This window comes from Thalassophryne amazonica, chromosome 3, assembly GCF_902500255.1.
Source record: "Thalassophryne amazonica chromosome 3, fThaAma1.1, whole genome shotgun sequence".
Taxonomy (NCBI): domain Eukaryota; kingdom Metazoa; phylum Chordata; class Actinopteri; order Batrachoidiformes; family Batrachoididae; genus Thalassophryne; species Thalassophryne amazonica.
In genome coordinates, this window is record NC_047105.1 from 98,211,282 (window position 1) to 98,283,370 (window position 72,089).

The window sequence follows — 72,089 nt, forward strand, 5'->3', positions numbered from 1 at the left end:
TTTGTCTGCTTTTGGTGGCGTTTTGTCCAGAAAGACCTTGATGATTCTGATTGGCTTATGTTATGGGGTTCCACCAATGATAGAGCAGAAGGCATGTTTTTTTCTCTGCTTTCCTGGGCGAGAAGGAGCTCTCAGCGCAGTTGAATGAGGAAATGTGAGACTGTTTACTGAGGCTTTCTGCAAATACGCACACCAAATATGACCATAAAATTCACAAAAAAACATTTATTATTAATCATAATTCAGGTTATAGTAAACCTATTAAAATAATTTAAAAACTTGCATAATGTTTGAAACATGCACTTTTAAAATACATTGAAATACACTGAGACTGGTGAATTTAATGGGGCAATTGCTTAATTTGGTCATGTGACTTTTAAATGGTTGAATTCAGTCAAGCAACTTCAGAGGGTTAAAATAACATAATTTTGCACTCTTACAAGGAGAAGTTTTAATCTACCGAGGTGGAGATGGAGCCTGTGACCAAAGCACTGACTGCAGCCTTTTATATACAGTGAAGAAAATAAGTATTTGAACACCCTGCGATTTTGCAAGTTCTCCCACTTAGAAATCATGGAGGGGTCTGAAATTTTCATCTTAGGTGCATGTTCACTGTGAGAGACATAATCTAAAAAAAAAAAATCCAGAAAATCACATTGTATGATTTTTAAATAATTAATTTGCATTTTATTGCATAAAATAAGTATTTGACCCCCTACCAACCAGCAAGAATTCTGGCTCACACAGACCTGTTAATTTTTCTTTAAGAAACCCTCTTATTCTGCACTCTTTACCTGTATTAATTGCACCTGTTTGAACTTGTTACCTGTATAAAAGACACCTGTTCACACACTCAATCAATCACACTCCAACCTGTCCACCATAGCAAGACCAAAGAGCTGTCTAATGACACCAGGGACAAAACTGTAGACCTGCACAAGGCTGGGATGGACTACAGGACAACAGGCAAGCAGCTTGGTATAAGACAACAACTGTTATGATTATTTATTAGAAAGTGGAAGAAACACCTCCTTCCCTCAGTAAGAGCATTGAAGATGGGTCATGGCTAGGTCTTCCAGCATGACAATGACCCCAAACACACAGCCAGGGCAACTAAGGAGGGGCTCCGTAAGAAGCATTTCAAGGTCCTGGAGTGGCCTGGCCAGTCTCCAGACCTGAACTAAAAAAAAAGTTGTGGAGGGAGCTGAAACTCCAAACCTGAAAGATCTAGAGAAGATCTGTATGGAGGAGTGGACCAAAATCTCTTCTGCAGTGTGTGCAAACCTGGAGAAAAACTACAGGAACATTTGACCTCTGTAATTGCAAACAAAGGCTACTGTACCAAATATTAACATTGATTTTCACAGGTGATCAAATACTTATTTGCAGCGGTAACATACAAATAAATGATTAAAAAAAATCATACATTGTGATTTCCAGATTTTTTTTTTTGTTTGTTTAGATTATGTCTCTCACAGTGGACATGCACCTAAGATGAAAATTTCAGACCCCTCCATGATTTCTAAGTGAGCGAACTTGCAAAATCGCAGGGTGTTCAAATACTTATTTTCCTCACTGTAAACATATATATATATATATATATATATATATATTCCCATACATTTTTCAAAAAAGCATTTTTCCAAATTGAGTGCTGTAGTATAACCAGCAGGAGACCATTGATGCGTTCAATGAATTTGGTGACACCACAGTGACCACACATTATACCAATGAATTTATTGAATTTATTTTGGTGTCTCTTTTCATTTTTGCACTTTTTAGATGGCCCCTACGCTTCCGTTTCTCATCTGCCTGCTCGTTCAGATCAATGTTTTGAGAGGATGGCTCATATGGATAAAATAAGGTTGTTGTCTACCTTCCTGAGGTTAGGAACTAGTGTTGTTTTCTACGTTTGTCTTAAGATTCATTGAGCCGTGTACTTTGAATCTGTGAATATCTTTCTAACTTTACCAGAGTCTCCAGGGGAGGCTTCTGTCCTCCCTGCAGTGACATGCGGTGAGGTTGATGGCTGGTGAGGCAGTGACTTCATCACAATCAGATTTAAATACATATGAAGCTCACACAGTATCTCATTCACCGTTTGATTGACAGCAATTAACGGGTTATGTTTGAAATCTCATATCAGAATTCTTTACACATACAAACTGTAGCACACAAAAAGCACATTTAATAATAACAAAACATTATTATGGTCTTACCTTTACTTATAAATGAAGTCCATTTACCGCTCCTTCTGAACAAAAGCATTGATGACTTGCTTGTAGACGTTTTCCTTATCTTTCTTCAGTTTTAACCCCTTAACCCCTAAATTTATATAGCTGTATATAAAAAAATGTTTTGTGTGTGTTTTTGCCTTTAAGTAGATGGTAAATAATGTTGAGATTATTAATTTCACTTTTGCACAAAAACTAGATAGTAATATTGGGTATTCTGGTAATGACTTTATGTTATAATGTTATAATAATAATGATGGTATGTTGCAAATTTGCGACAACGGGCATACAGGTCAATTTGGTAAGTTGCATATTTGAGTCAGAGATTGTAGCATATATGCGACGATGGGCGTTAAGGGGTTAAAAGTCTTTCTGTGGAGATCACTGCCAGGGAAGAAAGTTGTCCTTCATCAGTCCTGTTCTGACTCTATGTTTGGAGCCTTTTGTGGTTTTGAATCTGAGTGGTCGACCGCTCATCTGTGATGACACTTCTTTGTAAATTCTTCAGGTCACAATATCCCATCTGAGTCCAGACATTGTCATAAGATGAGAAAATAAGGCAGGAAAAGCAGAAAAAATGTAGACTTTAGTGTGTCCCACTCCATTTGAACAGAACGGGTCTTCTGTTGTTGAAGCAAACCTTTCAGCTGATCGTCCTTTAATTATTACCTCCTGCTTCAATTCAAAGTCCAGTTTTAAAAATTGTTTCAGTTTGTATATGTTATTAAAAACCTTTTTACTAAAAGAAAGTAGAGAAAGAAGTCCAGGCGAGAGGAAAAAATAAATGAACAGTTGCTCTCGTAGCTTGCTGTCACTTATTCTGCAACTGAGGAGTTGCTGCATGAAGAATCCGTGGGATCATTAGTGCCCCCTACCATGAGGCAGGAGAACTGCGTGCCTCACTTGGTGCATTTTTGCAGCTGTTTTATGATCACTCAGCACATGAAACACATTACACATACATCCAGCTGTTGATAAAAAACACTACCTTACATTACACTGTACATCAGCTAAACTATGGAATTTAAGGTCATACAGCCAAAGTGTTTGGCCATTTTAATAGCGACGTACAGAGAGACAGTGAGCCAGTCTCACTGCACAGCATGTTAGCAGTTAGCCCAGTGATTGTCTAATCCAAGGTGAGGCACGGCTGACTGCTGCCTCAACGCACGTCTCTTTGAAACCGCAAATGTGAAAATTCAGCGAGTTTGAATAAAAATTTATCTAAAACTTCTTCTTTGTCTTTCGGCTGTTCCCGTTAGGGGTCGCCACAGCAGATCAATCGTTTCCATCTCACCCTGTCCTCTGTATCTTCCTCTGTCACACCAACCACCTGCATGTCCTCTTTCAGCACATCCATGAACCTCCTCTTTGGTCTCCCTCTTCTCCTCCTGCCTGGTGGCTCCATCCTCAGCATCCTTCTCCCTATATACACTGGGTCCCTCCTCTGCACATGTCCAAACCATCTCAATCTCGCCTCTCTGACTTTGTCTCCAAACTGTCCCACCTGAGCTGTCCCTCTGATATGTTCATTCCTAATCTTGTCCATTCTTGTCACTCCCAAAGAGAATCTCAACATCTTCAGCTCTGCCACCTCCAGCTCTGCCTCCTGTCTTTTTGTTAGTGCCACTGTCTCTAAACCATACAACATAGCTGGTCTCACTACTGTTTTGTAAACTTTCCCCTTCACCCTTGCTGATATTCTTTGGTCACAAATCACTCCTGCCACCTTTCTCCACCCACTCCACCCTGCCTGCACTCTCTTCTTCACCTCTCTACCACACTCTCCATTACTTTGAACAGTTGACCCCAAATATTTAAACTCATCTACTTTCACCACTTCTACTCCTTGTAACTGCACTATTCCACTGGGCTCCCTCTCATTCACACACATGTACTCAGTCTTGCTTCTACTGACTTTCATTCCCATTCTCTCCAAAGCATATCTCCACTTCTCCAGACTAGACTCAACTTGCTCTCTACTCTCACTACAGATCACAATGTCATCTGCAAACATCATAGTTCATGGGGACTCCTGTCTGATCTCATCCCTCAACCTGTCCATCACCATTGCAAACAAGAAAGGACTCAGCATAGCAGCGCCAGGGCTCCTTTGTTGATAAGAGGAATCAGCTAATGGAGCTGCAACACAGCTACCTGAACAGGGAAAGACATGATATCCCTAAAGAACTGCAGAGGAAAAACAGGGGTTGTAGAGCCGGGAGGATACGTAGCAAAGGAAGAAGAGATGTCGGATGTATCTTCCTTCCACTGTGATGAGGAACATAAGCTCGTTGGCGAACAAAATGGACAAATTAACATCATTTGTGAGGAGCAACAGTGTGTTTTGTGAGGGCTCAGGAGGAAGCAAGCAGCACTGTGAGAGTCATGTTCTTTGACTTTTCCAGTGCATTCAACACCATCTGGCCTGACTTGCTCAGTGATAAGCTACGTGACATGAAGGTGGAGGCTCCACTGATGTCTACCAACTACCTCACAGACCACCCACAGTATGTGAAGCTTCGAGAAATTACATCTGAAACCATCAAGAGCAGCACGGGACACCACACCACCACGGCCCTGTCTCCCTTCCTGGTCACACTCTACACCTCAGACTTCAGGTTCTGGTCACAGTCCTGCCGCCTGTGGAAGTTTTTGGATCACTTTGCCATTGTGGGCTGCATTGGCAGTGACCTGGAGTCTGAATATAGGAGTGTGGCGGACAGGTTTGTGGAGTGGTGTGGACTCAACCACCTGCAGTTCAACATATCTAAGGTAGTGGACTTCAGAAGATGGAAGACCCGTCTGAACCCAGTTACTATCATTGCAGACTACTACAAGTACCTTATGTCCACATAGACAAGGAACTGGACTGGACTGTAAACTCAGATGCTGTGTATAAGAAAGGTCAGAGCTCACTGTACTTCCTCAGGATGCAGGATGTTGCAGATGTTTTATCACTTGGTGGTCTCCAGCATCATCTTCTATGCTGTAGTGTGCTGAGACAGCAGGTTGAAGGTGTCTGACACAAACAAACTCAACAAGCTCATCAGGAGAGCTGGCTCTGTCCTTGGGTGGAGCTGGAGTTTGTGGTGGAGGTGTCAGAGGGGAGGATGTTGAGGAAACTGCTCAGCATCCTGGACATCACCTCCCACCCCCTGCATGCCGCACTGAAGTCCTGTCTGAGCACCTTCAGCCATAGACTGAGACCACTGAGGTGCACCATAAAATGCCACAGGAGGTCTTTCCCACCTGTGGCAATCAGACTAAAGACTCCCTCTTCTACAGGAAGAATACATAGTGAACAGAATTATTCAGTTGGTGACTAATGTTGTGATTTAGTACTATATAAATAAAATGAAATAAAATGAATTGATACTATATCACAAGTAAGGAACACACTTAATTTCAAACCAAGAGATGTTTCAAAGAATAAAACAGGAAAAACGAACAAGCAGGGAGACGGTCGAGACTGAGATCAAGATAAATAATAATAATGCTGCTGCACATCTTAACTGCAAATTCACGGTTTCCACTCTGATCATGTCCTCTTCTGTCTCCTCCTGCCTCTCACTTTGTCTCTGCCTTTAATCTCAAATAGCTTCAGATCTCTCTGTATGCACACACACACACACACACACACACACACACACACACACACACACACACACACAACTTCCCACTCACCTCCTATGGCTTGTGCTCTGGCTTCAATGTACCAAAGTGTGAACATCCAGGGAATGCGCCTTCTTCAAAACTCTCCCCCATCTAATTACCTGCCTGACAGCTCAGATATAATTGATGACATGATCTCTCGCTGTTCTTGTTTTCTACCATTTTTGTCTGTCCTACCTTTCCTGACAAGCCTTAGTAATATACAAGATAAATACTACAGCACTGCACTCATACACCACAAACCTCCACCAACACTAGTTTCCAATTCCACAAATTTTTACCTTGGAAAAAAAATTCAAGGTCAAAGTCCTGTCAGAAGTGGCTATTCATAAGTTAAAATATAATAGTTTTCACAAACACTTTTGGTGCAACTCAGACACATCTTCAGTGATCTACCCTGGGGTCATTGGGTGTTTCTTGTCTCTCAACATCATGCACCCTTGCCCAGGTGACCCAGCCGGGGGTGATCAGGCCCCGGCTTGTGTCTGAGTAGCATAACAGTCCACGGATCACCCCATTTGATCCACAGCCATCTTGATGCCTTTTCTGCCATGTCAGTGATGTTTTTGATTGCTCTTCTGCAATGCAGTCCCTTCACTCCCAGCATCTTGAGTGCTCTGATGAGTGACTGGCCAACGAATCCTCTGCAGCCGACCTCAATGGGGTTGCATCGAGTCCTCCATCCTCTGCTTCGGCATTCGCTTGCTAACTCCTCATACTTGGCCCTCTTCCTCTCAAAAGCCTCCTCCATCCGGTCTTCCCAGGGAACAGTCAACTCCAGCAGGACCACTTGCCTTGTTGTTTCGGACACCAGGACTATGTCCGGACTGAGTGTGGTCACTGCAATGTTTTCCGGGAAATTAAGCTGTCTCCCGAGGTCAACCTTCAGCTGCCAGTTCCGCGCTGTTACCAGCAGCCCTCCTGTTGGTCTTAGGCTCTGCTGTGGTTTCTCCCCAGCCTTTACAAAAGTGATGGAATACCCTGCTGGTTGCTGTTGCCTGCTGCTAGAGATCCCTGTGCTGATGACCTCTGCAATAAACTTCAGCACCTGGTCATGTCGCCAATGGTAGCGCCCATCTCCCAGTGCTCTTGGGCAACAGGTCAAGATGTGCTCCAGCGATCCTCCTCCCTGGCAGAGTGGGCACAGTGGAGTGTCTGCCAGGCCCCAGCAAAAGAGGTTGGATGGACTGGGGAGAACATTGTAGACCGACTGAACCAAGAACTTTATCCGTATTAATACGTATAGATCAAAAGGGCTTTTCAATGTTAAAATCAAATATCTGCTAAATCCACAATACGAATCAGATGCAGATCAAACTTAGTTTATTCACTGAGAGTGCTAGTTTTTGAGATATAATGCAAAATATATACCAAATGGGCTTTTCAATATTATATTTAAATATCCACAAAATGCACAGTCCGGATCAGAGCTGGATCAAACTTTGTCAGGAGATTGTTGTGGTTTGCCCACTGTCTGTGCCCCGTTGTTGAGTGTCATTATGTTCTGTATGTGTCCTTTGTGTTAGTGTTCTCAGGGTTCTGTCCAGGTTCCTTCTATGGGTTGTATGCTGTACTCCGATCCAGTTTGTGTCCGTTGTCCTGTTGGTCCACATGTGTCATTTGTTCCTGTTTCATTAGTTTGGTACACCTATGTCTTGTTGTCATTACCTCCGCCAAGGAGGTTATGTTTTCGGTCGCGTTTGTTTGTTTGTTTGTCTGTCTGTCAGCAGGAAAACTCAAAACGTTTTGAACGGATTTTGATGAAATTTGTGGAGTGGTTGGAAATGACAAGAGGAACAAGTGATTAAATTTTAGTGGTGATCTGGATCCCGATGCTAACGCATTAGCATGTCTATGGCATTTTCAATGTTAAAAGTTAGCATTAAGTAGTTGCAGCTGTCATCACGTTCGGGTGCATTTGTTTTCAAATTGGAATATTTCTTAAATTTATTACCTCCACCAAGGTAATAAATGTTTTCGGTCGCGTTTGTTTGTCTGTCTGTTTGTCAGCAGGATAACTCAAAAAGTTTTGAATGGATTTTGATGAAATTTTGTGGAGTGGTTGGAAATGACAAGAGGAACAAGTGATTAAATTTTAGTGGTGATCTGGATCCCGATACTAACGCATTAGCATGTCTATGGCATTTTCAATGTTAAAAGTTAGCATTAAGCAGTTGCAGCTGTAATCACGTTCGGGTGCATTTGTTTTCAAATTGTAATATTTCTTAAATTTATTTTTGTTTATATATTAATAATCTAATGATTATTATATACAATTTTAGAGAAAGAGACAAAAATTAATTTTTTGTCTGTCTGTTTGTCAGCAGGATAACTCAAAACGTTTTGAACGGATTTTGATGAAATTTTGTGGAGTGGTTGGAAATGACAAGAGGAACAAGTGATTAAATTTTAGTGGTGATCTGGATCATGATCCGGATCCAGGAATTTTTTAAAGGATTCTTCACCATTGCGGGATAGAGGAAATTTTGACATTCTAGTTTCTAACTCCACAAAAACAAGGCAGAAAAGCTTGAAAAAAAATTAGGGTGTAACATAGTCAAATGTTCTATCAAACAACAAAGTCTGGTGATGATCGGATCCGGATTCTGGATCTGGTGATCCAGAATATGCAAAAATATAGGGAAAATAGAAAATGTGTCAGTGTGAGGTGACAAATGAAGCTAGAGATGCACAACTAACACCAAATTGGAGCTGAATCTGTACTGATTCAGTAACGTGTCATCAGATTTGATGTAGCTTCAACTGTTATGGAGCTAGCTCCAGAAGAAAACCGCCATTACCGAAAAATCATTTTTATACAATAACTTTTCAACTAATAAAGACATAAAAGTGATTCCAAGTTCTAGTGGTATGTTTTCATGGTCAAGGATGTCAAATATACAGGAAAGAAGAGTGTATGTGTCATAGTTTTGGTTGTAACACTGAATTGTTGAATAGATCACTGTGCCAAGGAGGGACTCTCTTTAGGGTCAGTGACCCTATGGCCTTGGCGGAGGTTTGCACTCTCTGAGTGCTTCTAGTTTCGTATTAAAGCCTGCTTTATTCCCGAGTCACTCGCTGGTTCAGTCTCCCACACTCAGGTCGTGAGTATCGGTGCGCCGGTGTTGCCGACCAAACGGTCCCCCTAAAAATCAGTCCCCCATGATGACGCGGTTCACGGATTATAACCTCATTTCTTCTCATTTATAACCTCACTGCTTCAAACTGCACTCGAGTCATCATCTATCTCAGCGACAGATATCTGAAGCTTTTGTACAACAATCATTTCCTCATAAATTCAGCATTATTTCATAATAAAAGGCAGGGGAAGCGATCAGAGCGCCACGGCTAAACAAGCTGCTAGCTGATGCATTCACTGAGCATCGGACGTTTCAATGCATCACGGAATTTCAATGAGTTTCTGCTTAAAAAGGTCTCATTTCTGCTTAAAACTGACTTTAGAATGATTAAAGAGGTTTTACCTTTATCATCTGATGGTTAATAATCCCATTAATCCATTTAATTGCTTTGGGTGAAGAGACTCCATCTCAGACGTGCTGCTGTGGTCTGAAATGACACATGCGCAAATGCAGAAGGCGGACCGATTTTTACACCTCACAGTCACATATGAGAGTGATTGGGGCACATTTAATTAAGATATAATATAAAATATACATTAAATGGGGTTTCAATTTTAAATTTAAATGGCCATAAAATCTATAATCTGGATCCGAGCTGGAGCAAACCTTGTCAGTCAACAGAGGTTACCACCCTACATAATGCTCTCAAATATGAAAGAAATTCAATCTTTTTTGACAGAGTTACAAATTTATGAAAAGTCATTCAATGTGAAAGATAGGGATTTTTTTCCAAGATTTTTCCTGACTTTGACCTATGACCTTGAAAATGTAATCATGTCTTGCCTATTAAACAACTTCCTATAGGAAGTACTGCAGCTATACCTTTGTCATGCTTTAGTTTGGAACTGTAAGGCTAATGAAAGATTTCTCAGCCACTCACATCCAACTTACTGAATTACGTCATAATATTAATGACAGCAGAAGCAGTGAAATTTAACATCATCATCACCGGTATTCTTTATAGGAGTATTTCTCAACTGGTGGGTCACAATATGACTCACCAGTTGAGAGACTGCTTTAGAGAGTAATATTCATGCAACATTGGTAAGTAAAATGTCTCTTGGGCTTAATTTGAGGAAGAAACCTCAAGCAAACCAGACTCAGAGAGGTGACCAACTGCTTCAGCCATTCTAGCAGTAACAAAGTTCAAATAAACAAAGTACAACATAGAATTTTCAAACATGTAAAACAAAAACACTGACAAGCTTGATGACACGAAGTGGTAGGACACAAATGCAGGATTCAGAAATTAGCATTAAAGAGTTTACTGTCAGTCGAGGCAGGGTTTGTTACACAAAAAGAGGCCAAAAAGAGCAACAGTAGTCAAAGCATTAGGCAGAGACAGGATCTAAAAAATCAGGGAGACAGGTTGAAACATGGGTAAGCAAAACGGGACTAAAATACTCAGAGGACAAATGCTTGAAAGAGGTACAAGGCACAACAATGTTGCAACTGGAAGAGGAAAAGGAAGAGACTAATATAGGAGGAGTGACAGTGAGGAAATGCAAGACAGGTGTGTGAGGAAGGTTCAGGAATGGGACGTGGCAAGCAGGAAGAACAGGAGGGAAATGCCCGACACAAAGCACCCAACACCAGAAAAAAGAAATCCCTCCACCAAAATCCCAGCACAAAAAGTAAAATCAGAAAGAAAATATACAAGAAAACACAATAAGCCCCACAGACCCAATCATGACAAATACAAAAGGTTTGTAGACAGTATACACAATATTTATAAGTGAATAATATGTATTCCTCCATTAATGTTGATAATAGTCCAGTAAAGATACAGATATATCCACACCAACACGAGCGAGACAGATGAAGTCCCTTGGTTGAGAGAGTAACGACATGTCAAGTCGAAAAAAAAAAATGGAAAATGGTCATGTGACTCGTGGTGCCATCTTGGTTTCAAAATAGTGTTCACTGTTAATCTGTCTGCATGTAAATCCAGCCATTTTATTTCTTTATTTGCTGAAAATGCAGGGTTGTTGTCCATTTGGATGCACAAATAGACACAACAAGGGCTTCAAGATGTACAGATTCCCTTCAGATCCAAAGAGAAGAAGAATTTAGGAAAATAAAGTCAGATGTGTGGGATGGAATTGACTTCATCGTCAAAGCTTTGAGAGGTAAATTTATTGTTCAGTGCCATGTACAGTAAAAATCACCTAAACCATCATCGTATAAGCCAGATATTCGCAGTCACCAGACAAAAAAAAAAATCCCAATGTTTTTGTGTTTTTGTGTAACGGATTTTGTGTAATGGATTTTTTGCTCACACGGATATAATGATCCCCTCTGTTCACAATGTATTTCCATTAAAAACCCCGAGCAGTCTGGACGTGCAAAGCAACAGCGGTACAAATTAAAGTTCAGCTCTGACACTCGCCGATTTGAGGAAAGTGGGACGAGAGTCATTTCCGTAATTAAAAGCCCGACTGTTTATTTTTTTCACACCATGCTCAGACTTGGACCTGCAGTCTGGCGTGCACCTGTTAAATCAGACACAAAAGGCTGTAATTTGACACTTTTCTGCTTTCACTTCTTCATCTCCCATCGTATTATAATAGTTTTTGCAGTGTGCACGCTGATTACAAATGGATCAGAAAAGTCAGCAACTTTACAGCATGAAGTCAGTAAAAGATGAAATTGTACAGCTTACCTTTGAATTGGAGGTGATGATTGTAGAAAGAAAAGCTTGTTAAGGGTCAAATTAATCCATAATAAAACATAATCCAGAGACGGAGAACTTTGAACTGTCATTGCATGACACGGAGTTACAGAGCTGCAGAAGCATAAATCTGGCGTTAAATTAATTAAACATGTCATCATAAATTGTAAATTTGTGTAAATTTGATAGCTTAACTATTTTTATATTTATTTTGATAGTACCTGTACCTGGATGTGTTGCTGTATGTGGTTAATTGATTCAAAAAATTTTGAAAACATAAATGGTTCATTCAGTAGTTCAGCGCAGTTGGAACAAAAATGATGCCATGTTCTGAGTTGACACGACTCTCTAATCAAGGGACTCTAGAGACAGAGGGACAGCGAGTGTGAGAGTGGGAGGGGGGACAAGCGACTGACAGATGTATGACAAATGACACATATTGTGGGCTGATGGACAACAGCATATGACCACAACTGGCCTTGATTCAGATTATGTCACAGCCACATCACAGTGTGTGTGTGTTACTACGGGTGCATGCACCGGTAATGATGGCTGCGCACGGCAGCGATCTGATGGCCGTGATAAACTGATCTCTCGCCTACATGTTCCACAGTAATTCGGACATCAGGGAGACCTGCTTTACATGATTATCGTCCTTATGTTGTATGTATTTTGAAGTTTGAGATGATCCACGATTTTGGACACTGGCCAAATGTTCTGACTGTGCCTGAACACACCATGAGTGCACCCCGTGTGCTGCTGGACTATATTTCCTCCACTTGGCAATTGGACCTCACTCGTACAGCAACGTAAGTGCATTTGTCATATTCTCACTGCATTTTGAGAGTTGTCTGGGTAAACCTAATGTGTTCCACCTACATTTGTTCCTCATTCAAGGGCTTAATGCACACGGCATGTGCACAAAACATTCGGCACAGGTTGTAGTGCAATCTGAGTAGTCAGGCGGCTGTCTGCCACAATTCTTATTCTCTCTCTCTGACTCGACTTGGCCTCATTGAATGGTATGTTCCAGCTTTCACCTCATGAACTATTCGTACCATTGAACTCATAAACATTCATTATTTGTATACTATACCTTTGATATGTTATTGTACTTGAAATTTTACACAAGATGCAACAATCAGGAAAACTATTGCAATTAGTGGTAGGTTGACCCCTGTTTTGCAATATATTTAATGGACTATTAATCAAGTTTGTGCTGAGAGGTTTTTGGACTCACACTTAAGCAGGAAAGAATTGAAACCATCAGCTCTTTGAACCATGCTGTTACTGGCAGGTGTTAAGTAACAAACTGTTCAAAGCTGTGGTTTTGCGGAGCTTGGTTGTGCATCTAATTTTGAACCTCATGCCAGAAAAACTTGCTTTTCACCAACATTGATTGTGAAACACTGCTTCAAGCAAGAAGTATATATAAAACGAAAACAACAAAATAAAATCAGTGAATCGATTATTCTGTTTTTCATTAATAATACATTTCTAAACTTCTGAGACATTACTCAACCAAACCTGATGACCCTAAAATGCTCAAATAACTCCCAAAACACTCAGTATGTATCACCATACAATGTCTAAATGTTTTAGCAAACAGTCAGGAAAACATTTGTGCACCGCTGACAAACTTTATCCCAGCAGGGAACTAATTGCAGGCATTTTCATTGGCTCTGCAAACAACAAAGGTCAAAGGTTACATGAAAATGGTCTGTAGAGTGCACTATAAAGCTGTGTTGTCTGGGTTATTTGGTGAAAAGTGGTGTCCTGATTTAGCAAGAAGTGGCTTAATTGATTGTTGTCAATCTGAGAGTTAAATTATGAGCTACTCAAAGCAACTCTAATAACTGTTCTGGTAACAGGGAGTGATAACCTGGGGTGACCTCTGAGTCTGACATCATCTTTGTCAGAGGTCAGTTACAGGGTCAGCTACCGGAGGTGAACATGTGTGCTGAGGCATGTGTACGGGATAGGATTACTTTTGTGTGTATGGTTATACAACATCTGTCTGTCTCTGGATACAATGGTTGCACCTTGGTCAATCCTTCAGTCTTGCCTGGAGAGAGCAGCATCTGTATGTCTCAGCAGTCTAATCCTTCCATGACAATCTCTGCCGCGGGTACTGCAAGTAACTTCAGACGGTGAATTAAGGGTATGGCTTTGCTGTCTTTGCTTCCTGGATGCTCTCCTGTTCACCAGCTGTGGGATTCTCTTTTCCTTGCCCCTGCTGACTCGCTCACAAACACCATGATGCCAGCCACAGCAATCATCTGTGAACAATTCCCAGCTGTCTGGGTCAATGCCTGTGAGTTTAAAATCATGCTTGCAGACATCCCTAATGCACACAGAGCTGGGTGGTCTGCTGTGCGACAGCCTGTGGCTAACTCACGCTGTCCTTTGGTATGCAGCTGTCCTTTATTTGATCTACATGCCCAAGATTCACAGCCAACAGTGGCAAAGTGCAGCAGTGTTTGTGAATTTGCCGTAGTTTGATGCCGAAGGTTCATCATAGGCAGCAAAGATGAAAGCTTTCCAAGACGTCCTACCATGTGACAAATGGTTCTAGGGCATTTCCCCTCTGGTTGTTTCCCCCCAGACATTCTCCCTCCCTCTGGGTCTGGTGTGGGAGTGTGGCCTATTTAATTTTTCATTATTTGATTATTATTGCATGTTTGCTTTATGTCTGTTTTAATTTCCTGCATGTATTTTATTTTTGTTGTGCTGTGGAAATATTGAGTTGTGTTTAGGCCACTCCCCTTTCTCCCACGAATTCCAGACATTGAGCGAGCACATCTGTGGCCAATTAGTGCATCAGTGGCACAAAGAAACAGAGACACAATCTGAAGACAGGGCAGACGGGTGTGCACGTACAGTTGTGAAGGCACAGGCAGAGTGACGAGGGCGAAGGGCCGGATCTGGGAGCGCGTGGACTGGAGGCCGGGCAACGAGTGAGCCGTGGGAACCAACGCAGAAGGGGAGACAGCGTGAGAGCGCGCAGGACCTGGGAGTGTGGCCGAGAGGACAGGAAGGATACGTACACAAGGCGCGTTGCGTGTGTACTGGGCGGCTGTTCAAGAGCCGCCCAGACCCGGTAACTGCTGTTTACCAGGGGAGGGGTATACACGTAATGTTTTAACCCCCACTGGCAACTCTCCTCTCCCGGCAGGCCCACGGACACAGCGGCGGTGGTGCATGGAGCCACACAGAGCCATTTACAGAGCCCTAAGGACACGCTAGAAGCCTTCCCCCTTTTTAGAAGCTCCCCCACGTCTTAAACTATTTATCTGGTTTTACTTTCTATCCCTTGCTTTTTAACTGAACATTTTAGAAGGTTTATATATATATATATATATATATATATATATATATATATATATATATATATATATATATATATATATATATATATATATGGACATTGCACTAGTTTTAATTGTATTTTCTTTGTAATAAATATATTTAATCTTTTATTTTCTGGGTTTTAATTCACTGCTCACCCCTGTGTTTTGAACCTGTGTTTTTAACTGGGTCCTAGTCCCCCCGACAACGTGGTGTGATCGGCAAAAATTTAAATACATTTTTTTTGCTCTCAATTATTTTTAATACCTCACTCAGCCACACTAGAGTGCCTTGATTAGAGAGAGTGGCGTCAGCTCAGAACATGGCACCATTTTGGTTCCAACTGCGCTGAACTACTGAATGAACCTTTAATGTTTTCAACATTTTTTTAAATCATTTAACAACATACAGCAACACATCCAGGTACAGGTGCTATCAAAATAAATATAAAAATAGTTAAGCTACATAAATTTACAATTTATGATGATTTATTTAATTAATTTAAAGCCTGATTTATGCATCTGCAGCTCTGTAACTCCATGTCATACAATAACGTGCCTGGCAGTTCTCCATCTCTGGATTATGCTTTGTTCTGGACTAATTTGACCCTCAACAAGCTTTTCTTTCTACAATCATTACCTCCAAATCAAAAGTAAGCGGTACATTTTCCTCTTTTACCGACTTCATGCTGTAAAGTTGCAGACTTTTGTGATCCATTTGTGGGAAAGTGAAGAGTATCAAATCATAGCCATTTGTGTCTGATTTAACAGGTGCACGTCAGGCTTCAGGTCTGAACACTACTTGAAAAAAATAAACGGTCTGACTCTGGTCCCACTTTCCTGAAATCGGCGAGTGTCAGAGCACTGAGCCTTAATTTGTACCTCTGTTACTGTGCATGTCCATACTGCTCTGGGTTTCTAATGGAAGTACATTGCGATCACATGGAACATTTATCTGATGTGAGCGATATATATGTAACGGATTAGTTACAGTCAGGAGGCGCCGAACATCTACGGTGAATCCTGAATCGGGATGTACACCTTATTTAATGTCCAGATCAAAATTTCCTCTGAAAATTTTTTTTCTGCCAAATGTATTTGATTCATTATCAAAATGTGATTGGCGTGCACACTGCAGAAGCAGTGAAAGATATATATTTCATGGTGGATGTAGCATTTTCCGTAGCCAGTTGGCTGATCACAGGATGACACGGATTTTATCACATGGCACAGCCTGGCTGGTATTCACCCTGTACCATGAGATGCAGCGAGAGGTATTCCAAATGTGAGTTTTTATTTTTCCTTATGTTCTGATGGCTTGCCAACGATGGTGCATCGTTGTGGCTTGCATAGAGATAGATGGTGTACATGTCAGGATATGTGTTTCACAGCCATGACACACCGGTCAGCTGCATTGTGGCGCACCACGCACAGCCTCTGGAACACTCTGACTCACTATGTGGGAGCAATGCAGTGCCATGCAGCTGCATGTGGTGTTACAGCTATGATGATCATCATATTCACATAAATGATGTAACCCATGGCTGTAACCCATGTTACAGCCATGATAACATTATATTATAGATACATGTTCGAACTCATGAGATGGACCAACAATATATCTGTCATATGATGTGTATTACAGCTGTGACAGACCATTTACATACGCGCATGAACTCACATTGACACACTGTATTTTCAGTATGACTACGCAATGTTCATATCTGCTTCACAAAATGAATGTGTACCACAGACTTTGTACATTACTATATTTCCTTTGCGCACCCTGAATGGGATACCCCAGGGTGATGTCCAGCTCATCTTGCCACAACCAGGACATGCCAGCAGGAGTTGATGTGCCTGTCCATGGCGAATTTCCCTCGAATACAAGCAGACTGTTTTGAATGCTGTTTTGACACCATGGGAATATTTAGAACACAGTCAGAATGCAGTTAGAGTCCACCTCGAGTGCCGTTTGATGTATTTCCACCTCGATTGCACCTCGACAGTTGGGTGCATGTGCACAACACTGGGGTTGGCCGCACCACTGGTGCCTGACTGTTTGGACCTTGACACTTCCCGAATGTGGGTTGAATTTCCATTCGGGCTCTTTTGGCCTCTGATGTGACATGGGTATTAACAAAACAACTACTACTACACAGGCCAAATATTTTAAAAATAAATAAATAAAATATATTAAAGTAACTGTATTAAAATTTATTAAAGTAATTATGTGTTTTACTCAATGTATAGTCAGGGCTGCACATAATTGGTACTCATCATGCTTGTATGTGCTAAAGATCATTGATGCACAGCAGAGGGAAACACTTTTCCTTTCTGTCATTGCTTTCCTCTTATGAAGCACTTCCCTTGTGTTTTCTGCTGCACATCATTTAGGGCCCCTTCACACATAGTTCGAATAAAGTACAACTCAGGGCAACTCATGGTGAAACAGCTCGAATGATCTAACCATGAAACATCGTGCCAGCGGCAGTTTTGCACGATGCCGGTGCAACTGTTCATGCACATGGGAACACACTGCCAGCAGCTGCACAATGTGTAATCACATCCTGCAACTGCTGTGAAGAAAAAATAAATAAAAGCAAAAAATACATGCTGTGATGGTTTTGTGCACGTGGGAACACAGCAGCTTTTCACAGCAGTTGCTGATTAAAAAAGTAAAAATTACATGCCACCCACGGGACTCTAACCTGCGCCTTCCAAAAGCTCTGATTGCCAGTCAGAAACTTTACCACTGAGCTACAATCACTGTCCTATGAAAGCTGCGGGAACCTGCCTGATATGAGGAAGGAGATGGACATATTTAAAATGAAATAAATCCACACACCATATAAAAACACCACATTTATCAAGCAGGCAATACAAAAATGATCTGTGTGTTCCTCTGTAGATGGCCCATGGTCACCCTCATATAGTCATGAAGGGGCCATTAAATAACCCTGGCTAAATAAAAGAAAAAACACCACAGGATTCAAACCCACACACTCTGATTACCAGACAGAAACTTTACCAATGTACTACAATCACTATCTTGTTACAGGAGCATGAAATGGGTAAAATCAACAAGCAGATGAACGTATTTTCTAAATAAAATAAAAAAAGCGCTGTAAATGGCGTATTTGTCATACTGTTGGGTTGTCCTGGTGTTGCGGTGTGCCGCTCATAGTTCTCACGGACCGACACACATGTCCTGTCAGATGTGACATTCAGATTGTCCATTTCGTACCACAGCTGTGACGTCCAGAACCAGAGATGTCCCAACAGCTGTGTGTAGGGCAGACAGCCACGCCCCCTGTCATGTCAGCACACAGACCAAGATGTCACTCTGTGATCAGATGAGAGATGCCTCACCTGCGGGGGTGTGCGAACCACACTCACAGATGTGTTGTGGGGGAGGGGTGAACCACATGCACAGATGTGTTGTGGGGCCTATGTGGGTGGGCAAACCACACGCACAGATGTGTTGTGGGGTCTGTGGGGGTGGGCGAACCACACACACAGATGTGCTGTGGGGGAGGGGCGAACCACATGCACAGATGTGTTGCAGGGCCTGCAGGGGTGGGCAAACCACACGCACAGATGTGTTGTGGGGTCTGTGGGGGTGGGCGAACCACATGCACAGATGTGTTGTGGGGGAGGGGCAAACCACAGGCACAGATGTGTTGTGGGCAGTGGTGGGCACAGTTCCGATAATCCGATAACAGATAATTATTGAAGATAATGTTTTCCTTATTGGATTATTTTTTTAGATAACGTCAAAAACCATTATCAGACTAATTATCTTCTGATAAATTTTCATCTGATAACTTTTAGACCGTTAACATAGTAAACAGCTACAAACATTTTTAAAATTTAAAATCAGTTGAGCACCTACCTGTTAGAAGTTTCACAGCAGATGTGTAGTTCTACCCTCTGCAAACAGACGAGAGCTGCTTCTCGGAGAAACTGCTCTATCCTCTGCAGGCAAAGGAGAACTGGTCACAAAAAAATTAATTTCCTTTAACACCATACTGATACGCTGGCAGTATCACCCAAGTCATCCAGAGGCATACATTTTTAACTTATGGTTCAAATTTTAACCAAACTAATTTTGGACAAGTTATTTAAAATTACTGTCACCTCTGAAGTTTTATAAAGTGAAAATATCAGATATATGTTTTAGTTTTAAAGTAATGCACTAATTTTTAAGGTTTTAGTGAGCACATGCTGTGCCCAGCAGTGCATTATGGGTAGGATAGGGTAATTTCAGTACGTTCACGACAGGACAAATGCATTTCAGACACTCTGTTCAGGCTCCACGGACAACAGCATTAAACTCTAGTGCCTAAAACTCTTGTGAATATATTCTCTGGGTTTATAGATGGTTTATGTTATTGTGTTTGCGTTTGTTAAATTCCACGCATCTTAAATGTAGCAGACACGGATTATCTGGAATTTTGTTTTGGCAAATTTTCACGGTCTCTACTGCCATCTACTGGCCAGTAGTGTTCATGGCAGTATGTACCACAGAACCGCACAGTGTAAACGTTCAAAGTGCACAATTTGTGTTCTCATGCACATGGTACGTTCAAAAACCAAACATCGGACTCGTGTTTCCAGAAGCAAAACGTAAGCTTTTTTTTTTTCAAACTTAATTTACAAACACTCTCGATGGGACACATCAAAGTTTAAAAACAAAACAACAAAAAAAAAATTACAAGACAGGTCTGCGGTGTTTGCACATGCACAGTGCGAGCAGTTGGATGCTTGTAGCTCTTCAGCAGCAGGATACCCTCACGACGGCTGACCAGAGTAATATCAAACAGGTTTGATTTTCATTCGACCATATGATCGGCGATCAGGAGGTGGTTGTGAGATGTTAAATGCAGCTCATTACTCCATGTATACTACACTATGCAGGACATGCGATTAACGTGAAACTCGGTGTGATCCGATAAATTCTTGCACAAATGAAAAATCATCTGAAAAAGGGCCAAAACTCGCACAGTGTAAACCCAGCTTAAGTACTGAACGTCTGGCACCAGTAGATCATGACAGTGTTCTATTATTTATTTTTGACACAGGTTATATCAGACGGTTATCTAATTACAACTTGGCTTTTTTTTTTGAAAATGCCTTTTTTTACAAATAAAAAATGGAATGTTTTACCATAGCACATTTATCTGTAAACACCAACACACGACACACCTCACATTAATGTGTTGGTGTACATAGGGAAGCATACATGCTTCCCTTAGGCAGTATTATTAGACGGCATTGCTTAAATTTTCATTGTTACGCAGATGATACCCAGCTTTATCTATCCATGAAGCCAGAGGACACACACCAATTAGCTAAACTGCAGGATTGTCTTACAGACATGAAGACATGGATGACCTCTAATTTCCTGCTTTTAAACTCAGATAAAACTGAAGTTATTGTACTTGGCCCCACAAATCTTAGAAACATGGTGTCTAACCAGATCCTTACTCTGGATGGCATTACCCTGACCTCTAGTAATACTGTGAGACATCTTGGAGTCATTTTTGATCAGGATATGTCATTCAAAGCGCATATTAAACAAATATGTAGGACTGCTTTTTTGCATTTACGCAATATCTCTAAAATTAGAAAGGTCTTGTCTCAGAGTGATGCTGAAAAACTAATTCATGCATTTATTTCCTCTAGGCTGGACTATTGTAATTCATTATTATCAGGTTGTCCTAAAAGTTCCCTGAAAAACCTTCAGTTAATTCAAAATGCTGCAGCTAGAGTACTGACAGGGACTAGAAGGAGAGAGCATATCTCACCCATATTGGCCTCTCTTCATTGGCTTCCTGTTAATTCTAGAATAGAATTTAAAATTCTTCTTCTTACTTATAAGGTTTTGAATAATCAGGTCCCATCTTATCTTAGGGACCTCATAGTACCATATCACCCCAATAGAGCGCTTCGCTCTCAGACTGCAGGCTTACTTGTAGTTCCTAGGGTTTGTAAGAGTAGAATGGGAGGCAGAGCCTTCAGCTTTCAGGCTCCTCTCCTGTGGAACCAGCTCCCAATTCAGATCAGGGAAACAGACACCCTCTCTACTTTTAAGATTAGGCTTAAAACTTTCCTTTTTGCTAAAGCTTATAGTTAGGGCTGGATCAGGTGACCCTGAACCATCCCTTAGTTATGCTGCTATAGACTTAGACTGCTGGGGGGTTTCCCATGGTGCACTGAGTGTTTCTTTCTCTTTTTGCTCTGTATGCACCACTCTGCATTTAATCATTAGTGATTGATCTCTGCTCCCCTCCACAGCATGTCTTTTTCCTGGTTCTCTCCCTCAGCCCCAACCAGTCCCAGCAGAAGACTGCCCCTCCCTGAGCCTGGTTCTGCTGGAGGTTTCTTCCTGTTAAAAGGGAGTTTTTCCTTCCCACTGTCGCCAAGTGCTTGCTCACAGGGGGTCGTTTTGACCGTTGGGGTTTTTACGTAATTATTGTATGGCCTTGCCTTACAATATAAAGTGCCTTGGGGCAACTGTTTGTTGTGATTTGGCGCTATATAAATAAAATTGAGAAATTGAGTGAGACATAGTGTATGGGTCAAACCAATCAGTGTTAGCCGAGGCATTTATCAGTTATCTGTAACTTCTGATACATTTGGTGCTTTATCGGTTTATCTTTATCAAAGATAACTTTAAAGTTATCTGTTATCGAAGTTTATTTTTTGGTTATCTGTACCCACCACTGGTTGTGGGGGGGGGGGGTGAACCACCTGCACAGACGTGTTGTGGTGGGAGCCGACTGTTATGTGCTGCCGCGGATTGAGGAGCGGACCAGCGTCTGACTGAACCCAGCGCTAAATAACCAGAAAGCGGTTCCAAAAACAAAACCAATTTATTTCCTTCCTGTGCAATAATTGGTGTACAACATAAATATTCGGTTGTCTGGCGAGGTGTAGGACGGCGCGCTCTCCAGCGCCCAAATGGATCGAAGCCCGGCGCTTTCTGGACTCAGATTCACCGCCGAACACCCCCCAGGTGGATACGACAAACTGACTCTGTGAAGGACGGAAAAGGTGAGGTAAATCAACAGAGCTACAATACATATCCTTCAAAGGCACACACTATCAGCAACACATTCAGGTCTGAATTTAAACTGTCTATAAATGAGCAGCTTCTCACAACAGGTGGAGGATCATCAATCCGTATGCCACAACAGTGAGGAGCAAACTGCACAATTCTCATCAGTGTTCAAATATACTGCGTAACAAAATACCAAATTACTGTTAACACTTATTCAGACAATCATCACCTCTGATGCATGCTGACAGCATGTGTCCCTCACCCGTCCTCCTTCACAGGCACGATGTGTCAAACCCTGGCGCGGTCCTCCGCGTCTCACAAACGAACATCACAAGGTCGAGTTCCCGTCAATTCTGCTCAAATCACTCATGGCTTAAATGCAGAACGCCATCTCATTATCTGCTTCAGCTGAAAGTCTTTAAGTTTGCACGTGAGCATCATCCACAGGTGCTGCAAGCCGTTAGGCCTGCACGTGAACATCCTCCGCAGGTGCAGCCAATAGTTCGAATGAGGGTGAAGGAATCTTCCGCCAGCACCTTCTCCACAGAAAAAAACCCAGTTTGCATACCACCTGGAGAGCAAAGAAAAGAAAACAACACCAACATGTCCAGCCACACCCCCCAACACACAACACCGACACTGTGGCACGTCACATGTACACTCAATAAATTCACACTCATGGGGCACTTTGACAAATTTCACATCCAGCTCAACAGTGATTGTCTGCTGACTGTTGTCGTGTTAATACTACAAATGGCCACACATTTTTGTAAGTGCCATGCGAACGGTGTTAGATGTTTCTGTGTGTCAGCTGGAATTTGGCCAACACCTGCCGCGAGAGGGTTCAATGGGCTCGCACAGCACACACACTGTCTTTCAGCTGCTGGTGTGTGCAAATAGCTGTAGCAAAAGCTGTACAAAGCATTGGAAGCAGCAGGAAAATCCAGTCACCATCTTGGTGACTGGATTTAAGGCAGTCATCAATGCAGTCCATGCCACCTTCTCAGAAGCAGAGCCACAAGTGTGCCTTTACCACTTGGCTCGGTGCGTGTACCATCAGGTGCAGGTTGAAGGGCTCCAGGAGAGATATGCTGCTGATCAATCAATCAATCAATTTTTTTATATAGCGCCAAATCACAACAAACAGTTGCCCCAAGGCGCTTCACATTGTAAGGCAAGGCCATACAATAATTATGTAAAACCCCAACGGTCAAAACGACCCCCTGTGAGCAAGCACTTGGCTACAGTGGGAAGGAAAAACTCCCTTGTAACAGGAAGAAACCTCCAGCAGAACCAGGCTCAGGGAGGGGCAGTCCTCTGCTGGGACTGGTTGGGGCTGAGGGAGAGAACCAGGAAAAAGACATGCTGTGGAGGGGAGCAGAGATCGATCACTAATGATTAAATGCAGAGTGGTGCATACAGAGCAAAAAGAGAAAGAAACAGTGCATCATGGGAACCCCCCAGCAGTCTACGTCTATAGCAGCATAACTAAGGGATGGTTCAGGGTCACCTGATCCAGCCCTAACTATAAGCTTTAGCAAAAAGGAAAGTTTTAAGCCTAATCTTAAAAGTAGAGAGGGTGTCTGTCTCCCTGATCTGAATTGGGAGCTGGTTCCACAGGAGAGGAGCCTGAAAGCTGAAGGCTCTGCCTCCCATTCTACTCTTACAAACCCTAGGAACTACAAGTAAGCCTGCAGTCTGAGAGCGAAGCGCTCTATTGGGGTGATATGGTACTACGAGGTCCCTAAGATAAGATGGGACCTGATTATTCAAAACCTTATAAGTAAGAAGAAGAATTTTAAATTCTATTCTAGAATTAACAGGAAGCCAATGAAGAGAGGCCAATATGGGTGAGATATGCTCTCTCCTTCTAGTCCCCGTCAGTACTCTAGCTGCAGCATTTTGAATTAAGTGAAGGCTTTTTAGGGAACTTTTAGGACAACCTGATAATAATGAATTACAATAGTCCAGCCTAGAGGAAATAAATGCATGAATTAGTTTTTCAGCATCACTCTGAGACAAGACCTTTCTGATTTTAGAGATATTGCGTAAATGCAAAAAAGCAGTCCTACATATTTGTTTAATATGTGCTTTGAATGACATATCCTGATCAAAAATGACTCCAAGATTTCTCACAGTATTACTAGAGGTCAGGGTAATGCCATCCAGAGTAAGGATCTGGTTAGACACCATGTTTCTAAGATTTGTGGGGCCAAGTACAATAACTTCAGTTTTATCTGAGTTTAAAAGCAGGAAATTAGAGGTCATCCATGTCTTTATGTCTGTAAGACAATCCTGCAGTTTAGCTAATTGGTGTGTGTCCTCTGGCTTCATGGATAGATAAAGCTGGGTATCATCTGCGTAACAATGAAAATTTAAGCAATACCGTCTAATAATACTGCCTAAGGGAAGCATGTATAAAGTGAATAAAATTGGTCCTAGCACAGAACCTTGTGGAACTCCATAATTAACTTTAGTCTGTGAAGAAGATTCCCCATTTACATGAACAAATTGTAATCTATTAGACAAATATGATTCAAACCATCGCAGCGCAGTGCCTTTAATACCTATGGCATGCTCTAATCTCTGTAATAAAATTTTATGGTCAACAGTATCAAAAGCAGCACTGAGGTCCAACAGAACAAGCACAGAGACGAGTCCACTGTCCGAGGCCATAAGAAGATCATTTGTAACCTTCACTAATGCTGTTTCTGTACTATGATGAATTCTAAAACCTGACTGAAACTCTTCAAATAGACCATTCCTCTGCAGATGATCAGTTAGCTGTTTTACAACTACCCTTTCAAGAATTTTTGAGAGAAAAGGAAGGTTGGAGATTGGCCTATAATTAGCTAAGATAGCTGGGTCAAGTGATGGCTTTTTAAGTAATGGTTTAATTACTGCCACCTTAAAAGCCTGTGGTACATAGCCAACTAACAAAGATAGATTGATCATATTTAAGATCAAAGCATTAAATAATGGTAGGGCTTCCTTGAGCAGCCTGGTAGGAATGGGGTCTAATAAACATGTTGATGGTTTGGATGAAGTAACTAATGAAAATAACTCAGACAGAACAATCGGAGAGAAAGAGTCTAACCAAATACCGGCATCACTGAAAGCAGCCAAAGATAACGATACGTCTTTGGGATGGTTATGAGTAATTTTTTCTCTAATAGTTAAAATTTTGTTAGCAAAGAAAGTCATGAAGTCATTACTAGTTAAAGTTAATGGAATACTCAGCTCAATAGAGCTCTGACTCTTTGTCAGCCTGGCTACAGTGCTGAAAAGAAACCTGGGGTTGTTCTTATTTTCTTCAATTAGTGATGAGTAGAAAGATGTCCTAGCTTTACGGAGGGCTTTTTTATAGAGCAACAGACTCTTTTTCCAGGCTAAGTGAAGATCTTCTAAATTAGTGAGACGCCATTTCCTCTCCAACTTACGGGTTATCTGCTTTAAGCTGCGAGTTTGTGAGTTATACCATGGAGTCAGGCACTTCTGATTTAAAGCTCTCTTTTCAGAGGAGCTACAGCATCCAAAGTTGTCTTCAATGAGGATGTAAAACTATTGACAAGATACTCTATCTCCCTTACAGAGTTTAGGTAGCTACTCTGCACTGTGTTGGTATATGGCATTAGAGAACATAAAGAAGGAATCATATCCTTAAACCTAGTTACAGCGCTTTCTGAAAGACTTCTAGTGTAATGAAACGTATTCCCCACTGCTGGGTAGTCCATCAGAGTAAATGTAAATGTTATTAAGAAATGATCAGACAGAAGGGAGTTTTCAGGGAATACTGTTAAGTCTTCTATTTCCATACCATAAGTCAGAACAAGATCTAAGATATGATTAAAGTGGTCGGTGGACTCATTTACTTTTTGAGCAAAGCCAATAGAGTCTAATAATAGATTAAATGCAGTGTTGAGGCTGTCATTCTCAGCATCTGTGTGGATGTTAAAATCGCCCACTATAATTATCTTATCTGAGCTAAGCACTAAGTCAGACAAAAGGTCTGAAAATTCACAGAGAAACTCACAGTAACGACCAGGTGGACGATAGATAATAACAAATAAAACTGTTTTTTGGGACTTCCAATTTGGATGGACAAGACTAAGAGACAAGCTTTCAAATGAATTAAAGCTCTGTCTGGGTTTTTGATTAATTAATAAGATGGAATGGAAGATTGCTGCTAATCCTCCTCCTCGGCCCGTGCTACGAGCATTCTGACAGTTAGTGTGACTCGGGGGTGTTGACTCATTTAAACTAACATATTCATCCTGCTGTAACCAGGTTTCTGTTAGGCAGAATAAATCAATATGTTGATCAATTATTATATCATTTACCAACAGGGACTTAGAAGAGAGAGACCTAATGTTTAACAGACCACATTTAACTGTTTTAGTCTGTGGTGCAGTTGAAGGTGCTATATTATTTTTTCTTTTTGAATTTTTATGCTTAAATAGATTTTTGCTGGTTGTTGGTGGTCTGGGAGCAGGCACCGTCTCTACGGGGATGGGGTAATGAGGGGATGGCAGGGGGAGAGAAGCTGCAGAGAGGTGTGTAAGACTACAACTCTGCTTCCTGGTCCAAACCCTGGATAGTCACGGTTTGGAGGATTTAAGAAAATTGGCCAGATTTCTAGAAATGAGAGCTGCTCCATCCAAAGTGGGATGGATGCCGTCTCTCCTAACAAGACCAGGTTTTCCCCAGAAGCACTCCCTTGTAACCAGGATGTTGTGGGCTCTGGCCTTTGTGCCACAAGAAGATGTGGTCACTTCATTTGAGCTGCTTCAGGATGGACTGGGTGAGGAGCTCCAGCCTGTGGTCGACAACTTTGAGGACACTTTCATCGGTCACCCAGGTTGCTGAAACAGCAGGAGTCCAGTTTTCGACCTTGCTATCTGGAATGTATCAGCCAGAATACAGGAAGAGCTTCCACGCACAAACAACATTGTAGAAGGCTGGCACCACCGCACGGCTGCTAGTGTCAGCTGTCACCACCTGAACATCTTGGTGTTTTTGGATACACTGAAGAAGGAACAAGCATTGAACAGAGACGTTGTCCAGCAGTTGGGAGCTGGTGAGCCTTCCCCACCACAACACCAAGAGTACCGAATACCACCTACAGAATTCAAACCATCGTGGCTGACTACCAAGAGAGAGATCACTTGAACTTCCTCTGTTGTATTGCCTACAATCTGCAGCTACAAACTTCCTAAATTTCCTTAAAAATGTAACATTATGCATAACTGAAAACACTCACTAATGCAATACTGCTTTACATGCCAAATTATCAGATAGTAATGTTTTTTTCTTTTTGCATGACAAATCTTAACAGTTCTCCTCTACACCACTTCATCATGAAGCTGTATAACTGGGGATACAAAATGCAAAACATGTACTATGCAGAATTTCTCCAATAACTGCCAAAGAAGCCTGTAACTTCTTCTGGGTTGTCTGAGTGTCTTGGTGGCTTTCCTCACTCTTCTCCTTCTTGCACAGTCACTCAGTTTTTGAGAACTGTCTACTCCACATAGATTTACCATAAAGTGCCACACTGTTTGTATTTCTTCATAATTTCTGTAAATAAAGTCAGACATATTCAGTGACTTGGAAATGTTCATGTATCCATCCCGACTTGTCTCAAAAAACTGGCAATAAAAACGATTATTTACAGCTATTTTAACAAAGCATTCCATTACTTATGCAACCCATCATCTTGGCTTTTATATTTTTAATTAATTTATATCAATAGAAAGATCATTTTAGAAAGTTTAAATTGTAGTGTTTTGAAATGACATAAACAAATTAAAAGATGTGAAACACCAAGTGCTCCAGTAGGAAGGATAGATAGATAGACAGACAGACAAACAGACACAGACAGACAGACAGATACACATATGCAGTCAGGCCAGGAATGCTCATGTGAAGATTCCCACCAATCACCCACAATGGACATGAATGCAAAAATCAAATGTCTACATATGTTGGGTACTGGGTATCAGCTGAACTTTAAGATTCATAGACTGTAGATCTCTCACTTATCATTTCATACTAAAGGTATTATACCAAAGGCATTATCTGTCTGCTCTCAGCTCAGTCATTGGTATATTTTTATCAATAATGCTATTCTTGGTAGACTCCCCTGTTATTTAAGTGAATTCATCTCCTAAAAACATATATGGATTAAAGTCTCAAAATGCCATTCTCATGACTGCTGTCTCAGTACAGACTGAGATGGGCAAAAAGGTCTTCATGTTTTCAGTACAAACTGTCTGTATTACTCTCATGAATCCAAATTCAAGGACTCAGTTTCACTCAATGAATTTAAAGGAATTGTAACATCAAGGAGCCTCAGCCTATTGGAAATTGTAGTTGTTTTGAATCATGATACCGTGTTTTCTCTGTATTTTGGTTGATTTCATTCTAAAGTGTCTATTTGAAATGACACTTATGGTGATCTGGAACAATATGTATCACTGCCGTTCTTGGTCAGGTCTCTCTTGAAAATGAGATTTTAATCTCAGTGACACTAACCCGGTCAAATAAACCTTAGATAAAAATAAAAACAAAAAATAAAACAATACTCAGCAGGAAGATACCTCAATGTGTCTGGTGTGTTGTATGATGTCTCTTATCACTACAATGCTGATTACATCCTAATTTATGTTTAAAGCCAAGAACATCAATAAACTAGCCCCGAAAAAAAAAAAAAACATTTTAAATTGTGATTGTTATTTAACTTCTTCCATACATCTGTCACATCTGGCTTCAGACAAGTCAGAATTTCAAAATCCACATAGAGAAAACATTGTCATTTTCTGGAACTCTTTGGCATTCCTCGAATATCTTCACTCTGTGTCTGTCTTTCCAGCAAGGTTTTAACTAGATATAAATATAACGCAATGCTAAAATACCGTCGGCCGTATGAGCATTCTCTTCTTTATACCAAACATTGAGTGAGGCCGAAGGTGACCAAAAAAAAAAAATCCAACTGGGCCATCCACCGTGAGGACCCCTAGAACCATGGGAGATGCCATTTTGAATGGTCACATGTGCCATGCCATCTGTTTCATCCCCCTTGAGGACCCGGTCATTGTGACATCACTTGCAGTTTGCTTCCACGTCAGATCACAGCAATGTCACTTCCGGTTTGTTTCCACGTCAGATTAGTGTCTGCATCATCCACCTTAAGGATCCCTAGAACCAAGATCACATGATGTGATCTAAAATAGCATTGGGGAACAATTGATTCAGGCGTGGCAACAACAACAACAACATCAGCAGCTATTTAAAAGTTATCACCTCATTTCTGCTTAAAACTGTACTCCAGTCATCATCTATCTCAGCGACAGGTCTCTGAAGCTTTTGTACAACAATCATTTCCACATAAATTCAGCATTATTTTGTAATAAAAGACGGGAAGCAATCACACCAGCGCATCTGAGACTGACTCTGAGTCTAACTGTCTACACCCAAACTAATCAAAGGGAACTATGTGATTATTAACCATCAGATGACAAAGTGAAACCCCTTAAATCATTCTGAAGTCAGTTTTAAGCAGAAATGAGGCGATAATCTATGAATCGCTGCTGATGCTCCCAAATTATGCATGCGCAGTGAAGGCAGAAGGACAGATTTTATAGGGGGACCGTTCAGTCTGCGGCACCAGTTTGCTTAAGCGTCAGATCAGTGTCCACCTCATTCACCCTAAGGACCCCAAAAACTGAAGGTCACATGATGTGATCTAAAATAGCATTTGGGAACAACTTATTCGGTCGTGGGGAAAAAAAAAGAATTGGTTGCGGAACATCATTTGCTTTTTGCTTCTGCATCAAATCAGTTGCCGGCGTTGCTAAAAGAGTGCCAGGATGTGCGACTGAGTCAGTAGACTGAAAATGTGTCTCAGACTTCAAAGTAAGTAGTGGGTAGTGCCCAAACTATCTAAATTTAAGCAAAACAACAACAAAAATTAAGAGCGTTATTAATACCTAGTGGTGCTGTGACATGTTTTGTTTTTACGTGCTGTTGTAACTTCATTGTATGTGTGTGGCAGCACGGTGGATTAGTGGTTAGCACTGTTGCCTGACAGCGAGAAGGTCATGGGTTCAATTCCCATCTGTGGCCTTTCTGTGTGGAGTTTGCATGGTCTCCCCGTGTTTGCGTGGGTTTCCTCCGGGTGCTCCGGTTTCCTCCCACATCCAAAGACATGTGGGTTAGGTGGATTGGAATCTTTAAATTGTCCGTAGGTGTGCGAGTGGGTGTGAATGTGTTCGTTTGTTTGTTTGTGGCCCTGAGACAGACTGGCGTCCTGTCCTGGGTGTACCCCGCCTAACGCAGAACCATTTTACTTGAAAAAAAAAGTCTGAAGGACCTAAATGACATGGTGAGATGGTAAGGAGCTTCCAGCGGGCATGTGAGAGGCAAATAAAGAAAAATGCTTAAAATGGCGGGAGGTCAAGAAGGCCTTGGTGGGGGAGACTGGGGGCAGACCCATTTTACTGAAAAAAGTCTGAAAGACCTAAATGATATGGTGAGGAGCTTCGCTCATTAATATACATATTATGTACTGTTGTTGTAAATTAAATTTATCATTCAACAAATCTACTGATCTTGAGAATACATACGTTTTTCTTGATACTTTACTTAGCAATGGTATTTTCATGAATGCCTTTAGTAAACCAATATGTATGTACCATTAATGTCAGTCTATTTAAAGTACCATCATCTCAAGCAATTTTGAACTTTTTTTGTAGCTTGCGTTTACATAATATATGAGAAAAATGTTATATTTGCACAGAAACAAAGCAGAGTTAGTGGCTAGCGAGACCAGCCAGTGAGGTCACCATGCTAACTTCCACGAGATGTCTTGTAAGACACTTCAGAGGTGTTATCAGGTTACAAAAAAAGCATTTTCAGTTTTAGGTGTTTATTTTTTGCTAGCTTTTACATAATATAGACACGTGTTATATTGACACAGAAACAAAGCGGTTTTGGAATGCCAGAGAGAGACCAGCCAGTGACGTCATGGTGCCACTCTACTCTGATTGGCTATCACCCCCCCCCCCCCCCCCAAAAAAAAATGGATTTGCATGATTCATAGCATAAAAATGGGAAAGAGAATGTGACTTTTTAACCTCTTAAAATAGGTCAAGGTTAGCCATCATTGAACTTGTCCAAGGTCTGTGTCCCAAGAATGTTCCCTGTGAATTTGAAGACCCTGGCAGTAACAAGACTGGACTTATGCTGACTTATGCCTTCGCAATATCTGATAGCCATATTTTGATGGCCTCGAGTAAAAATGATGACTTTACATCAGTTCTTGCCTCCAGCGACTGGATCCCTTGAGCATATAGATTAAAATATAGATGTTTCCAAATCACTAAAAAGTCTTGTAGAGAACTTGAAGCAGCCATTCAGTTTCTATATGACTAAGAGCCAAGACGGCCTAGAAGTTGGGCAAATACATAAATATTTTCGTGTAATCCAACCTGGTTCAGATTTGGATGATTTTATTTCATGAATGTGTGACAATATTGCTAGTAATCAGTGGTCCAGAGTGGATTCAATTGGACGAGTTGTCAAATGTTATCATGGTGTTGATCATAATCATCGGGGTGGGGGGGAGACCTGCTTCATGTGTGGAGATAAGGTGTGTGTAAAGTGCAGAAAAAATGTTTATCCTTATTGTGCTGCAATTGATAGATAGATTTGATAAGATAGGTAGAAGTGTGTGTGTGTGTGTGTGTGTGTGTGTGTGTGTACCTGTTATGACCTCTGCAGTTGATTATGTGCCGGTGGGACTGATGCTCTCTTCTCCAAACTACGTCAGACATCTGATCCTCTGAACAAAAGCTGCAGTCTGTCATGATGTACAGAACCATGTTTGTGACATTTATCAATGGCTGTTCCAAAAACAACAGAAATCACTCCATTAATGTTGCTTCCAAAATTTACCTTAAACTTAAGTTTAATAGGTCTTCAACTCTAATCGATACAGTCAACGACAGGAACAGATGTCACCTAGTGCGAGAGGAGGCTATAGGAGACGCAACTGTGGCAGAAAGTGAACACCAATGGTCAGATTGCAACAGCAGGATAAATAGAGACAGTGTTAGAATGTGACTGAATGGAAGATCATACAGTTGACGTCTGGCAGCCAGACCCTTAATGAAACATCTTGATCTGTCTGTAGTGTCCTCAGACTGTCTGCAGACATCTAAATTTGAGTTTCACATGCGTTATTAGATTGTTGTCCTTTCTATGGAAAAGATGACCAGAACACATTCTGAGCATCTTACCTTACAGACGACAAGACGTCTACCCCTAGAGCAGGGGTGGCCACACTCTTAGTTGTCTCCCTGCTCCAACACACCTGAATCCAATGAAAGACTCGTTAGCAGACTTTTAATGAGCCTTTCATTGGATTCAGGTGTGTTGGAGCAGGGAGACAACTAAGAGTGTCAGGAAAGTGGCTCTCGAGGACTGAACTTGGCCACCCCTGCTCTAGAGACATGGCCAGATATTAAAGGCATTGGCTGAGAGTTGCAGACAGTGGGAGAATGAACAACGACAGGGTGGCTTACCACAGCATCAGGGTGGTAGCTGGAAGTGCACCAGGGCACAAGTCTCTGCCAAAATTATGGCATTGTGTCATTGTGTCAACACCTCACCACAACTACTTATGATCAAACTGTAGGAGGACAACAATGATGGGTGAAAAGAGGGAAACCATTCCCTGTACTAGAAGCTTGTGGAGCAGTGCCAGATAGATAATTGGTGTTCCTTGAGTTCATAAATACAATGCAATGCTAAAATATTCTTGGCTGTATGAGCATTGTGTTCTTTAGAATTTGCAGTCATTTAATTAATTATTAAGATCCTGTTGTCTTACATACAATTTGTACATGTTTCAATAAAGACCTCAATCAATCAATCAAAAACAATATTTACATTTTAACGTCATCTGCAGGAGGCCTTGAATGTGCGTGTACATGAGCATTTGACAAGAGTGGAAGTTGTGCAAATGAAGGAATATTTGTACATCACCCTCTGTGCATTTGTAGGTATTAATGAGACAAATCTAACTCCATAGGAAGTTAGCTTTGAGTTATCAGAAGTCAGCGTGCACACTGATGTCTGCAAAATGTCTTATATATCACTCCAGAGGTGTTATTCTCTCGTGAGCTTTTACATAATATATGAGAGGTGTTATTGTATATCTAGCTAAAAACAAAGGAAAGTTTGCAGCTAGTGACACCAGGAAGTGACGTCACCACGCTAACGTCCACTAAATGTTTTGTAAATCCTTCCAGACGTGTTGTCAGGTTACAAAAACAGCATTTTCAGTTTTAGAAGTATTTATTTTTCACTTGATTTTACATAATATATAAGGTGTTGTTTCTAGCCAAAAACATAGTACCATGCTGACGTCTGCAACATCATACTATAAAAAAGGAACAGAATGTGAAGTAGGTCAAGTAGGTTCAAGTAGGTCAAGGTTAGTCATCTTTGAACTTGTCCAAGGTCTGTGTCCCAAGAATGTCCCTGTAAATTTGAAGACTCTAACAATGATAGGACTGGAATTAAGCTGAGCACAGACAGGTGGACGGATGGACGAAATAGCCACATTTGATGACCTCGGGTAAAAATAGACCGACCACTTGCTGTGCAGAGTCTCCAGGCTGTGGAAAAACATCCATTTACCCCACAAATAAAGCTTCAAGCTGGCTTTTAAAACACAATGGTTGATCCAAGGTCAACCACTGGTGAGATGCAAAACAAGACCTGATAAGCTCTGAGCCTGAAACTCCCAATGATCTGAGGCTACGTCACTGAAATAACCCAGTGCATCCAAGCATAGAGTAAAGGTTAGAAAAGTGACCTCAAGGCCCCATTGTAGCCAGGTCAGGGTAGGATGAAGAACAGCACTTGTCATAACCTTGTAATTGCTACTAACATGCCCTTGAGCAAGACTATTTATTCTCAAATTCTCACATGGCAGTTGCTCAACAACCAACACATCACATTGGTTATACTCAACATCAGCGTGAGTGTGAGCAAGATGTTTCCTCAGGAAAACATCATTCAAAAAGGCTTGGGTTTTGTATTGTTTGTTTTTTGAAAATCTTATCTTTTAACTAGTGCACTCACATCCTAGACTCATCTTGAGAGTAAAAACTTCACTGATCTGTCATGCTGTGGGATAAGCACATCTGAAGAATGAAAAGAGGATGACTCATCAACATGATACATCTGGATTCATGGAGGATTATCAGTCTCCCATCAGCTTCACGTCTGATCTTCGGTCATTTGGAATTTGCGTTTGCACAGAAAACATTCATGTTTAATAATGTGTAATGCACTGTCAACACATTTGGGCAAAATGTGTGATGTACAAAAAAGAAAAAAAAAGGCGGGGGGCTTCTTTTAAAACACTGACGAAAGAAAAAACATCAACCCCTGGACTTGGATAAGTCCCAGGAAGTAACAAGCTCTTTCTTCGTTCACCCCTCCAGCAGGTTTCACAAAATCTATAAGTTCCTCAGCCATCTTGTTTTCCACAGAGGGGGAAAACCCTGGCTTCACGATGTAAAAGCCCTACGATGTATTGCTTCTACCTGTGCACCTAAAACAAGTGATCTCAATTATAAGCTCAACCATCTGCCTGAATAGTTGAACTAATTACAACCAGCTGGTTTATAAGGAAGATGGAACAGATATGTGGTTGGACTTTTACTTTCTGAAGCTGGGGTTTTCCACCTCTGCCAAGACATAAGTGAAAACACATGCCCTTTAGTGGCAGTAATAATGTATGTACCTAAATAAATAAAAAAGAAACTATACATATGATTAAAGACTTGGAATACGGGTCAGATCTGGGTCTATGCGCCGATGCCATGTGCACCAACCCCACGGAATCTTGGAGAGGAGCCACACAGATAGACGACTGGTTCATCGCTACTTCTCAAAACCAGACACTGAGGCTAGTGTCTCACTGATGCATGACTGGTGGAGAGGAGGCAGAGACACAAAATCGCTCGAAAACGGGTGAAAGGGCGCTAATTTTCTCATCTGGAATCTCACTGATTTGGTCCTCTCGACATGTGCGTGCATGGCCTCTGAATGCTCTCCAGAGTGGCGGCGAAAATTACAGCCACAAATCTCGAGCAGTCCACACACATACCACGTGAGAGACACTGACACGCCTTGCAGTGAACACGCGAAAGTCGAGTGGCACTGGCGCGGTCTTTGCAGGTGCAAGGATTTGCACATGAATACCACGTGGCACTCTCAGGACTGTTCAGCACCACTGGTGTAGCTGAAATGACCACACGTTTGCACAGCACTCAGGAGAGATGTGAGCTATTACAGTGTTATGTGAAAGAGGCTGAGAGAATTTCCATGAGTTTTGGTAGAAAAAAGACTAAAATAATAAAATAAAGTAAAATGCATAATAAAATAATAATAACAGTAATTAAAAACACAAGAAATGTGTGGAAAGCTGCTTACAGACTTGCAGAATGATGCTACACATCAATATTACAGTACTGTTCCAGCTGCTGACTGTCCTCTCCTCCTGCAAATGACCACAAAATCCTCCACTGACTGAGCACAGTGATGTGTCCGAAGCACTGAGCAATACCCGCACGGACTCTCTGATCCTCTGGAAGTGCTCCAATAAAAATAAAATAATAATTCGGAGTGCTGGCATAGTCCCCATTCAACCCACAGGTGATGTCCAGCACACTGTCCACGCATACACGTCAGGTGTGCGCCAAACAGGAGCATTAAACTTAAATCCACTTGTGTCCTCAGAATAATAAATAAATAAATGCAATGACTCTAGTTTGTGCAGCTCGTGCATCCAGCCCTGCACACATGTGTGCCAAGTTGGTGCCGGCCGGCTGCTGGAGTGTTCAGTTGCCTCCAGAAGTGCTGTTCCTCTCCGATCATATAAAAGGAAATGTGTGTGTCAACCCATCACGAGCTGTCTCACATGTTGCACACATTCTGAGTCACAGAGACTACGTGGTGAGGTGTACAAGGTGCGCACATGATGATTTGGCGAGGGAGTTCATCGCAGTAAATGTTTTGGTTTGTTCAAAAATCAACCGCTGCGTGGGAATGGTGAATGGCAGCGAACCTCGAGCCGAACTACACAAATTTCCTTGCAGATGCCGTATGCAGGCTATCACAGCCCATTTAGATACTTACCCTCATCCGCAGCTACCACAAAAGACTACAAGCTCTCACTGATATTAAAGGGGACATTTGATCAGGGTCATTTTGGTAGTTTCTGTTGTCATTATGATTTAAGAAGAGTAAACATAGTTGTTTGACAATAAATGGCTTCACACAACCACAAACCATGAGTGAAAAAATAGTTTTTGTGTTATTCATATTCTCTGAAAAATGGCCAAAAAAAAAATCCCCCAAAATTCTGCCAGGGTGTGAGCACAACTGTGGCTAAGCTAGTACGCTATGCTAATAGGCTAACAACCACTGCTTTTGTGAATTGTATGTGAAACGGGCAAAGATGGAGGCTGTTGTACCCCATCATTTACCTGTTTGAATGCTAAAATCAGTGAAAGTGAATGAAGGGAGTTCTCTGCATGGAAAGGAAAGTTTCTGAGAATGGATAAACGTGGCCGGCAACAGCCAAGTAAGTGCTAATAAGAGGCTAGCAATGACAACATACTGGTTTTCTGAGTCTGCCAATGCCAGAGATCCTGATGTGAAGTTTGACAATATATTATCTATTTAAAATGAGGAAGGGCTTAGTGACACAAATATTCTGGGTGAATTTTCATCAGGACAAAAGATGAGCAAGTGGGCACTAAATTATCACAAGCACCACATTCATCACAAGACTTATCTAAATGATGTGAACATTTTACAGTAACATAAGAGAGCTGGGCTCGATATAAGTTGGTTCCACTCCTCCAGCCAAGGCAAAGGAGTCGGTATCGGGTTATTTGGTCATGTGACTTTTAGTCAGGATTCTGACATTTTGCTGATTGGCTGAGACACACTGCTCTCTGATTGGCTGCAGCCTTTGTTTACAACGTAGCACTGGGACCACAGTCTCTGGAGGAGTGGAACCAATTTACATTTTTGGCGGTTACGCCACAGCCAATCACAGAGCGTGGCGTGATAGCCAATAGTGGCCGACATATCAGATGGACCAATCACAGCCATGTTTTTAAAAACACGCTACCAGTCTCTTTGTATAAGAGACTGTGGTACCAGTGCTAGGCTCAATATGCTACTACATGAGGGGGCAACGGCCTGACAAAAACAAAAGGAATGGACATAAGCGGGTCATGTTCTGCTTGCCATCAGGTTGAACACATCAGTGCTGTCTGTGCAACAAATCCATGATCATCTAAGTATATGATACACCAAACAGTTGGATGAGCAAAAACTATGGTGTTCAGTTTGTTCATTCCACCAATCAAACAGCCGGACAGTGCCGGCACTGTCTGTAATGCCAATGCCATTGTTGATGAAAGTGCGGAAATAACTAAGAACAAAATGCTGTTGCTACCCATTAAATACAGGCTACAATATGATGTCAGTTGCAGGGGTAGTGGCCAAGTGGTTGATGCACATGGTTTCGGTGTGGAAGATTCCTGGTTCGAATCTCACCCCTGCCACCTTTCCCCTTCTAATGTGGGGTTGCGTCAGGAAGGGCATCCAGTGTCAAACCTGTGGCAATTCAACATGAAGATCCACCTTGGATTTGCTGTGGCGACCCCGAGTGCAAAACAAGGGAGCAGCTGAAGGGGCTTACTTTTACAATATGATGTCAGTTACAAAATAGTGTTTAGTAGCATAAATGGTGAACATCTTTTGCAATGATGTATCTCATACACACACACTAGTGAGCATGCTGCCATTCAACGCACTTAACTGCACATCAGGAGCAACATGGGCATGAAGTACCTGGCACAAGGTACTTTAATGATTTTCCTGTCCATGCAAGGAAACCATTGCCTGTAATAGGGGAAGTGGAAGCTCTCCTTCTTTCTCAGTCATCATGGAAGAACTTTGAACTAGCCAAAAAGCTACACAAGGACACAATGTCTTTCAGGCCTTTCAGTAGATGATAACTGTCACCTCATTCACACATGCTGTTCTGAAACACTACAAAGGTCAGAGGGAATACAGCAACAATGGAGATCGATCGAAATATTGCTCAAAAACTCTGACTTCACTGTGCTAATGACATGTGCTTTGGGATTTGGCAAAACTATCTCTGTCTCTTCAGAAACAAAACCTGTGATTTCAGCCCGCTGCAAAGAGAAGATCAGTTCATATTCCCCTCAGTTATCAGGAGATGATCCACTGGACTAATCATTCAGTCATTTATTTTCTACATCTTATACAGGTTCTGGTGGCACCACACTTCCCTATCCTCGGCCAAGTCCTGTAACTCTTCCCAGGTGATCCTGAGGTTTCAAAGGCAGCTGGGAATTATAATTGCTCGAGCATGTCTTGGGTCTTCCTGGGGGCCTCCTCCCAGTTGGATGTGCCTGGAAGACCTCCCTAGGGAGATGCCCAGGGAGCATCCTCACCAGATGCCTGAAACACCTCAGCCTTGATGCAAAGAAGCAGTGGCTGTACTCCAAGTTTGTCCCAGAGAGTCAAGCTTCTCACCCTGTCTAGGAGTGTAAGCCCAGATACCTGACAGAGGACTCTCATTTCCACCGTTTGTATCTGCAACCTAATTCTTTTGGCCATTACCCAAATTTCATGACCATAGGTGAGGAGTATAAATCAACTGGTAAATTGAAAGCCTTAACTTCTGGCTTAGCTCCTTCTTCACTATGACGGTCTGATACAGCATTCGTAAAACATCAGATGCTGCCCCAATCCGTCTATTAATCTCAAGATCCAATTTACCCCCATTCATGAACAAGACCCCGAGAGTAGTAGCCAGTAAACCAGTATTGATTAGTACCTCTGTTATTTATATTGTATATTTGCATTTATATTTATATTTGCAAACTGTTTTTCTTTTTTACTTTCACTTTTGATACTCTGTGTACTTCTTACCCTGTGTGCTGCAATACAATGCCGGTGGAACCTCAATTTCCCTGAGGGAGTCTTCCCAGTGGATCAATAAAGTTCTATCTAATCTAATTTAGTCTAGACTTAAATTCCTTGAACTGGAGCAATAACTCTCCCCTAACCCAGAGAGGATGATCCACCCTTTTCTGACCAAGGACCATCGTTCCAGATTTGGAGATGCTGATTCTCATTCCAGTCATTTCACATTCAGCTTCAAACCTGCTCAGTGCACATCGGAGGTCACTGTCTGATAACGCTAATTGAACTACATCAGCCGCAAAAAGCAGTTGCAATTCTGTCATCACCAAACTGGACACTCACTGGTCCCTGTCTGTGCCTTGAAATCCCGTCCATGAACATGATTTGTGACAAGTGGCAGTCCTAATAAACCCCAACACCCACCGGGAACAGGTCCATTGTAATGCAGAGATTGCAGACACAGCTCCTACTTTGGTCATATAGAGACCAGATCACACATTGCAGAGAATCCAGTACCCCATACTCCCGCAGCACTCCCCTACAAGATACTGCAAGGGACCCAGTGATACACCTTTTGCAAATCTTCAAAACACATATAGACTGGTTGATCATACTCCCAAGGCCCTTCTTGTGAGGGTAAAGAGCTGATCCACTGTTCTGTGACCAGGATGGAACCCGCATTGGTCATCTTGAATCTGAGGTTTGACCAATGGTTTCAGTCTCCTCTCTAATACCCTGGCATGCCAGAGTATTAGAGAGGAGACTTGTTGGAACACACTCTCTGGTCCCCTTTTTTAAAGATGGGACGATCACCACAGTTTGCCAATCCAGAGGTACTGTAACCGACTTCCATGCAACATTGTACAAGCGTGTCAGCCATGACAGTTCAACAACATCCAGAGACTTCAGCATCTTAGGATGACTCTCGCCTGCCCCCCGATGACTTGCCATGAAGGAGTTTTGACTATCTCTATGACTTCTACTATGCAGTCTGGTACCATATCCACCTGAGTCTTTCCTCCATGCCTCCTCAGTGGAGGGCATGTCAGTAGGGTTAAGGAGATCCTCAAGGTGGATTTCAGGAAGAAAATATGGCAAAACTTTAAAATTGGTCAAATAATCAGTTTGTAACAATACTTTTATTTATATTTTGCACTTGATTTGTTCAACTGTTACAGTGATGAAGTAGATAAAGTAGACAAAGGCTACCAATTAAGCCTTTCAGTATAGTAAAGTAAAAATAAAATCAAAATAAAATCTTGTCCCCATGAAATAAACCCCCAAACAGATTTAAATATCAAACAGAAATGATATATTCAGTATTTCTGTCATTCATCACATCATATTAATTTCAACAAAACAATCATCAGAGATGAACCTGTCAAAAATAATTTCTAACAGTTGCATCCCTTACTACACGTCCAGTCAGTCCCTCATCCTGACAGAATGCCAGAGGTTGGTCTGGCTCTTCAACAGTCTCAGGTACATCATAAACATCACATAGAGGGACATAGCGCCTGGTAGTGATGTTGTGCAGGACAATACATGCAAGTATTATGTTGCATGCGCCCTGTGGTTCCACTCACAAGTAGTTAAGCGTCTCTTGAAGCGTGCCTGCACAGGTGTGGTTGCTGCAAGAAAAGGAGTAATCAGCCATGGTAGGAGTGGATAGGCACTGTCTCCTAATATTATGCCACGCGGTCAGTTGGTTTGGAGCTCTCTGTTTGGAGCTTTATGTTTATGTATATTTATTTGATGTGGCTCAGATGAGTGGTCATAAAAGAAATCATAAATAGAAGTGGATATTTATGTTATTTTTGTGTTTTGTCTCAAAATAAAAAAAACAAAAACACTTAAAGTGACCCCATCTTTGGTTTTTCTACCTGTTGTTCTTTACATTGCTGGTAGCCCACATTGTGATATGTTGTCCCATTTAGAGCACTGTAATCTGGTTTTGGTAATCTTGAAAACTGTGTATGTCGATCAGGGTGATCCAATCCAATGTTACTTTGAAAAAAATGGCATAAAAGTAAGATGGATTACCTGATCCTGGATAGCAAAAAAATTGGATTTCCAAATCCAGATCATTTTGATCTAGATTATATTTTTTGAACAACTGGCCACAAAGGACTGTGTGAGTTTGTTCATGTCTGAGGGATCATTGCATCACGCCAATGGTGTTGTTGTGTTATTTTGTTCTCCAGACTCTGTAGCAGCAGCAGTAACCAGAACACAGTTTAAACCTCTGAATTCAGTAGACTTCACAGCACTTGACTGTCCAAGAGCGCTCACAGCCTCGTGACGTCAGCACGATGAAATACGAGCAGCAGCAACATCAGCATGCACAGTCTTCCGCGCAGACTTTGAGAAGGAGGCTTCACTGAGCTTCGTCGGCCTGACAAGTGCTACTTCTGGTTTATTGCTCTGTTTGTACTGAGCCGTATGTGCAAACTGGCACACGTACAAATCTAAAGTGATTTCCACGAGACCAACATGAGAACAGAGCATGTCTGTTGTTTTCTATTTTTTCTACACAGCAGGCGCTGCAGCAGGTTGTTCTCTGATGTCACTCCCCTTGGAGATGTCTCTACCAGACTTTGGTCAGCCTGGTTCACAGGGGTCATGGAGCATGCTCAGTGCTGTTTTCCCACAGAACTGGTGGGGTTTAAGTTTCTAGTCCTGCTGTGTGACTGTGTCTTACTACATGTTGTGTCAAGCCGTCACTTCCTTGAGACCGCTGGTCAGCCGCTCCCTTCAGTCCCACTATTCATCATGCAAATGTCACTAAACAGAACAAAGACTCTATGATAGTTTGTTAGTCACAGTTATATTTAGATTAATGAATGAGTCATTCGTCTACTTTGCTCACTTCTTTTCCCAAAAATGTAAATCCTGGGGTTTTGGTGGGGGGGGGGGGGGGGGGGGGGGGTGATGCACAATTCTCTGTCCCAGAATCCCTTCCCAAGTTGTCCCCAGTACAGCACTGTAAACCAGCTTCAGTCACATATTCTACTTTTAGAAGTGTATCTTGACATTTATACACGCAACACTTTTGGTTTTGCTCCTATTTTGTATGAGATGAACTCAAAGATCTAAAACTTTTTCCACATACACAATATCACCATTTCCCTCAAATATTGTTCACAAACCAGTCTAAATCTGTGATAGTGAGCACTTCTCCTTTGCTGAGATAATCCATCCCACCTCACAGGTGTGCCATATCAAGATGCTGATTAGACACCATGATTAGTGCACAGGTGTGCCTTAGACTGCCCACAATAAAAGGCCACTCTGAAAGGTGCAGTTTTATCACACAGCACAATGCCACAGATGTCGCAAGATTTGATGGAGCGTGCAATTGGCATGCTGACAGCAGGAATGTCAACCAGAGCTGTTGCTCGTGTATTGAATGTTCATGTCTCTACCATAAGCCGTCTCCAAAGGTCTTTCAGAGAATTTGGCAGTACATCCAACCAGCCTCACAACCACAGACCACGTGTAACCACACCAGCCCAGGACCTCCACATCCAGCATGTTCACCTCCAAGATCGTCTGAGACCAGCCACTCGGACAGCTGCTGAAACAATCGGTTTGCATAACCAAAGAATTTCTGCACAAACTGTCAGAAACTATCTCAGGGAAGCTCATCTGCATGCTCGTCGTCCTCATCGGGGTCTCGACCTGACTCTAGTTCATCGTCGTAACTGACTTGAGTGGGCAAATGCTCACATTCGCTGGCATTTGGCACGTTGGAGAGGTGTTCTCTTCATGGATGATGCGAAGGAGATGTGTTGCACTCCATGAGGCAAATGGTGGTCACACCAGATACTGACTGGTATCCCCCCCCCAATAAAACAAAACTGCACCTTTCAGAGTGGCCTTTTATTGTGGACAGTCTAAGGCACACCTGTGCACTAATCATGGTGTCTAATCAGCATCTTGATATGGCACACCTGTGAGGTGGGATGGATTATCTCAGCAAAGGAGAAGTGCTCACTATCACAGATTTAGACTGGTTTGTGAACAATATTTGAGGGAAATGGTGATATTGTGTATGTGGAAAAAGTTTTAGATCTTTGAGTTCATCTCATACAAAATGGGAGCAAAACCAAAAGTGTTGCGTTTATATTTTTGTTGAGTATATAAAGCTACCGAGAGTCAGAGATTAGTCCAGTGACACACATGTAATGAAGTCATAATGTATTTTAAACATATTAACCCTACGTCATATAGGTGTTTCTACATTAGGGGAGAGTGTGTCCTAGTCCCACCACCACATGTTGTTGTGGAGCAGCGCACATAATAAATCAGTTTCCAGTGAAACAATTATTTTCATTTTAACAACATTGCTACATGTTAATTAGTTATAACAGTAGTGGTGTGCAAAATATATAGTAGGAATAATGCGTTTCCTCTATACACAGTGCATCACAGCACGTCGCTTTTTTACACATTTTGTTATGTTACAGCCTTATTCCAAAATGGAGTAAATTAATTTCTTCCCTCAAAAATCTACTCACAATACCCCATAATGACAACATGAAAAAGGTTTTTTGAATTTTTTATGCAAATTTATTAAAAATGAGAAAAAACTAAGAAATCACACGTACATAAGTTTTCACACCCTTTGCTTAATGCTTTGTTGATGCACCTTTGGCAGCAATTACGGCCTCAAGTCTTCTTGAATATGATGATGCAAGCTTAGTGCACCTATCGTTTCCTCTTTGCAGCACCTCTCAAGCTCCATGAGGTTGGATGGGGAGTGTCGGTGCACAGCCATTTTCAGATCTGTCCAGAGATGTTCAGTTGGATTCAGGTCAGGCTTCTGGCTGGGCAATGCAAGGACATTCACAGAGTTGTCCTGAAGCCACTCCTTTGATATCTTGGCTGTGTGCTTAAGGTCATTGTCCTGCTGAAAGATGAACCATCGCCCCAGTCTGAGGTCAAGAGCGCTCTGGAGCAGGTTTTCATCCAGGATGTCTCTGTACATTGCGTTCATCTTTCCCTCAATCCTGACTAGTCTCCCAGTTCATGCAACTGAAAAACATCCCCACAGCATGATGCTGCCACCACCATGCTTCACTGTATGGATGGTGCCTGGTTTCCTCCAAACCCTGATGCCTGGCATTCACGCCAAAGAGTTTAATCTTTATCTCATCAGAGCAGAGAATTTTGTTTCTCATGGTCTGAGAGTCCTTCAGGTGCTTTTTGTGAAAATCCAGGTGGGCTGCCATGTGCCTTTTACTAAGGAGTGGCTTCCGTCTGGCCACTCTACCATACAGGCCTGATCGGTGGATTGCTGCAGAGATGGTTGTACTTCTGGAAGGTTCTCCTCTCTTCACAGAGGAATGCTGGAGCTCTGACAGAGTAACCATCGGGTTCTTGGTCACCTCCCTGACGAAGGCCCGTCTCCCCTGATCGATCAGTTTAGACCGGTGGTCAGCTCTAGGAGGAGTCATGGCTGATCTGAATGTCTTCTATTTACGGATGATGGAGGCCACTGTGCTCACTGGGACCTTCAAAGCAGCAGAAACGTTTCTGTACCCTTCCCAGATTTGTGCCTGGACACTATCCTGTCTCAGAGATCTACAGACAATTCCTTTGACTTCATGCTTGGTTTGTGCTCTGTCATGTACTGTCAACTGTGGGACCTTATATGTAGACAGGTGTGTGTCTTTACAAATCATATCCAGTCAACTGAATTTACCCCAGGTGGACGCCAATTAAGCTGTAGAAATATTTCAAGGATGATCAGTAGAAACAGGAAGCACCTGAGCTCAATTTTGAGCTTCATGGTAAATACTGTAAATAATTACTTGTGATGTCTTAGTTCTTTTTTTTTATTTTTTCATTTTGAATAAGTTTCCAAAAATGTCAAAAAAAAAAAAAAAAAAAACCTTTTTGACATTGTAATGGGGTATTGTGTGTAGAATTTAGAAGAAAAGTTAATTTCATCCATTTTGGAATAAGGCTGTAACAGAAAAGAATGTGGAAACAGTGCAGCGCTGTGAATACTTTGTGGATGCACCGTACATTTAATACAAGTACAATGTTGGTCGCATTTTTGTGTCTTACTCAAAAATTGATTTTGAGCAATTTTTTCCAAACCAACACCCCCAGTGCCCCCCCCCCCCCCCCCCCCCAAAAAAAAACACACCTCAATCCAATGGCCGAAATGAAATTTCTACTCATTCCTCTTCCTGGTAGAGAGACTCTCTGGGCCCTTCCAGGATGTGTACTTCAGTGAGACTTCATGGGGAAATCCACGTTTCAGAAATTTTATACAATCCCTCGGGCTGTTCTACATATGTTCTCTTCTACTATAACCCCTCCTGTTAATCATTATCCCGCCCTTCCATTGTCCCGCACAAGGTGGGGGTATAATGTCACCTTTCCCCTTCGGAAGCAGTACACACCCACACTGCTTTCACAATCTTCATTCATCCCTTCCCTGTGACACGTCACACGTTTGCTCACACATACTCACAGAGGATACAGTGTGGACCTGTGAATAATTCATGGAAGGAACACAGACTCACATCACAGCATCCTGAAGGATGGTCAGCTAGTATTGCAACACTGGACATGGACTGACTCATGTTCAGTGTGTATGACACCGACTGAGAGCTAAAAATAAACATCTTCTGATCATTTTCTGGATCCAGTGACAACCAGGTACATACCGTTTTTAACCAGGTTGCTTAATAAATTCTTGGAAATAGAGATTTCATGAGGAGGGAAGAAGAAATGTACTCGTACAGATTTATTTTTTTAAATAAAGTGTGATGTGCAAAGCTGGTGTAAGTGAAAGCTTGACTGAGAAGAGTTTTCTTTGAGGGTGCTGATGGAGAAGTATAATGAAGACCACAAGGAGCTGCACTGTGTGTATGTGAATTCAGAGAATGCTTATGATACAGTCCCAAGAGAAGAGTTGTGGCATTACTGGGCAGCATGGTGGCTTAGTGGTTAGCACTGTTGCCTAACAGCAAGAAGGTCATGGATTCAATTCCCACCTGTGGTTTTTCTGTGTGGAATTTGCATGTTCTCCCTGTGTTTGCGTGGGTTTCCTCCGGGTGCTACAGTTTCCTCCCACATTTAAAGACATGCAGGTTAGGTGAACTGGAAACTTTATAACTGTCCAGGTCTCCTTTGCAAAAGAGGTCTTGATCTCAATGGGACTAACCTGGTTAAATAAAGATTAAATTAAATTATATGAGTAATTCAAGAGTTGCAGAGGTATGTGAAGTTGGTGCAGGATATGTATGAGGATAGGGTGACACAGTGAGGTGTGTAGTGGGAGTGACAGATGCATTAGTGGTGGGATTGCTCCATTTAGGTTCGATTCTGAGCCTTTTCTTACACTGAATCTAATCTTACATCTAATTATTGATCATCACTTAGATATGATTGGGTTATGTGAAACCTGGCTTAAACCTACAGCTGTCTTCCCCTTAAATGAGGCTTGCCCACCGGCGTACACATTTAATCACATCCCTCATGATGCGAAGCAAGGCGGAGGTGTTGTTTTTATTGATAAATCTAGGTTTAGTTTATTAGTTGTTGGGGGTCACAAATATAATTAGTTTGAGCATCTGATTCTCCGCTCTACCTATGATGCTACATATTGCCAAGGTCAGAAAAAAAAAAAATCAGCCATATTACTTTGTCACTGTATATACACCCCCTGGCCCATACTCTGAATTCTTAGATGAATTTTGTGAGTTCATCTCTAACTTGTCAACTAGTGCAGATAACATTCTGATTATTGGTGACTTCAACATTCATATAAATAAGCCTTCTGATCCCCTCTGTCAATCATTTATGGAAATTGTAGATGCATTAGGATTTCAGCAATGCATTCAGGATTCAATGCACATTAGTGGAAATACTCTGGATTTGGTTCTCACACGTGGTATTGCTGTCACAAATATTGACGTCATTCCTCTTGCATCAGTGGTCTCTGATCACTCACTTATTAGGTTTACAGTTTTGCTGCCATGTTTAGTGGAACAGCAACCTTATTTATTACTGCAGCGATGCATCAACTCCTCAACTACGACTGAACTCGAAGCTAGACTGCCTGATATCTTAGTTTCACATTTGGAAAATGCCCAATCAGTAGGCAGTCTTGTGGATAGTTTAAATTCAGCGCTCAAAACTACGACATGACTACGACTCGACATGATTGCGCAAACTATATTAAAACCACGCCCCCAAAACACAGTCACCTTGGTTCAATGATTACTTGCGTGACCTCAAGCATAAGGCAAGAGGTCTAGAATGGAAATGGCATAGTTCATAATTAGAAGTATTCTACCTCACATGGCGTGATGCTATCTTAGATTATAAGCATGCACTACTGGTTACAAAGTGGACCTATTACTCTGATTTTACCAACAAAAACAAGTATAACTCAAAGTTCTTGTTTGAGACAGTGGCAACACTTGTACATGGACAACCACCTGTAAGTCACTCTCCTTTTACAGCACAAGATTTCCTGGATTACTTTGAGAAGAAAATAGAAGACATTAGGTTAAACATATCCCAGCATGCCTTAACCCAGCCACTACAATCTGCTATTGAGGTGGGTGCCATTACTGAGGTATTACCTAGATTTACAGAATTTGATAGTATCGCACTAGGTGTGCTGACGAAACTCGTAATGTCTACAAAAAGCACAACCTGCTTATTTGATCCTATACCAACAAAACTGTTTAAGGAGCTGTGGCCCACTTCTTGGGCCGACTGTGCTGGAAATCATTAATCTGTCATTAACCTCTGGATCTGTTCCTAAATGTTTCAAATCTGCAGTGATTAAACCATTACTTAGGAAATCTAATCTTGACCCTAATGTATTGAAAAACTATAGGCCAATATCAAATCTTTGATTTTGCTCTAAAATTCTGGAAAAGGTGGTTTCACAGCAGCTCAAGGACCACCGTACTGAGAATAATCTTTTTGAGCCACTGCAGTGTGTTTTTAGAAAATATCATTCCACAGAGACGGCTCTCACAAAAGTGGTGAATGATCTACTGCTTGCAATGGATTTGGACACCACTACAGTTCTGGTGCTGTTAGATCTTAGTGCTGCATTTGATACCGTGGATCATCATATTCTACTCGATAGGCTGGGAAATCATTTTAGGATTACTGGGAATGCCCTTGCATGGTTGATGTCATACCTGACCAGTCGTTTTCACTGTGTTTTGTGCAATAACACTACCTCTAACCTTAGTGACAAGAAATTTAGGGTTCCACAGAGGCTGTCTTAGGCTCCCTGCTTTTCTTCCTTTATATAGCACCCCTTGGGCACACACTGTGGTGTTTTGGGATTACCTTTCATTGCTATGCTGATGATACTCAGTTATACATGCCGATAACTGCTGGTAATCTCATCCACATAAAATCCTTAGAAGATTGCCTTGCATCAGTGAAAAGCTCGATGTCAAGCAACTTCCTACTTTTAAACACTGATACACGTTGTCCTTTGACCTTCACATTAGAGATATTCCGAGGACTGCTTTCTTCCACCTGTGAAATATAGCAAAGATTCATCCCATCCTGTCTATGGCTGATGCTGAGACCCTGATTCATGCGTTTGTTTCTTCTAGAGTGGAATACAATAATGTTCTATTTTCTGGTTTATCGCAGTCCAGCATTAGGGGTCTCCAATTGGTTCAAAATGCTGCTGCCAGACTGACAGGAAGCAGAACGTTTGACCACATTACACCCATTTTAGCATCTCTTCACTTGCTTCCTGTCCCTGTGAGATCAGATTTTAAGTTTCTGCTACTAACAAATAAACGTGTTCACAGACTGGCACCTCCCTACTTAGCTGACCTAATTAAACCCTACGTACCGTCCCGGGCTCTGCGTTCTCAGGGTGCAGGACTATTTTGTGTCCCTAGAATGAATAAAAAGTTTGTGGGTCATAGAGCTTTCTCTTATCGTGCCCCTGTTCTGTGGAATGATCTCCCTGCATCAATAAAACAGGCAGATTCTGTAGAGACTTTCAAGTTCAGACTTAAGACGCACTTATTTTCCCTTTCGTATGGCTAGCATACTGACATTGTATGTTACTATGCTTTTTACCCTTTTAAATTCATTTATTCATAAAGAAAGTGGGCTGCAGCTTCAACATTATCTAAATTCTGGGTCTTTTAGTCAAGCTTTTGGCTCGTGGCCAGCAATCACCTTAGTATTTCTTCTGTTGTTCTTGTTGATTAATCCTGACAAATTCACCTGTGTGCTTGCTCTGGGCATTGGTAAGGTTAGACCTTACTTGTGTGAAGCGCCTTGAGGCAACTTTGTTGTGATTTGGCTGTATAAATGAAATAAATGAATTAATTATTTTTCTTGTTTGTAATGGTGGATAGCTTGATGGACAAATTCAGATGAGTCAACATGGTCAGATGTCCTCAGATGGTGAGGCAGGCTTGGAGATATTGAGATACACACTGGTGAGAAAGGGAATGCAAGTGAGCCAGCGCAAAATTCAAAGGAGTAGAAGTGTTGAAGTTAGATGCAGCCCGTCTTTTGACTGGATCCCGGAGGTGTGACCATGTTTCACCCATTCTTTTTTCCCTTCACTGGCTGCCAGTTCGCTATCGTATTGATTTAAAAAATTTTATTGTTTGTTTTTAAATGTCTTAATGATCTTGCTCCACGGTATCTGTCTGACCTGCTCGTGTCTTATTCCCCATCACTTTCTCTTAGGTCACGAGATCACGCTCTGCTTGTAGTTCCTCAGACCAAGCTCAAACGTAGAGGTGATAGAGCTTTCTCTGTTGTTGGTCCCAGATTGTGGAATGACCTGCCTCTCTGTATCAGGCAGGCGGAGTCACCTCTAGTTTTTAAATCTCGACTTAAAACATATTTGTTTTCTTCGGCTTTTGACTAGAGGGTTGATGATTTTACTGTTTTAAAAACTTTTATTGTTGCCAGTGTTATTTATCATGTGATTATTTATTGATTGATTGATTTTATGTCTTTGTACAGCGCTTTGGTCAACTTTGTTGTTTGCTCTATAAATAAACTGGATTGGATAGATGGGTTGAATTACTTGGGGACAACTGTTTAAATGGAGAGTGTAGTACAGAGGTAAAGAAGAGAGTGCAGGGAGGGTGGAGTGGGTGAAGATGAGTAAGAGCAGTCATTTCTGATACAAGGGCGTCTGCAAGAATCACAGGGAAAGTTGATAATAGAGAAGTGAGGTATGGCTTAGAGGTGGTGGGACTGTCAAAAAGACAGGAGGCAGAGCTGGACACGCTGTGATTTTTTGTTGTTTTGGGGTTTTTTGGAAAGTGTTTTTTGGAGTGACAATGATGGATGGAATTGGAAATGAATATGTCAGGTTGTGTTGGAGACAAAGTGACAGAGATGCGAGTGAGATGGTTCAAACATGGACATAGGAGAGAAGGAACATATATCAGGAGAAGGATGCTGAAGATGGTGCTGAAAGTCACAAAGAGAAGAAAAACAATACAAGGGGATTTGGTTTAAGTGTCCCACTAAGATTCAGAGGACAGGGTGAGATGGAGACAGATAGTTTGCTGTTGTGACACCTAACGAGAGCAACCAGAAGTAACAGATTAGATTTTGAAATATCTGTGTTTAAACAGCCAGTGATTATCACTTCACTATCTGTGACACTGTGCATGTGACTCTGTGGGTTAGGAATTGCATGACCAATATACAGATTAGAGTTCAAATCTAGCTGTGCTCTTTCAGCCACGTCTGTGTCTATGAACAAGACACTTCATCTGCACTGTCCAACTCCACTCACCTATAAACAGGAACCAGCCCTCAACTGACTGGCATTCTGTGGGCGGAGAGTTGTCGACTCTCATCCCATTTGCACTACAGTGTCCTGATAGACCTCAGGGCCTGAATAGGACTTAGAGGTAGCTTGTAGGAGTCTTGAATACTTCCTCTAATATGTTATAAAAATTATTCTGGTGTGGAAATCAATAACATGCGTACAGAATAATGGGGCAGGAGCCAGCAGGGGTGGTGGACAAGTGGTTAGTGCATCTTGGTTTCAGTGCGGAAGGTTCCAAGTTCAAACCCCACCCCTGCCACAGTTCTCCATTAAATGTGGAGTTGCATCAAGAAGGGCATCCAGCGCAAACCTTGTGCCAATTCAACAAACTCCACCTCGGATATGCTGTGACAGTCCTGAGTGCAAACAAGTGAGCAGCCGAAGGGACTTACTTACTAGTCTCTGGCAGGAGTCGAATTCATATTCAGAGGACACTCTGTCAAGATGGCGCCGAGGCAAGGCGCCATCGCAAGAGCTCACTTGTGTGTTATGTGTTTTATGTTGTTTTTATTCGTTTTTGAAACACTTGCCACTGTCACGTACGATCGTGAATTACTTACTCAGATCCGGGATAAAGTTGGTGGCCTATCCCATGTAATCCCTGAACTGACGTGCACTGATTTTAATGTTTGCCCCACGCAAGGCTACAGGGGCCAAGAGTCAACTCAGGGGAGCCGAGAGCAGAGCGAGGGGACCGGGCGGAGCCAACGCCGTGTACGCCACCGACCTGAGCTCCACGATGGGGATGCCTGCAGCCATCAGCGTAGGAAGCGTAAGCACAGGGGAAAGCGAGGAGGTCTGCTCATCAAACTCCACGGACGCCCCTGCAAAGTCTCACTGCCATCTATCTACTTGGCGAACGTCCAGTCTCTGCCAAACAAGATGGATGACCTGCTGAGCCGCATCCAGACCCAGCGCGAGGCCAGAGATTGCTCCGTGTACTGCCTGTCAGAGACATGGCTCTATAGTGAGGTGCCGGACTCTGCCATTCAGCCGCCGGGCTTCTCTGTCTACCACTCCGACAGAGTGAGAGAACGCACCGGGAAGTCAAAAGGAGGAGGTGTGTGTTTTCTTATTAATGGACGCTGGTGCATGGACACTGTTATAATGAATCAAACTTGCACAGCTAACCTGGAGTGCCTTGTCATCAAATGTCGCCCCTTTTATCTCCCCCAAGAGTTCTCTGTAATGTTTTTATGCGCTGTCTACATTCATCCACGGGCTGACACTTCTGATGCTCTTAGTGATTTGAGTAACATTATACATACTTATGAAAACTCTCACCCAAACTCAGTGATTATTGTGGCTGGGGACTTTAATAAAAGTAACTTTAAAACGGTCTCACCTAACTATTATCAGCATGTGAAACTCCCCACAAGGGGGGCACATATTTTAGACCACTGTTATAGCAACGTTAAAAAGTCCCTACTTAGACCCCCTTCGGCAAGTCAGATCATTCCTCCATTCTTCTGCTTCCTTCACACATTCAGAGGAGAAGATAACTGAAGCCAATAACCCGCACTGTACAGTGTTGGACCAGGGACAGTGAGGTTCAACTCCAAGGCTGCTTTGATGCGACAGATTGGTCTGTCTTCCAGTGAGAGGATCTGGACGAATATTGCGATGCCATTACTGGATATATTAATTTTTGCATTGATATATGTGTCTCACAGAGGGTTATCACACATCATCCTAGTCAGAAACTGGATTAATGCTGATGTGAGACAAAAATTAAAGGAGCATGCCGGGGCTTTTAAATCTGGTGACCATGCTGCTTGCAAGCAAGCCAGATTCTCTTTGGAGCGGTCTATCAGAGCCGCAAAACGCTCCTGGGGTGACAAAATGGAAGGTTACCTCAATGCAGATGACCCACATCTAATGTGGGAGGGACTGAATGCTGCAACCTCCTGGAAACCTAAAGGAGTGAGCATTAAGCCCCGTTTACACATAGACGGTAAGAAGCGTCCCGGAAGAGTTTTTGGCCGTCTTAAGAATCACACGCCGTTGTTAACGCCGGCACTAGGGGGCGTGGCTTAGTTCTGGCTTTACCGGGAATCGTCGAAAAAAATTATTCAACATGTCGAATAATTCCGGGAGCGCTCCCGGAGAATTCGCGTGACGACGGAGACAACGCGAACAACGGCGTTTGATACTTTTTAACCGCCGTTTCATCCTGCCCCTCCCTGTAGTGCCGCAGTTTACACCGCCGTAATTGGCGGCCGGCGTTGTATCCCTAACCAACAGCGTGTAAAACGGCGAAAGAGCCCACATCGGCATCCTCAAGGGCGTTTTAACCGGCGACAGAGGCAGACAAAATGGCGGCGCTAGCAGACAGTATGCCGTTCTAAACGCCACCTCCCGGTTAACGGCGTTCCAAACGGCCAATAGGCGGCGGTCAGTATAAAAACGGTAGCACGCTGCATGCAGGCCTCTCACTCACGGCCAGCTCCAGATATTTTTGCAGAGAAGCTCCAGTATGCCTCCTAAAAGAAAATTGGCAGTGGCAAGGACTTACCAAGAGGTCTGGTTCAGAAGCAGAGAAGAGGTCTGTGGTGGAGACGAGCAACACGCTGAGGAGGGGGAAAAGGAGAGGAAAAGAAAAGGCTGAGAGATGAGCTCCCTCCCCCTGCAGTGACAGCTGCTTCAGCCTATTATACTCTGGGGGCGGTGCCTATATGCAAAAGTTCCTGGAGTAACGCAGGATTTGCCTGGATAAATCCAGCGGTACACAGGGCATTATCGGCGGCAGCAGAACACCGCTGTTCTCACGCACGTCTTAACCTGCAATTGTAAAGGATAGAACTGGGTATTAACCCCCGTTGCCTGACGTGTGCCAGATGCTACGGCGTCAAAACGCCGCTTTATTTGGTGGATTTAGCGGCGTTTTATCTGCGTATTTGCAGCTAGTACGGCGCTCAAAATGCCGGCAAAATGCTCCGCCCCTTTCCATCGCAAAAACAGCCGGAACTACCGCGAACTTCGGTCGACGTACTACCCGCCGACAAAACCGTCTATGTGTAACCTGGGCTTTACTGACTTTGATCCTTCATTGCCAAATGATCTTAATCAGTTTTATTGTAGATTTGAAACTGGGAACACTGAGTCTGTTGTCTTTTCAATTGAGCAGAGTGGACTTACCATCACTCTGGAGGAAGTCCAAAGGGTTTTGTCCAGGACCAAGGTGAGGAAGGCCCCTGGACCGGACAGAATCCCACCCCGGTTGCTCAAACTGTGTGCAGAGCAACTAGCTCCTGTTTTAACAGATTTTTTTAACTTGTCACTGAGGTACTGCACTGTCCCCTTATCTTTTAAAAAGTCAGACATAATACCAGTACCTAATAAGATGCCTGTGACCTGTTTTAATGACTATCGGCCTGTCGCCTTAACCTCTGTTTTAATGAAGACATTTGAGCGTCTGGTGTTGGACTATATTAAAAGTCAAATACCAGTGTCTGTGGACCCGCTCCAATTTGCTTACAGATACAACAGGAGTGTCGAAGATGCCATCTCCTTCACGCTGAACGTGTATAAGCACTTGGATAAAGGAAAATCTTATGTCCGAATGCTTTTTATAGACTACAGCTCTGCCTTTAATTCCCTTGTTCCAGTGCAGCTCATTTACAAATTGAAAACTCTTGGCTTATGTGATGCCATTTGCAAATGGATTTTAAACTTTTTAACTGGTAGACCACAGAGGGTTAAAATTAACAACTGTTTTTCAAATGTACTTCTTGTGAATACAGGTACTCCACAAGGATGTATTTTAAGTCCTCTGCTCTACACTTTGTACACATATGATTGTGTTGCTTCCTTTCCCAATAATATGATCATCAAATATGCAGATGATACTACTGTTATTGTTGAGAAAGTGTCGTGACACGGACCCACAACAGGGGGCGGTAATGAACGGACAATGGATAAGCCAAAAAGTAGCAATTTAATGTTGTGAATCGCACAACGAAGTACAGACAATAACAATATGGTGGAATGTCAATTATACACAAGGTGACGTGTGGGCAGGCTTGACGATAGAAGACGTCTGGCGAGAGAAGAGCCGGATCCCACACAGCTTCCACCACCAACGGATCTGAAGAACACCGGAGCCGCCAAGCCCTGCGCCCCAGGTGGCCACTGTCTTCAGCAGTCAGACCCGGTACTGCTGGCAGAGAACAGAAACAGTATTGATGAGTGCGAGTTCGCACACTCAGTAATCCCACAGTCTGTGTTTAGTTAGGAGGGAGCACCTCCACCTCCAATCACACACTCGTGCAGCTCCTGTTTAACCACTTATCTGGTTTGGGGTGTGAGGCGAAGCCGTCCCAGTCCACACCAAACGCCAATCCCACAGATAAGGACACCGTCACAGGAAAAACGGCTGCAAATGAGATCAGACTATTACACAAGGTCTTCAGATTCAGCAGAGAAGTTACCTGAATGGTAGTTGATTTCTCGGCGAGGAGGTGGAGTCGCAGTCCGGCCTTTATGGAGATGGTGATGAGTTGACTGAGTGACAGCTGGTGCTGATGAAGAATGACAGCTGTCACTCCCAGTGGCTCCGGCGCCCTCTCGTGCTTGAAGCCCGCACTCCAAGCAGGGCGCCATCTGGTGGTGGTGGGCCAGCAGTACCTCCTCTTCAGCGGCCCACACAACAGTTATTGGTCTTGTTAATTCAGATGGTGATGACTCTAACTGTCGGTCAGAGATACAGTATGTAGTCCAGTGGAGTGAACAAAATAATTTAGTTCTTAACACTTCCAAAACAAATGAACTGATTATTGACTTTGGGAAAAGTAGTGTTCACTTGCCTATTATTATTAACAACACAGAGGTACAGAGGGTTGACAGTGTGAAATTTCTTGGTGTGACCCTTTCTAATGATTTGAGCTGGTATGCTAATACTCAAACTACTGCCAAAAAGTCCAGACAGCGGCTCTATTTTCTACGCAAACTTAAGGAGTTTACTCTAAATAAGCACATTCTTTTAAACTTTTATCACTGTGCTGTTGAAAGTCTCCTTATAAACTGTATCTCTGCGTGGTTTGGAAATCTTACATGTAAAGAAAAAAAAGCTTTAAACAGAGTGGTGCGTTCTGCTCGCAGGGTAAGAGGCTGTGAGCTGCCAGCCCTGGAGGACATTTTTAAAGGCAGGCTTCTTTCTCGGGCATTACTGATCATTAATGACCCCACCCATCCTGCTAAGAACATATTTGAGGTCCTTCCTTCAGGGAAACGCTATTGTTCCATTAAATGCACCACGTCTCGCCATGTAAACACCTTCTTTCCACAAACTGTGATGGCTTTGAACTGTGAACACTGACTGACAAGCACTTTACTGTTTTTTATTATCTCTTATTGCTCTTATTGATTTTATTGTGGCAAGTGTTATTTATTTATTATTTATTAATTTATTACTTATGTGTTTGTGTCCATGTCTTTAAAATGTATGTTTATGCACACTAAGCTCTTGCAACATTTTTTCCAATGTAGTTTTACTGCAAATGGCAAATAAACTGAAACTGATATACATTGTTGCTGGGAACAGGCTACAGCCACACCACCTCCATTCTGGTTTCTGTCATTTCATATGCATGAGTAGCCTGGATTATGGATCTCCAGATCTGTTTTAGTTATGTATGGCCACATTTCAGTAAGACATAGGCTAGGTATCTTTTGTACTAGGTCTCTTCAGGCAATCCTTGGGTGCAGCTGGAATGACTTTGTACCAAACGAGTGGTTACTTTGGGAGAGTGTCACCTGCATGGTGAGGGAGTGTCAGCTATTACATTTTGGCCATGGGATTCATTTCTCTGGGCATGATCCACCATGCAGGTGTGTGAGTGTTGAGGACCGTAGTGGGTGTAGAAGGCCAAGGCCATGTTTCACCTGGCTGCAGCAGATAGATGGTGACTTTTGGGAGATGGGGATGGACCAGTTGTCTGCCTGTATCAGGCTTTGTAGCATGAAATGGCTGGACACAAGTGCTAGGCTCAGATTCAGAGTGGAGTTGCACTAAAAGGTTTACTGGCATAACAAGCAGGGTTCGATACGCAAAAAGGCAGTCCAGAATAAGCAACAAGTTCATCAGGAAAAGGTGTGGTCCAAAAAAAAAAGCAGGTGGTCATAAAAACACAGAGATGTAAGTAGGACGAGAAAAACACAAGGAACAAGGTTGAAAGCAAAGGCATAAAGCACAACGATCTGGCGGGGAACAGATGGACAGGGGGACATTTAAATACAGGAAGATGATAAGCAGACAATGAGGAACAGGTGTGAGGGAAAGATCCAAGGTGTGGGAGTGGAAAAACAGGGGGGCACGACTACCACCAAGCACCAAGTGACCCTGGGTGGTTGCCATGCAGAACCCAAGGCAGTTCTGTGGTGTGATCAGTGTGGTGAGATGCAAAACCAGGGCTTTCACTCTCACCTGACCTGACCCAAGTAAGACATAACACCTACTAACATTCTGGTTAAAAAAAAAGAAAATCAAGAAACTGATTATTTCAGTACACATAAAACCCACATAACTGCTTCCTTTTCCTATATATCACTTCACTTGGAGACATCTGATGTGATACTGTTTGATCAAGCTGAAAACTGTTTCCATTCTGGGCTTCTTCTTCACTGCATTTTCTGGTACTTTGCGTCATACTGCCCCCATTGGTGATGTGGCAATTTTCAGACAAGCAGATGTACAACCATCTGCACTTCACCCAAGATGTTGTAGAAATGCAGAAGCGGAGTAGTAAAAACCAGCCTTAACGGTGACAACAAACAGATAGTAAAGGGATAATTAATAGAGGAATGTCAGATAACTCCAGCATCATGATGGTTTTACCTCCCTGTGAAAATTTTGTTTTGTTTTTGTTTTTTGCTCCACAAGTGCTATATTAGATTTGGATTAAAGTTACTACCTGCTACATCATTAGACAGTTGCAGGCATCACATCACTGCAAACAAACCTTTACACTCGCAACATCCAAGGTTTTTGTGGCCAAACCATGATTGTTAGACCATAGTTTAAAAATAAAACCCCAAATCATCTTGCACAGAGTGCACCAGGCCTGTTTGGTGCCAATTTGTGCCACGAAAAGAACGTCTTGTATTCCTCCTCAGCTTAAGCATGCAAACAATAATCAGGCCACACAAAAAGCTTGTGTTTACTCCAGATGTACCTTTCATTATTTCCACTTTGTTTTCTGCTGCGGGCCAGTGGAGAGGTCAAAAAGCAGATGGATATCTGATCTGTGTATTTTTCTTGGCTGACTGCAGACTTATTAGCATGCTGTGGATCTTCTTACAAATCCTCTTGTGGTATAGATAGAGAATGCGTGAGTGTGCTGCCAAAATGATTCCGTGTGTGCACATTAGATAATGTCGAGGCTGAGTTATAAACTGCATATTTAACACTTGATTAGGTCCAACAATAATGTTAGGTTTTCATGACTGCTGTCTCAAACGGTGCCCAGCTCACACAAATCTTTAGTTTTATACAAAATATCTGCATTTAAAAGACATAAACTTAAAAGCCTCAGCATATTTCTGTGCTGGTGTTCGTGTGCAGACTATCTTTATCTCACAGTGCTATATATGAATGTGTACTTTGATGCACTGAATGCACAAAGGCCAACGTTGCATGCAGCGGTCAGACAATAACTCCACTTGAAAGTAAACTGTGCCTCCGTGCCTGCGTGTCTGCGTGCCTCTCGTCGGACAGACTGTAACGGTCAGGCAGGGCCATGAATCAGTCGGTTTTAAGTAGTAAACACTGAATCTGATCACACAAAGCCTCTGATCTTTTCTGGGCCCTTTTTGCAATTTTTTTCACATCACCCACTAATTCGCTTGTCAGCGTAGCGCGAGTCCTCACGACGTTGTTTATATGTGAACATGTGGAGACGCCAAAAGGGAGGATTTAACCAGTCATCACAACTAAATCTTTGAGTGGTTGTATAAAGGATGTTGCCAGGATGTTGGACATCTCCAGTGCCAGGGTTCAAGATACTGATCCACCAGTCACCTGCAAATCACCAAAAAAACCAGTGCGAGAAAGCTGGCGAGATCCGTGTACTGGAGCTGGACTTGGTTCTGTGGGCATTGTAGACAATCTTTGTTTCCATGTGGGAGAGAAGGTATCTGCACTTACTTGGTGCTCAGCGACTGGCACACTCTGGCTTCACACCCAAGTACTCGCTGAACACGCTTGGAGTGCCAAGATGGTGCCGTTGTGTCTGGCTGCGCGTCTGCTGCTCTCCAGTCTGTTTGTTATTTTATTGTTTTTAAGTTATGCTGTTTTTGCATCAGAGGCACTGTGGGTGTATGATCGCCAAACGCTGCTGGATCTCCAGCCCCCGGTTCGTGGTGCAGTGTGGTTATCGGTGGGTGGACAGAACTTTCCATCCCCATTTTTATTAGAGGTGTCAGCTTTTCTGTGCCTTGCTCCTGCGCTGCCTTTCAGCCAAAAGCGCAGTCGTCGCCGCGGAAGACGAAGTAGCCGACTGGTGAAGCCGAAGCTCTGTTTGGCCTGCTGTTTGGCGTCTGGACGAGCTGTGCACAGAATTCTGGCAGGATCTGTGCTGCCCTGGCGCCTTGTGGATCTGGTTAAAGTCTGCTTGGTGCCGCTGGTCAGCTCTGAGGACTGTCGGCCCGGCCGTCCACATCATCGCCGGGTTGATGTGCGCCAGTGGCGCTCTCAGAACCTGGGCTTGCTTCGCCGGGTTCCAAACAGTCAGACTGTCATCCCCACTGAGGTCCTTACCCTGGGTCTCCTGAACATCAGATCACTGTCCTCGAAATCATTGTTGATTAATGATTTAATCATGGATCATCATTTAGATATGATTGGCTTGTGTGAAACCTGGCTCAAACCCACAACTCTCCTTCCTTTGAATGAGGCCTGCCCACCACCGTACACATTTAGTCACGTGTCTCGTGATGTGAAGCTAGTCGGAGGTGTTTACATTAGAATTAGAATTGTGGATGCATTAGAATTCCAGCAATGCATTCAGGACCCACACACATTAGTGGAAATACCCTGGATCTGGTTCTTGCATGTGGGTGCACGTGGGTGATCTTTTTGAGCTGCTGCAGTCTGCTTTTAGGAAATATCACTCCACAGAGACAGCGCTCACTAAAGCAGTGAATGATCTTCTGCAAGCAGTGGACTCAGACACTACTACGGTTTTGGTGTTGTTAGATCTCAGTGCTGCTTTTGATACCATGGATCATTATATTTTGCTCGATAGGTTGGAGAATTATTGGGGGATTACTGGAAGTGCCCTTGCCTGGTTGATGTCATATCTGTCCAGTCATTATCAATGTGTCTTGTATAATGGCACTACCTCTGACCTTGGTGACATGAGATTTGGGGTTCCACAGGGATCTGTTTTAGGCCCCTTGCTTTTCTCCCTGTATGTGGCACCCCTTGGGCGTATACTGCGGAGTTTTGGGATTGCCTTTCATTGTTATGCTGATGATACTCAGTTGTACATGCTGATAACTGCGAGAAATCTCACTCCCATAAAATCCCTGGAGGACTGTCTTCTATCAGTGAGAAGCTGGATATCAAGTAACTTCCTACTTTTAAACTTTGATAAGACTGAAATGATGGTTCTTGGTCCAGCGAGACATCTGCATCAGTTTGACGAGCTGGCGCTCAGCCTGGGTTCATGTGTCATACATCATATGGACAAAATGAGGAACCTTGGGGTAATTTTTGATCCCAAGTTGTCTTTTGACCTCCACATCAGGGATGTTAGTAGGACTGCTTTTTTCCATCTGCAAAATATAGCGAGGATCCGCCCCATCCTGTCTGTGGCTGATGCTGAGACCCTGATTCATGCTTTTGTTTCTTCTAGACTAGAAGAAACAGTAATGTTCTATTTTCAGGGTTACCGCAGTCCAGCATCAGGGGTCTTCAGCTGGTTCAGAACGCTGCCGCCAGACTTCTGACACGTAGCAGAAGGTCTGAACATATCACATCCATTTTGGCATCTTTGCACTGGCTCCCTGTCTCTGTGAGAGCAGAATTTAAAGTTGTGTTATTGACTTATAAGGTTGTTCACGGACTGGCGCCATCTTATCTGGCTGATCTGGTGGAACTTTACGTGCCAGCCCAGGCTTTGCGGTCGCAGGATGCGGGACTTCGCTGTGTTCCCAGGGTGAAGAAGAAGTCAGCAGGTCAGAGAGCCTTTTCGTATCGTGCACCCAACCTGTGGAATAGTCTTCCTGCGACCGTGAGGCAGTTGGACTCCATGGACATTTTTAAGTCAAGACTGAAAACCTATTTTTGTTCTCTGTCTTATGAATAGTTTTTATTTTTTTATCTGTTTTATTCTTTTACTTCTGTTTTTATTTATGTATTTGACATTTTTTTATTCATTTTTAATTATTTATTTAAATTTTATGCTGAATTGTTTTATGTAAGGCACCTTGAGACAGCTTTTGCTGTGATTTGGCGCAATAAAAGGTAATTAAATTAATTAAAATAAAAAAACACAACCCTGACTATCAGCTGTGATTATTTGTAGTCATTCTTGATTATTTGATTGATCAGACAAATCTTTGGGACATTATGGGAATTTGTGGGATCTCCAGTAGGTTGTTGTATATCATAGCTGACCTATACAGAGGTACTGTGAGTGCTGTGCAGATTGGGGGGGGGGGGGGGGGGGGGGGGGGGGGCAGAATCTATGGCTTTTTCTCAGTGAATTCTGCTGTTTATGATGGATATGACCAAGCTCCGACTCTGCTCAGTACATGCATGGACTAGGTGTTGGGTAGGGCCATGCAGTCAGCAACTTAAAATATACTTGCATTCACAAAGACAACTGGCTGCACTGTTTTCATAATTGTGCACATACTTGTATGCGTGTGTTACTGGAGGATTCCACCAGAGAGCACAAGGGGCGTTGGACTGGAAGGGTAAAGGGTACTATGTACTGAGGGCCCAGAGCATGGGGGGCCCACAAAAAACTGGCATTAAATACATTTTTGTGTTGCATGTTATTAATGTCATACAATTCATGTTGTAAAATAATATAATTAGAATGAATGTAGAAATGTTGCAAAACATAATTCTGCTCTAACAATAATACTGAAAGATCTCTGAGGGCCCTTCCACCCCTGCACAGTTGTACAATGGTTTAGTCCAGGTGCACAGGTGGCACTCTGCCTCACACACACACATCCCAAACGGGATGTCACAGAAAGAGGAGGTGTTTAGTAGTGCTGAAACAACTAATCGATTTAATCGATTATTAAAATAGTTGTCAACTAATTTAGTCATCAGTTAGTTGTTAAATAACTGTTTTACCGCAAATGTCTCGTTTCTTCCATATAAATCAACCGTTTCTGCAGCGCGGCTTTGCTTTGAACCTTGAACCAATCAAAGCAGTGATTCCCAGATCGAAGCAGTGTCTCAATCTGGTTCTTTGTAGATTCAGTGTTTTATTTCGCTTAATCTTAATTTTTCCCCACTAAAACGCCAAAGATCATATGTCTGTGAGTAATATTTACCTTTTTATGTTAATCTGACCTGTTATGTTCTTCTGAAACAGCCGATAGATGTATTGTATAACTTAAAAACGGGACCAATGCTAACGCATTAGCATGTCTATGGCGTTTTCAATGGTAAAATTAGCATTAAGCTGTTGCAGCTGTCAGCACATTTGTTTTCTGTATAATAATTCATGGCTCAGCATTTGTTGTTGTAAAAGAGTCAAATGTATTACAAATTGTAATATTTTATTCATTTATTTTTATTTATATATCAATAATAATAGCTATTGTGTGTTCCGCCCGAAGAGGAGGTACTGCTGGCTAACGCCAGAGGGTGCCCTGCCTGTTGTCGGGTTTCAGGCACCAGAGGGCGCAGTCACCACCACCTTGTGGGCCCCGGCTCTTCTCTGGATAGACGTCTCCTACCCTCGGACCTGGCCACACGTCACCTGTTGTATTCTTTTGTAATTGACTGACTAAAAGCAGTATTCGACCTGTTGCGCACATTTGCCACAATAAATTGTATTTATTGGACTATCTATTGACCGTTCATTTGCGCCCCCTGTTGTGGGTCTGTGCATTACACTTTCCCCAACAGGATATCTCGGCCAACGTCATGGATCCCGAGGGGCGTCAACCATCTGTTGAACAGCCAATGGAAGAGCAGGGTGCACAGGCGTCTGCAGGAGGCGTGATTGGTGAGTTGCAGCAAATCCTCACAACCTTTACTGCTCGGTTGGATCTAATGACCGAGCAGAATGTCATCCTCAATCATAGGATGGAGGCTCTCACCATGCAGGTGGAAGCGCGCGCTCATGGCGCTGCTGCAGCTCCTCCTCCTGCTGACCAGGTGCCGAATATAGACATTCCACTGGTCATTCAACGACCCCCCCCTCCATCCCCTGAAGCATACATAAGTCCCCCAGAGCCGTACGGGGGTTGTGTGGAGACGTGCGCGGACTTTTTAATGCACTGTTCGCTCGTCTTTTCACAGCGTCCCGTGATGTACGAGTCGGACGCCAGCAGGGTGGCTTATGTAATTAATTTGCTTCGAGGCGACGCACGCACCTGGGCTACGGTGCTCTGGGAGCAGAATTCACGGCTCCTTACCTCTTATACTGGGTTTGTGAGGGAGTTCAGAACAGTATTTGATCACCCAAACAGAGGCGAGACTGCTTCTATGGCGCTGCTGTCAATGAGACAGGGGCGTCGGAGTGCAGCTGAGTATGCGGTCGACTTCCGCATTGCGGCTGCGAGGTCCGGCTGGAATACCGCTGCACTCCGCGCCGCCTTCGTAAATGGACTGTCGTCAGTCCTGAAGGAGCATCTGGTGGCTAAGGATGAGCTGTGGGATTTAGATGGGCTTATTGATCTGGTCATACGATTAGACAACCGACTGGAAGAACGTCGACGGGAGCGAGACGAAGGACGTGGCCAGGCACGCGCTGCCCCTCTCCCTTCCCGGTCCGAAGCAGCCCCGCCTTCCCCATGCTCCAGAGCCAGAATGCTCCGTGTGACAACAGCTCCCCCTGCTGACGAAGCTATGGACACGAGCAGGGCCAAAATAAAATTAGAAAACAGACAGAGGAGGCTGGCCCACGGAGAGTGCTTTTTCTGTGGCTCTGACGAGCATCTGCAGAAACAATGCCCCAAGCGGTTAAACACCAACGCTCGCTCTTAGAGATTGGGCTAAGGGTGGGCCATAACACACACGCGGGTACTGCACGAAAATCCACACGAATCCCAGTTGTAATCCTCTGTGGGGATTTAACCCTTCAAGCCCCAGCACTACTCGACACGGGGTCAGAAGGGAATCTGCTAGATAGCAGATGGGCTACAGAAGTAGGTCTCCCTCTAATGGCTCTTCCTTCACCAGTAAGCACCAGTAAGTACAATCCCCGGATCGATTGGCCGTCTGGGGTTGTGGCTCAATGGAGCGAAACCTGCCAATGGGAGTGTTTACGATCCTCGGTTCCACCCGGTGTGACTGCTAAAGAGGAGGTTCCCCCCAATCTCACGGCGGTCTCAGTTGAGTACCACGATCTTGCTGACGTTTTCAGCAAAGATCTGGCACTCACGCTTCCCCCGCATCGACCGCACGATTGTACCATTGATTTAATCCCGGGCGCTGAGTATCCGTCCAGTAAACTGTACAACCTCTCACGCCCCGAGCGAGAATCGATGGAGACCTACATCCGGGACTCTTTAGCTGCCGGGTTGATCCGGAACTCGTCCTCCCTGTTAGGTGCTGGTTTCTTTTTTGTGGGCAAGAAGGATGGCGGACTCCGTCCATGCATTGATTTTAGAGGGCTGAACGAGATCACGGTTCGCAACCGATACCCGTTGCCCCTGTTGGATTCAGTGTTCACGCCCCTGCATGGAGCCAAAATATTCACTAAATTGGATCTTAGGAACGCGTATCACCTGGTTCGGATCCGGAAGGGAGACGAATGGAAGACGGCATTTAACACCCCGTTAGGTCATTTTGAGTACCTGGTCATGCCGTTCGGCCTCACTAACAGCCCCGCGACGATCCAAGCATTAGTAAATGACGTCTTGCGGGACTTCCTGCATCGGTTCGTCTTCGTATACCTAGACGATATCCTCATCTTCTCCCCGGATCCTGAGACCCATGTTAAGCATGTACGTCAGGTCCTGCAGTGGCTGTTGGAGAACCAGCTGTTTGTGAAGGGCGAGAAGTGCGAGTTCCACCGTACTTCTTTGTCCTTCCTGGGGTTCATAATCTCCTCCAACTCCGTCGCCCCTGATCCGGCCAAGGTAGTGGCGGTGAGAGATTGGCCCCAACCGGCAAGCTGTAGAAAGCTGCAACAATTCCTCGGCTTCGCTAATTTCTATCAGAGGTTTATCAAGGGCTATAGTCAGGTTGTTGGTCCCCTTACAGCCCTGACCTCCCCAAAAGTTCCCTTTACCTGGTCGGATCGGTGCGAAGCCGAGTTTAGGGAGTTGAAACACCGGTTCTCTACTGCGCCAGTTCTGGTACAGCCTGATCCTAGCCGCCAGTTTGTTGTGGAAGTAGATGCCTCTGACTCAGGGATAGGAGCCGTGCTGTCCCAGAGCGGGGAGTCCGATAAAGTTCTCCACCCCTGTGCCTATTTCTCCCGCAGGTTGACCCCAGCAGAGCGGAATTATGACGTCAGCAATCGGGAGCTCCTGGCAGTGAAGGAGGCCCTGGAGGAGTGGAGACACTTGTTGGAGGGACCTGTGGTTCCATTCATGGTATTCACCGACCATCGGAACCTGGAGTATATCCGGACCGCTAAGCGTCTGAACCCCAGGCAAGCCCATTGGTCTCTTTTTTTTGGGCGTTTTGACTTTAGGATCACCTATCGCCCCGGGACTAAGAACCAGCAGTCAGACGCACTGTCCTGGGTGCATGAAGAAGAAGTCAGAGCGGAGCTGTCGGATCCACCAGAAAACATCATCCCGGAGTCCACTATCGTCGCCACACTGACGTGGGACGTGGAGAACATCGTCAGGGAGGGCCTGACGTGTCACCCGGACCCCGGCGGTGGACCACCTAACCGTTTGTACATCCCACCAGATGCTAGGACTGCAGTTTTGGACTTCTGCCACGGTTCCAGGCTCACCTGCCATCCAGGGGTGCGAAGGACCGTGGCAGTCGTTCGGCAGCGGTTCTGGTGGGCGTCTTTGGAAGCCGACATCCGGGAGTATGTCCGGGCCTGTACCACCTGTGCCAGGGGCAAGGCAGTCCACCAACCGGAGAAGGGACTCCTCCAGCCGCTGCCAGTGCCTCATCGCCCCTGGTCCCACATCGGCCTGGACTTCATCACGGGTCTCCCTGTGTCCCAGGGAATGACAACAATCCTGACGACAGTGGACCGGTTCTCCAAGGCGGCCCACTTCGTGGCCCTCCCGAAGCTCCCGACGGCCCAGGAGATTGCAGACCTCCTCGTCCACCACGTCATACGTCTGCATGGTATCCCTGCGAACATCGTCTCGGATCGTGGTCCCCAGTTCTCCTCGCAAGTCTGGAGGAGTGTCTGTAGGGAACTGGGGGCCACCGTGAGCCTTTCGTCCGGGTACCACCCACAGACCAACGGACAAGCAGAGCGGGCTAATCAAGAGCTGGAACAGGCCCTGTGGTGTATGACCTCCGCGCACCCAACAGCCTGGAGTCAACATCTGGCCTGGATCGAATACACTCATAACAGTCAAGTTTCATCAGCAACCGGCCTCTCCCCATTTGAAGCGTGTTTGGGGTACCAGCCCCCATTGTTTCCGGCTGTGGAGGGAGAGGTCAGGGTTCCCTCGGTCCAGGCCCACCTCAGGAGGTGCTGTCGGGTGTGGCGTACAGCCCGCTCTGCCCTGCTGACAGCCCAGACGAGGGCGAAGAGCCATGCAGACCACCGACGTGCCCCGGCCTCAGACTATCAGCCCGGGCAGGAGGTCTGGCTGTCAACAAAGAACATTCCTCTCAACACGGAGTCTCAGAAGCTGATGGACAGATATATCGGACCATTGCGGATCACCAAAATCATCAGTCCAGCTGCAGTGAAGCTGAAACTCCCAGCTTCACTGCGGATCCATCGTGTTTTTCATGTCTCCAAACGTAAACCATACCACACCTCGGACCTTTGCACCCCCGGACCTGCGCCGCCTCCTGCCCGCATCATCGACGGCGAGCCTGCGTGGACTGTCCGCAGGCTCCTGGATGTTCGCCGGAGGGGTCAGGGTCTCCAATATCTGGTGGACTGGGAGGGTTATGGACCTGAAGAACGCTCCTGGGTGAAGAGGAGCTTCATCCTGGACCCGGCCCTCCTGACCAAGTTCTACCAGCGATACCCCGGGTCGGGTGCCAGGAGGCGCCCGTTGAGGGGGGGGTCCTGTTGTGTGGGCCGCCCGAAGAGGAGGTACTGCTGGCCAATGCCAGAGGGCGCCCTGCCTGTTGTCGGGTTTCAGGCACCAGAGGGCGCAGTCACCACCCAGGACTAACAGTTGTCAGAAATCATCTCATCACCATTCCATCCCATAAAAGACTGGAGGAGACACCACATCTCTGCCAAGATATCAGTTTACCACTCAGGTAATTCTCTCAGCTGTTGTTTCTGTGCCGAACGCACATACCTTGTTTGTTCTGAACTTTTTGCAGGAGTACCTGGAACTCTACTTGCAGCTGGAGCTGGGTTTGTGGGCGGTAGGGGAGTGACGATCTTCACTCCTCATTCCACTCACGTTAAGTAGTAGTTCAGGCTCTGCCGTTAACTGGTTCCAGAGTTGGAGGTGGAGGTGTTCCCTCCAAGTGGATACACATTGTGAGTTGCTGACTGCTTACTGGGTGTTCACACACCCACCATTAACCTGTTTTTGTTCCTGCCAGCAGTATCGGATCTGACAGCTGAAGTAGAGGCCACCTGGGGACTCGGGACTTGGCGGCTTCAGTATACTGCAGGTCTTCGTTGGCGGCGGAACCTTGTGGGCCCCGGCTCTTCTCTGGATAGGCGTCTCCTACCCTCGGACCTGGCCACACGTCACCTGTGGTATTCTTTTGTAATTGACTGACTAAAAGCAGTATTCGACCTGTTGTGCACATTTGCCACAATAAATTGTATGTATTGGACTATCTATTGACCGTTCATTTGCGCCCCCTGTTGTGGGTCCGTGCATTACACTTTCCCCAACAAATAGCAACAACAACAATAATAGTAATAATAACTAATAATGCCACAATACAGTTTTAGAGAAACAGACAAAAAGAATCTGATAAAACAAAACAGAAAAGTTTAAACCAACTAACAATGAACATAAATAAATAAATATAGAAATAAATAACTGTTTCCTGTGAACACCTAGTGACTCTTAAACCTCCACTTCATCCCTGTTTTATTTAAGTTTAATGACAATTTGTTTCGGTCAAACCACATCTAAGCTGTGTTTTTACACACGAAAAAAAAATAAAATGCAGTAAACTGCACATTTGTGTCTTTTTTTCATGAAAATATCTTTAGCCAGGCCTTTAAAATACTTTTGTGGACTCTTGCTGTAATATGTTGTCGGTGGTTTAGATATTTCTGTGAAGGCTCTCAGTTGTCCAGGTGGTTTCCATAGTAGAGAAGCTTGAATCTTCGACTGGACTGGGTTGCTTGACACGAGGACGTTTCGCTTCAAATCGCAGAAGTTTCCTCAGCTAAAATTCTTGCTCTGGTAGTCTGACTTCTGTCTTGACTTTTGTAGAGAAGAACGAATAGGAGCCACAAAAGCTGGAGTTTTAAACCTAACCAGACACCTCCTACCGAGAGGCAGACTGCTATTGGCTAGTGACTAAACAATTTCTTTAATTAACACCTATTGTGCTCTAGTTAGCACCCTCCTAATGACAGGGTAGCTGTCCCTCCTAACGATGGGACTGACGGCTCTCCTGATGAATCTCCTGATGATGTGAATGACTCATTACCATGAACAAAAGACTGAAACTGCTTTTACCTGAGTACCCCATTGTAAACAGGGGACAAAGCATGTCTCAGACCACTTCCCCGGTTAAGGCTGGGTTTCAACTGTTTCACATACACCCTCTCTCAAACCGTTTCTTCTCTCTGGCTAAGATTTTAACTTCCTTGTCCTCAAACGTGTGGTTAGTGTCTTTATTGCACCATTTTTCTAGAAAATGGTGCAATTTGGTCCCCCAGACCCCCCAACTCAACATTGCTCCCCCAACTTTAAAAAGGGTTCTGACTCCCAGGTGTGCTCTAAGGTATACATGATTTAGACCTGGATTGACTACGCATTAGAAATTTGGTGTTAATAAAAAGAACATAACAGTCAATATGGCTAGTACCTAGGGCCCAGAATTTGGTGCTACGCCCATGGAGAGCACACCAGGGTACCCAGGCCGTGTAGAACTTTTTAGAACTGATCTCTTGCCAGCTGTTCTAACCATCACATTTATGGCTGTGCAACAGCAAAGATACAGTACATCATGTAGATGTGGTTCATTGTGGACTTGGATACACAGCTTTCCTTCAAAACCATACTGCTCATGTGCATATTGCAGCTTGTAAACATGTCACCTTAACTTCTGAGGATGTGCACAACCAATGCATCAAACAGATGCAAAATAAGTGAATCAGCCATCTTGCATACACATTGTTAAAAGCAGTTATATACTGGCTGAGTGGATCCTTGTCATTTGATTGGTGCTTTGTATGTCACATGACATGGATTAATTTGTCCCATTTGTGTTGCATTGCATTTAGAGTGCAGTTTGGTTCCATTTAGAGTGCATATTTGGTTCCATATGTTTTGTACCATTTGGTTCCATATGTTTTGTACCAGTGCCGAAAAAGTGCTATGTCCACATCTTCTGCCATTTCTCTGGTAGTCAGACGATGTCCCGGATCAACACAGCGTTCACTTTGGAAATGATCTGGTCGTTTCAGCCTGTTGATCGCCACTCGGAGCGCGGCGCGCCCTCCGCCATTGTGCGCCATCTTTAAACTGGTTGTAACACTCCTTAATCTGTGTCATCCCCATAGAGTCCCTGAAAGCCGTCTGAATCTTCCGAATGGTTTCCACCTGGCTGTCTCTCACAGTTTCTGGAAAAATTTTATGCAGCAAAGCTCCAAATCGTTCAGACATTTTCCTCGCAATAAAAATCCGACGAGGGGGTAGGACCACTGCTCACTCAAAGCGTGCTCACAGGCGAATGACGCAACCGACAGGCGTGAAAAAACTCACGCATGTGCACGAAGGTTCAAGCTTGGCTGATGCAAGCGCACATGATTCAAATCCATATAGTTTTCGCAAAAAATAAAAAGGTCAGATAGTTTTCTAACAGACCTCGTGCAACCTTTTCACCTGTGATGTAAAGCAATGTGTATGCATTTTTTCTTTTCACCATGTGTACACAGATAAATGGGTCTGTTGTCCACTCCTATCTTTAGCCACAAATAGGTGTAGGCAGGCTTTCAAATAATTATTTGTATATAAATGCTGTTTGTGTGTGGGAAAGAGCAAAGAAAAGGAATAAAAGAGAAATTGGTCAAATGCATAGTGTGAAGTTTGGTCGAATACGGCGAAACAGTTCGAATTAGCGCACCATGAAACATCATGCCAACGGGCAGGCATGCACGTTTCCAGTGCAAGAGTTCGTGCACGCGACGGTGTCTTTCGAGCAGGAACATAGTGGAAGGTGCACCACATCACTCCGCTTATGTTGAATAAATAAAAAATAAAACCAGCTGGTGCCTGTGGAACCACATTGCGCCGCTTATGTGGAAAAGAATGAAACAAAAAAATACCACCCATGGGACTTGAACCCGTGCCTTCCAAAAGCTCTGATTGCCAGTCAGAAACTTTACCACTGAGCTGTCCTCTGAAAGCTGCAGGAACCTGCCTCATATCAGGAAGGACATGGAAGTATTACAAAAAAAGTTAAAATCACACATTATATAAAAACACCACATTTATCAAGAGGGCAATACAAATATGATCCGTGTGTTCCTCTGTAGATGACCCATGGTCACTGACATACAGTCATGAAATGACATGAATGAGAAGCTGTGTGCTCTGATCATGTCCACATCTGCGTCCTCACTGCGGTATTGTATCACTTCCTGTTCCGGAGCACAGCGGTGTTTTGCTATATCTGTTAGCTGTTTAATCTGCACAGTTAGATTGATCTAGTTAACTAGATAACGATTTGTTTCACAGTGTAATCTTCACGTGCCTTAACTAAAGCACTCCCTCTGCTGAATCACCTCTAAATTATTTACACATTATTCACTTTGTGTGTTTTTAGGAATCCGCTAGCTTAGCCCAGCTACTAGCTCTTAGCCGGTTTAGCATGGCGGCTTCTCCTGTCTCTCCCGCACTTTTCTGCTCTGGGTGTGAAATGTTTAGTTATTCCTTGGCCTCCTTTAGCAGTAATGGTACTTGTAATAAGTGTAGCTTATTCGTAGCTTTGGAGGCCAGGCTGGGCGAATTGGAAACTCGGCTCCGCACCTTGGAAAATTCTACAGCTCACCAGGCCCCTGTAGTTGGTGCGGACCAAGGTAGCTTAGCCGCCGTTAGTTCCCCTCCAGCAGATCCCGAGCAGCCAGGAAAGCAGACCGACTGGGTGACTGTGAGGAGGAAGCGTATTCCTAAACAGAAGCCCCGTGTACACCGCCAACCCATTCACATCTCTAACCGTTTTTCCCCACTCGGCAACACACCCGCCGAGGAACAAACTCTGGTTATTGGCGACTCTGTTTTGAGAAATGTGAAGTTAGCGACACCAGCAACCATAGTCAGTTGTCTTCCAGGGGCCAGAGCAGGCGACATTGAAGGAAATTTGAAACTGCTGGCTAAGGCTAAGCGTAAATTTGGTAAGATTGTAATTCACGTCGGCAGTAATGACACCCGGTTACGCCAATCGGAGGTCACTAAAATTAACAGTGAATCGGTGTGTAACTTTGCAAAAACAATGTCGGACTCTGTAGTTTTCTCTGGGCCCCTCCCCAATCGGACCGGGAGTGACGTGTTTAGCCGCATGTTCTCCCTGAATTGCTGGCTGTCTGAGTGGTGTCCAAAAAATGAGGTGGGCTTCATAGATAATTGGCAAAGCTTCT

The 72,089-nt window shown here is 43.4% G+C and overlaps 2 long non-coding RNA genes across 2 annotated transcripts; one reads left to right on the forward strand and one right to left on the reverse strand.

The window, feature by feature from the left end:
- Positions 1 to 14,125: 14,125 nt before the first annotated feature.
- On the reverse strand, positions 14,126 to 29,712 carry LOC117507983. The gene is made up of 3 exons (XR_004559922.1): positions 29,581 to 29,712; positions 24,270 to 24,276; positions 14,126 to 14,137 (listed from the first exon to the last, which is right to left on the reverse strand). It is a non-coding gene; the product is annotated as an uncharacterized LOC117507983 (long non-coding RNA).
- Positions 29,713 to 33,642: 3,930 nt separating this feature from the next.
- Positions 33,643 to 59,480, forward strand: LOC117507984. The gene is made up of 3 exons (XR_004559923.1): positions 33,643 to 33,734; positions 50,234 to 50,237; positions 59,469 to 59,480. It is a non-coding gene; the product is annotated as an uncharacterized LOC117507984 (long non-coding RNA).
- Positions 59,481 to 72,089: the final 12,609 nt, after the last annotated feature.